At 36.8% G+C, this 72,089-nt stretch overlaps 4 protein-coding genes and 1 non-coding gene across 6 annotated transcripts; 1 reads left to right on the top strand and 4 right to left on the bottom strand.

The window, feature by feature from the left end:
- Nucleotides 1-22,596: 22,596 nt before the first annotated feature.
- On the bottom strand, nucleotides 22,597-26,131 carry LOC106376651 (WAT1-related protein At4g01450-like). 2 transcript variants are annotated; one of them, XM_022715476.2, is made up of 5 exons: nucleotides 25,204-26,131; nucleotides 24,957-25,019; nucleotides 24,739-24,855; nucleotides 22,986-23,287; nucleotides 22,597-22,824 (listed from the first exon to the last, which is right to left on the bottom strand). In XM_022715476.2, exons 1-5 carry the CDS (start codon nucleotides 25,386-25,388, stop codon nucleotides 22,664-22,666), a joined length of 828 nt encoding a protein of 275 aa, XP_022571197.2. In that variant the 5' UTR covers nucleotides 25,389-26,131; the 3' UTR covers nucleotides 22,597-22,663. The 2 variants fall into 2 exon arrangements, with proteins under 2 accessions (XP_022571197.2, XP_013672209.2); XM_013816755.3 differs by having other exon boundaries at nucleotides 22,900-23,287; nucleotides 25,204-25,492.
- Nucleotides 26,132-32,706: 6,575 nt separating this feature from the next.
- LOC125581061 lies at nucleotides 32,707-32,813 on the bottom strand. The gene has a single exon (XR_007318772.1). It is a non-coding gene; the product is annotated as a small nucleolar RNA R71 (small nucleolar RNA).
- An 18,454-nt stretch (nucleotides 32,814-51,267) lies between these two features.
- On the bottom strand, nucleotides 51,268-55,668 carry LOC106376581 (non-specific phospholipase C6). Its single transcript, XM_013816671.3, has 3 exons — nucleotides 54,853-55,668; nucleotides 53,933-54,435; nucleotides 51,268-51,905 (listed from the first exon to the last, which is right to left on the bottom strand). The coding sequence occupies exons 1-3, from the start codon at nucleotides 55,428-55,430 to the stop codon at nucleotides 51,433-51,435; spliced, it is 1,554 nt and encodes a 517-aa protein (XP_013672125.1). The 5' UTR covers nucleotides 55,431-55,668; the 3' UTR covers nucleotides 51,268-51,432.
- A 2,897-nt stretch (nucleotides 55,669-58,565) lies between these two features.
- LOC106374694 lies at nucleotides 58,566-59,100 on the top strand. Its single transcript, XM_013814665.3, has one exon. It carries the CDS (start codon nucleotides 58,695-58,697, stop codon nucleotides 58,902-58,904), a length of 210 nt encoding a protein of 69 aa, XP_013670119.1. The 5' UTR covers nucleotides 58,566-58,694; the 3' UTR covers nucleotides 58,905-59,100.
- A 947-nt stretch (nucleotides 59,101-60,047) lies between these two features.
- Nucleotides 60,048-61,275, bottom strand: LOC106376580 (probable carboxylesterase 13). Its single transcript, XM_013816670.3, has one exon. The coding sequence runs from the start codon at nucleotides 61,103-61,105 to the stop codon at nucleotides 60,134-60,136; it is 972 nt and encodes a 323-aa protein (XP_013672124.1). The 5' UTR covers nucleotides 61,106-61,275; the 3' UTR covers nucleotides 60,048-60,133.
- Nucleotides 61,276-72,089: the final 10,814 nt, after the last annotated feature.

Raw genomic sequence — 72,089 nt, 5'->3', positions numbered from 1 at the left:
ATACTATTTTGATCCTTTTTATTCACGGAGGTGAAACCTACTATGTAATCCTTTGATAGTGAAAGCATAGCCTACCATAACGATAAACTGTAGAAGGCAACGTCTAGCATCCCAAAAATTAAACAGAGAAGATCTAGTATATCACTCCAGAACAATAATAAAATTAAATTAAATGAAATTCATTGAAAGATCAAGTGAGAATATATTTATATATTAGTGTTTATTATAATATTATATATATATATTGTTTGTGTTTGGAGAAGAAAAATCATGAGAGAGGGAGAAAAACAAGACTTGTGCTTTTTTATATTTTCATGTTTCTCTTGTAAATAAAGTGACTCTACTATTTATAGTAGATTAAATGATCGACACACATTCATAATTACACCCAGAAAAAAAACATGTGTACTGGTGACTACGACAAACATAATACTGATCATGAGACAAGTGTTCTATAAAAGATTGTGGGAACCGAAATTCGCAGTGTCGATTTCCGTTTAGATAAGGAAAGTTAAGAAAACTCTAATTTCCCAGATGTCCCGGGTATCTGCTAAACCACACGCCAAGCAATCAGAACACGAAAGTAAGACGAAAAGAAATAAGAAATCGTAAAGAGAGCAAAATAGATCTTATTCTGAATTTGCGTATGAGCGTTTACAACAAGATAGGAGCCTGGGATACAAGAGCTGTCGGCGAGTTCCCTACTTCTAATAACCTAAGAATGCAGAACCTAGTTGAGTCGCAACTCGAAATAACAAAAACGGAAAGGTGCCTAATTGTTCTAAATGCTAACTTTGCTCTGAAAAAGTTCTCTCCTTGTGCCTCTCGCCTATGACTCCTTATATACTCCCTCCAAGGTCGGTTTGAGCTTTCCTCTTCTACCCTTAAGCCGTCATAACTCGAAAATAGAGATATTCAATTTTTCTCGATCTTCATGATTATCTGCGGAAACTTAACATTTATCTGCGGAAATTTGACATTTATCTTTTCTTGCGGACTAAGTATAAACCGCCATAGTATCTATGGGCATTTCCTTAAAATCGTAAGTGGGTTTCTAATCACGTTTTAGACCTATTTGGGCAGTCTTTCAATTCGAAACGTTTATTACGATTTTTATCGATAAAAATAAACTTTTCGCGATTTTTATCGTAAAGTTTAGGTGATAACTCCAATCGATGGGAGTGAGAAATGATATGGCTGTGGTACATGGGAGCTGGCATTGAGGAACAGACGAGAATGCACAGATTTGGGTCGTACCCGTTGATCGATGTCCGAGACAATGCGGTCGCTACGTAACGACCGGGTCCGCGATGGATCAGTCGCTACGTAGCGACCAAACAAAAGGCTTGGTCGGTCGCTACGTAGCGACCGACTCGTTTGCGGATCGGTCGCTATGTAGCAACCGACCGAGTGGCTTGGTCGGTCGCTACGTAGCGACCGACTCGTTCGCGGGTCGGTTGCTACGTAGCGACCGACCGGATGGCTTGGTCGGTCGCTACATAGCGACCCGACTCGTTTGTGGATCGGTTGCTACGTAGCGACCGACCGGATGTCTTGGTCGGTCGCTACGTAGCGACCGACCGGATGGCTTGGTCGGTCGCTACGTAGCGACCGACTCGTTTGCGGATCGGTCGCTACGTAGCGACCGGCCAGATGGCTTGGTCGGTCGCTACGTAGCGACCGGCTCGTTCGCGGGCCGGTCGCTACGCGACGACCTTGTTTGGATCCTTTTCCGATGTTCCATGAACGTGTTCTTGGGCTTCGAGTGTTTAGTTTCGATGAATGAACCAAGATTAGTGTAATATTTCACCGCAAGACTTTTCGTAAAAGTAATCTTTATGAAGAATACTTTTCGTAAAAACGTTCATGCTATTTTTTTACGGATATTTGGATGTTAAATTCGTCGTGTCCGCTTTTGACCCCAACAATGATTAATCATCTCTTATAACACAATTTTTTTTTCTCTCGTCTTCAACTCCTCCTTTTCTTTTCGTTCTCTTTTTCCTTCACCACTTTATCAAATTCTCTTCTTCTCCTCCTCTGTGATTCTTCAAACAATCTTCACAAGCTCCTTTCTCATCTCCTTTATTCTCGCCTGAAAACCGGTTGAGCAGAGATGGTGGAGGTGGTGGTGTTGCGTCGAGCAGTGATGGTGGCGGTAAAGAAAGGTCACAACTCTCTCTCTCTCTCCATTAGTGATTCATACTAAAGAAATCTTCTAATTGAAAATTGTCCAAAGAAATATTTTTTTTTTTATAAATATTACAATATCCAGATTAAGTCACTGGAAAGTAAAATCCAAAAGGTTAACACTGCAACACACGCGATAATATACTCCAATAACAATCAAATGACCACTTTCGTATCTTCTTCGTAGTTGATTCGTAGGTCATATCGATCTTTCTGGATAAAAAAAAGGGTTTAGGAAAGTAGATAAAGTACTCATGGGATAACTAAAAGACAACCTAATTGTTAACATTTGTATGGTCTTCTTCTTCCCTTCCTTCTTTTACCGTAGTAGTAGGTAACTTAGTGATTTTACTGATATCTATTTGTTTTCTCTTACTCCATAAAAATATGTATAAACCAATAAAAACTACTACAGATCCAACAACACTGCATTGATAACAAAAGAAAATTTGAATTAGTAACGTGTAGATTGTTTTGACACTGACGCAGTGGTTTCTTACACTGTACGAAGTATTTAAAATTTAAATTTAATTTTAAAAAATATATATATATAAAATTTGAATATAATTTTTTAAAAAAAATATATATAAAATTTGAATATAAATTTAAATTTAAATTTAAAACTTAATTAATGTGTTTAGTTATGAAATTAACCATATTAAATATATTTAAATTTAATATAGTTTTAAATTTTAATCAAAGTTTTCTTAATTTATGTTTTGTTAAAATAAGGAGAATTGCCAAAAATACCACTTTCCTAATAACACATTTCATTTTTACCTTAATCAATTTTACCTTTAAAATATTAATAGGTAAAAGACTATTATACCCTAGCTAATCAAAGGAGATGGAGAACTAGTCGTCGTCTCCGACCTGGCGAACGCCTCCACTTACGAGTCCATCGCCGCCGGATTGAGCTCCATGCTCATCGAGAATTGTCAATTCGCGATGATTATATCCACCTCCATAGCTATTCTCATTGGCTGCATCGTCATGCTCGTCTGGTGAAGATCCGCCGGCTACGGGAGCTCGAAACGCGTCGAGCAGTTTAAGCCTTTGGTGATCAAGCTGCCGACTGATGATGAGATTGAAGATGGGAGGAAGAAAGTTATGATCTTTTTCGGTACAGACTGGAACCGCATAAAGGTTTGCTAAAGTGAGTTTCTTTGAGATTCAAAATTCAAATAAATTGGAGAAGATGATTGGAGCTTGATTGAATTCGTTTTTACAGGCTTTAGGAGAAGAAGCTAAAGCAAAACTGTTAACACTATAATTAGTTACTTAGCTATACCGTGGGTGGAAATCCATAACGCAAGATCAAGACATCTTACATGTGGAATTTATTACTGATTTCATTCACTCTTTTCCCCATGCTCTTGATTAACTTGGTATTATCTTAATGCCACATCTGCTCAATTGACAGGATGTGCAATCAAAAGTTAGTGATGCTGTTCTCGGAAAGGAAAAATCTGTCGAAAAAACTACTCCTGAATACGAGAAGCTTAAACATTATGTTTTTGAGCTTGAGAACCACTTAGCTGAGGCTCAGAAGCATGCATATCGCCTCGTCAAAAGGCATAGAGGTAAATAACAATGTCTGTACTCTTAGTTTGAAGTATGAAAATTCTCTTATACTTTCTCAAAGACATGTATGGATCTTTGTATGTGATGTTTTGTTAACCTGATGGCAGAGTTGGGTCAGTCACTGTTGGATTTTGGCAAGGCTGTAAAACTTCTTAGGGCTTGTGAGGGTGAACCTACAGGAAAAGCCTTCTCTGATCTTGGAACTAAATCTGAACTGTTATCGATTAAGCTCCAGAAAGTGGTACTAATTTTTGTAAGATAATGCTAAGCATAGATCATCTCTTTCCATCTTTTTCAATTAGTAAAATGATGCATGTTGATATACCTTACACTATTTGTAGGCTCAACAAGTTTTGATGAACTTTGAAGAACCGTTGAAGGATTATGTTCGTTATGTGCAATCCATCAAGGTGATTTTCTCTAGCTTTTGCCTTTGGGATTAGATTCTGTTTATGCACACTAGACATGTCTGGACATTAAACTCTACCCTCTTGCTTTCATTTTGTGTATTCAAGGCGACAATAGCATAACGAGGCACTGCATTCAGGCAACATTGTGAATTGGCAGAAACAACAAAGTTAAAGGAAATAAACCTGTATGATATCTGTTCTTAGTCAAATATGATTACTTTGGAACATTCTATAAACCCTTCTCTTTTACTTGCAGTGACAACCTCATGCTCACATGTTCTGACAAAGTAGGAGAAGCTGAGAAGGAATACAGAGAGGTAACAACGGCAACTCCATATATGGTGGTGCTTAGGAAGCAACGATAAGATTTGAGAGGATGGTGAAGAGAATGAAAAGAGATAGTGAGGTTCTCAATGCTCAATTATACCTTTTTCATTAGGCCTTGTAAAACAAACTATAAAAGAATGATGTTCTTTAATAAGCAAAGAAATGGTGGAAAGTTGCTTAATTTGGTGATTTATAAACTTTTATAAATAGATTTAAACCTTGTAGATTAATTTATAAACACTTATAAATAAATGTATGAACTCTTATAAATAGCTTATAAGTTCTTGTAAATAGTTTTATAAACCATTTTAAATAGTTTTATAAACTTTATAAATATTTATATAAATATTTATATGTGTTTTATAAACTTTATAGATGGTTGATACAAGGTTTTATAAGCTCTTATAAAATTTATAAATGGTTCATAAATGGTTTTATAAACCTTTATAAATAGTTATATAAATATTTATATGGTTTTATAAACCTTTATATTTTTTTATAAACCCTATATAAACTCTTCAAAACCCATTAAAACCTTTTATAATCCCTTCCAAATCTTATATAAGCTTTTATAAACTTATTGAAACCCTTTATAAACTTTATAAACCCTTATAAATTCTATATAAAATCTTTATAAACACATGTAAGTAATTTTGTAAAACCTTTATAAATTTTTATAAACCATTATAAACATTTTAAACATTTTGTGATGACTTAAAAAAAAACTTATGGGAGCTACAAAGCAGTTTCAATATGTTCTTGCTGTGAGATCAGAGGTTAGATTTGTACCCGAACCTCTTCTTTGGAGATGAAGTGTTTAAATCCTTTTAGGAGTTATGATAGTTAGAGGTGATCTTGCAGTAGAATGTGGATGGGGGAAATTAGCTAATATACAAGAAGAGATTATAGCTGTTTGCAAAGTTACTAGTGTACGTGATTTTGGCGACTAAGGTTATTTGAACTGCTTGTCAATGGTCTTCCAGCTTGAGCTGAGATCACATATGCTGCAAATGGCAGAAGGTCAAAAAAAATTTCACTGAAAGTAAACATGATCCTGCTAAACATTTCTTTGTCTAACTATGGAGTTTGAATATTTTTGCAGGGTGAGTTGTGTGATGTTGAACAAAGGCAAGCATATAGTTGAAGTTGTTTCGAAGTTGTTTTATAAATCATTTGTAAGAGTTATAAATTATTTATAATGGTTTATATATCATCTATAAAATGTATACATATTATTTATAATGGTTTATAAATTATTTATAAGGATTTATATATAATTTATAAAGATTTACTTATAATTTTTATAAGAATTTATAAATGATCTATAAACAAACTCTTCTAACTGATTTATAATCACTTCTAAATTGATTTCTAAACTCTTATAAATTGGGTTATGAAGATTATTAAATTCTTATAATCTTTTGAATAACTCTTATAAATAGATTTATAAACCTTGTAAATTAATTATAAACACTTATAAATAAATGTATTAACTCTTATAAATAGCTTATAAGTTCTTGTAAATAGTTTTATAAACCCTTTTAAATAGTTTTATAAACCTTATAAAACCCTTATAAATTATTTTACAAACTCTTATAAATTGTTTTTATAAGTTTTTATAAATTATTATAGACTCTTATAAATGATTTAAGAGACTTTCTAATTGATTATTAAACCTATAAACCTTATAAATTGTATACATATCCCTTATAAATTGTATACATATCCTTTATAAATTGTTTATAGACTTTCATAACATTATAAATGATTTATAGACTTTATTAATTATTTTATAAATCTTTATAAATGGTTTAGAGACTTTTTACAAATAATTTGTAAACCTTTATAAATAGCTTATAAAATTTACAAATTGTTTTATAACTTTTTATAAATGATTTATATGTTGCAAAAATTGCTAACTCCACGAATAGTCACAAGAATTGCTAGGTTGGCACTGACGTGAAGACTACTTTGAGCGACAGCTAAAGCTGCTTCATCTTTGCTGATACATCTAAGGATGATTTCAGGAACTTCAGAATACTGAAAATTAATGAGATCATCAATGAATGAATCAATGTCAAAACAGATAGACATTAAATGGCCAAAAACCACCAAACCATTTCCCGAAATTACAAAACATTTAAAAAACTCAAAATTCCATTAATTATAGGTGAACATAAAATGGAAAATGAAACTTCACTATAACAACTTATGCACTAGGAACTCAAGTACCTGAATTTCACCATCTCCTGCATTATTAGCCACTAAGTCCTCCATCTGAAACAGTTTCACGAAGTCAACCACATGTAATATAGAGAAGCCGAAACTAATTTAGTAACTGTTAAAAAGTATAAATAGCGACTTTACTAACCTTCTGCGTAACAATATGATACTTATCCAGTGCATCTCTCGTGGACAGAGAAGGCTGGACGATATTACCTCCACCAAGACGCTCCATGGTAGCAGCTGAAGTCAACGTCTGCAACGATGTTTCAGTTTCCTTGTGTATAAAATAAGAAGCACAAATCAGTGATTTAATATAAAAGGTAAGCGAGTCAAAATTTGAAAACACACAGTAATCTCACTTTCATAGCGGTGTCGGAGGATTCAACCAGGCTCAACTCACAAGTCGAAATGGAATTAGAGAACTAGTCATTGAGAAAGTTATATCCCAACTAACCTCACAGGTTCGGCAAGAGGGGCAAGCCCACGAGCTCCAGTTAAACAAATCTGAAAGCAAAAAAAAAAAGATAAGAATATAAGCAGGACAATTATAAGCATAACAACCACCCCATGAAATGGTACCTCTATGTTGAGCCCACTGCTTCAAGCAGTTTCTGTGATACTTCTTGCCACAACATTTGCAAGAACATATCTTTGCTCGCTCACTCTTCCAAACTTCAACCATATAGCTCATGGAACATGTAACACTTGCACTGTCAGTGTCATGATCTCCTTCAGTGAGCTCATTGACACCAATCTACATAGAGAAAGACAGCATATACAAACAAGATTAAGGTTTAATTTGGTATTTGAAAAGATCAAACGGAGTTCTACATCAATACTACTGATGCACCATGGCTCATAGCACCTTAGTTGTGGAGGACATGACCAATATAAACACACAAAGGAAACATACTATCAACAGTGGTGACTGGTGAATAATACACAAACAACGCCGCATATCCAGTTTCATTGCTTCAACGAACAAAAGAATATCACACACTATAGCAATGCAAAGGCTTATCCTTTTCAATCTTAACTTTTGTAAAACGAAAATAAGTAAAAGGTGGAAAGAAAAGCATTACATTGTTTAACACCAAGGACAGTTGCTGTGAGAAACCTTGAGTTAGGTCGATGCCTTACATTAGGCTTCTCGAGATAAACTCGGACACCATCTTTTTCAGCTTGTCTCCTCAACTCTGCTGCTTCTCTCAACAGAACCAAAGCTATTCGATTTTCAGTTTCCAGATCCATCCACACAAGGAGGCTGTTAAAGTAACCAAACACTCAAAATCGATATAGAAAGCCTGAAAATTTTCTGCCACGAGAACTGCACCGGTGGAATGAGAGAGAGACGGTGGATCTCCGGTGAATCGGAGGCAGAGATGAAGAAAAAAGATCGCGAGAGAGAGAGAGAGAGAGGAAGAGAAGAGGATCGCGAGAGAGAGATTAGGTTAGGGTTAGTATGGTCTTTTGGTCAAAGTGTAATTGTGAAAATGTCCCCATACTAGTGGTATACTTGAAATGTGGTACTAAAAAAAGTGTAGAAGTAAAATTTCCCCTTAAAATAATGAATTTGTCGTAAATTATTCTCCGATGAGATTTATATGTAGAGAAATGTTTATATATATTATATTATTGTATTCTTTTGTTGGAGAGGAAAATAGAACCAGAGCAAAGTTACTTTCTTCACCATTTCTAATAATTATTACAAGTGACATGAAGTCACTATATATAGGGGAGAAGTTCGGTCATTTCTTACCGACTTAACATAAGATGACAAAATTATAAAGATCAACATTATCCTTTAATGGATAATCACAAATATATTATTTTCTAACACTCCTCCTTGATTATCCATTTTTGTATTACGTAGTGTCTCGTTAAAAACCTAGTCATGGAAAAACCCAATGAGACAAAAACCATGACAAGGGAAAAAGAGTACACTGCCGTAATCTCCCCCTGATAATAGTGGACCTAGCTTTCTCGTCACAAGTCATGTAAATGCCGCATTCCGATACTAGACGTATTTTCGGAACGTTGTAGTGGGAAGGGCCTTTGTGAACAAGTCAGCCGGGATTGTCGCATGATCGTCCATACTCGATGTCCACTTCTTTATTTTTCTCGAGTTCTCGTATGTATGAGAAAAATTTTGGAGGGATGTACTTCACTCTAGTTATAGCTTTCTTTGAGTTGAGCGACCCACGCCGAATTATCTTCAAATATTTTCGTCAGCTCTTTCTCGTTAACTATTCCGCTTGATTCTTGTATGTGGTGACTCATTGACTGAAGCCAAACACATTCTCGACATGCTTTGTGAAGCGCAATAGTTTCTGCATGATTTGAAGATGTCGCAACCAGAGTTTGTTTCTGGGACCGCCAAGAGATCGCGGTTCCACCAGTTGTAAAACCATATCCGGTTTACGTTCGACTTTATAAATAGCATGTATCTGCAAAATCATACCAAACTCGGGGTTTCAAGGATAAATCAATCCTAAATCAATATGTACCTTGGAGAGAACGGATATGTTCTCGAAGCCGTTCTAATTTCCATAAATAGGAAATGAGCTATATCTCGCAAAGACATTAGTGTCTAAAACTATATTTTATCAAATACAACTTGCAAGACATATAAGCTCACATATGCTTTATTACCATTAGCATCTCCAAAGTACTTATCTATATAAGATCTTACCAGGATCTTTTAAAATAACATCTCTTTTAACATCGAGAGATCTATTTACCATTGGAGTACTCAAAGGAGTCGCTTTATTCATACAAAAGCGTTTTAATAACCTTTTCGTATAGTTTGATTGATGCACAAATATTGCTTCTCGGAGATGCTCTATCTGGAGCCCAAGACAAAACTTTGTCTTGCCGAGATCTTTCATTTCGAACTCCTCTTTCATATGAGTTCGATCATCATCAACCTCCTTTTGAGTTCCAATTATGTTCAGGTCATCTACATATACAGCAATGATCATAAAGCCACATGACAATTTCTTTATAGAAACGCATGGACATATCGCATTATTAACATATCCCTTTTTCAAGATATATTCACTTAAGCGATTGTACCACATGCGTCCGGATTGCTATAATCCGTAAAGTGATCGATGTAACTTGACCGAACAAATCTCCCTGGATTTTTCTTTCAATGCCCCTGGCATTTTCAATCCCTCAGGGAGTTTCATATATATATCGTTATCCAACGATCCATACAAATATGCAGTCACAACGTCTATGAGATGCATCTCAAGATTTTTATACGCCGTTAGGCTCATCAAAAATCTAAACGTAATTGCATCCATTACCTAGGAATACGTTTCCTCAAAATCAATTCCCGGTCTCTAAGAAAATCTTTGGGCAACTAATCAGGTTTTATATCGTGTTACTTTTCTCACGAATACCCACTTATACCCAACAAGATTTATATTCTCAGGCGTTATGACTATAGGTCCAAAGACATTTCTTTTATTCAGGGAGAATAATTCAATTTGAATGGCCTTCTGCCACTCCTCCCAATCATGTCTTTTTAACATTCCAAAATGGACCTTGGATCGGGATCATCACTTTTATGATCGATCTCTTTGGACAGAAAAGGAGAACATTCCATCAACATCTTTTATCTTATAACTTTTCATCAAGGGTGTAGTTGGTGGAAATCTCATATTTTTCTGTTCCCTTTTCGTCATCTGGATCATCTTTATTTGGTTCATCTTGACTCTTTTCATCTATGCCTTCTTTCAGACATTTTTCAGTATCAGGTTCTTCAGGAACCTTTCCACTTATGCCTTCTTTTAGACATCTTATAATATCAGGTTCTTCTGGAACCTTACCATTTATGTCTTCTTTCAGACATCTTTCAGTATCAGGTTCTCTTTGAACCTTTCCACTTATGTCTTCTTTCAGACATTTTTTTTTTAGTATCAGGTTCTTCAGGAACCTTGCAACTTTTCTCAACCAATTTCTTTCAGGGATTTTTATCTCTCGAACCCGTTAGTCTCCCCCTCTTTAACTGAACCATAGGCTCATTCATTTTGTTACCATCAGTTTGTTCTTTAGGAACATCAACTCTTGATGGAACATTTTCAGCGGGTATATCATGTCGTATCTGTGAACACCTTTGGTAACTGGTTTGCCAAATTATGCAAATGCACAATTTTCTGAATTTCCAGCTCTCATTAATTCATAGGAGAGTCAAAGTGTAACAACGACTATGTTCACCATGTAATCTCTTTAGGAATTTCTCAAATTCCTCCCCCTAACGCTAGAAATTCATCCTCATTAAAATGGCAATCGGCAAATCGTGACGTAAACATATCACCAGTTACCGGTTCAAGATACTTTATATATGGCTTGTTCTAACTCTTCCAGAGTTTTATACTTTCCCGAGAACATCATTAATTCTCTACTAAATAACTAGATGCAACTCAAACATTTTGTGTCCTGCCAGACATATCAATATACTGCATCTATTTTAATTTTTCTCCAGTGACCTCGGAACAAGCCGTTTTTCATACCTCAAGGTCATCTTTCATTTAATTCTCTGGAGAAATATATACATTGGACTTTTGGTCCAACCATTTCTCGTTTTTCTAACGAGCTTTATATCGAATTGATGGCCAATCAATTCACTCTATCCTCACACGTAGAGGTAGATTCATAATCCTTATTTATATAGCGCTTTTTCATTTATTGTCGACAATCTAATTTCTCTTTGGTTCCATCTTTTTATCCGTACTGATATGGTTAATCGAGATCTCTTTATCATCATCAATGATTTACCCAGGTACCTGACTATTATATTAACCATATCAACGGTCTCATCATGAGATTCATCCTCTATTTATATTTTTGCTCCTTTTCGAGGACTCTTTGGAACCAAAGTGGTCTATCACGTCTCTAGCGTGCCATAGACTCATATATCGTCCGTTTAGGACACTATTTTCTTATTTGAGCATTTTCAGCTGGAATATGAGATTTCATTATTCCATCAAAATGTCTGGCAGGCATTTTGTAAATGGATTATTCTATTTTTCATTGTAATCCATTTCACATATCTCATTCCATCAGCTTATCATATGCTTCTAGCAAACTTGCGAGCATATTTCTAATTATCCATATACTTTATCCCTTTGGATTGTATATGTCGTTATTACATATAGTCAGGGTTCTAAAAATCGGTCTAGGCGGCGCCTAGGCCCCCGCCTAGGCAGCAACTCGGTCCTATCCGAAACGATTTTCTTAAAATCCGATTTATACCGATTTATATGATTCAAATTGGTTTAAACTGTTCTAAATCGGTTAAAATTGGTTAAAATAGATCTAAAATTGTCTATATATGTTAAATAAAGCAATAATATTATTACAAATCTACAAATTTGTCTACTTTCTTATGTTTTGTATATCTAATTTTGATAATTCATCACAATAATTTTATAATTAAACTTAAAAACTAAAATATGTTATACAAATGTATAAAATATATAAAATAAATCAACAATTTGCTAACGCCTAGACCTCGCCTAGGCCCCGAATAATCCGCCTAGTCGCTAGTCCTCTATAAAGCGCCTAGTTACCGCCTAGTGATTTTTATAACATTGCATATAGTTGTGCATGTTTACACCCGATCATGGGGATCATCTTACTTGAATTTACTTTATCAAGTTCTTTTTCAAGTGCGAACATAATTTCTCAATGTTCCACTCACTAGGATTCTTTAATTCTCCCCCTCGAGATGATGACACTCCATGTCTAAAATCTCGTACTGAATCCCACTCTAGAACCAATAACATATCCAATTTTCCCATTTGGGATGAATTATGTTTCAAATCCTTTAGAGTGAGATCCTAATTTGGGATCTGGTTAAATAAACCACATCTAGTGAACTTGCTTGATGATTCATCACCCATGATGGTTTCCTTTATTTTCTTCACATGCTATATGTGAAAAACTTCTGGTTTTTCAACATTTCACAATAATGTCGATAACATTATTGGAGATGGCTATATATCAGTAAACTTCAGGTTTACCACCCATTTATAATTTTGCCATCTTTTTCTTATGCATGTCTTTTTATCATAATCTCTTCTAGAGCCAATAATATGTTTATATTACTAGATACTATACTTATTTAATTTGAAAGAGAAAAGATATTTGTTACCTTTAGTAGTCATGACGATGACCCAATACATGTCATGTATATTTTTCTCCATCCTGAATCTCAAAATCTTATTCAGAAAAATAATTCTCATATCACATCGATATTTTATTTTCATTTTCTGGACCAACCAGAAAATCTGAATCATCAAGATGAGTATTCAAGCTATGAAAAATGGTTCGGGCTCATAAGAGACGAAGTTTAATATACTTCCTTTCTCTTTTTCTTTTTGATTCTCGATATAGATCGGCTAAATATTTGGCGTACGACAACTACGTACCCAATTTTCTTTCTGGCCCTATCTATAGAAAACCTTTTCTGTTTGTCTTTTACCACCCGACCACTTTCATTTTTCGTGGAAATTTCCATTATTTTCATAGGGACGGAATCTTCTTCCTCGTCCTCTTCCACGACCACGATAGCGGTTTCAACCGCATCCACACCCTTGTCCTTTTCAAGAAGGACCGATTTGATGGTTTAGTATCATGAGTTTCTTTTCTTTTCAATTCTCACGGAGGATTTACATCAACTCCAACAATTTGGTGAATCCTTTCTTTCAAGGATTTGATTATTCAAAGATCTTCTAGATCTTTCTCATGATACAACTCATCTTATAAACCATCATTAAAGTGGTGTAAATTATCATGGCTTTGTCGTTTTCTCATCCGATATAGTTTCAACTTATCGATGATTTCTCAAACCTCATTTTTTTTTCAGGTGCATCTTTGCACCCACTGCCCAGGTCATATAACTATTTCCCGTAATATCAAGGGCATTTATTTTGAGCTTTGTCAAATTTGATATGATAACCGAATTCATAGAATAATAATATATAGACGGAAATTGAAATGCAGAAACTAAAGGCATAAATTTAAATTGCAGAAATTTAAAGAGCATAAATAAAATTGGAGGCTTAGCCTACCACATGATCCGAGGAGTCTTAGACTACCATATTGATCATTTTTCAAAGTCCGAGGAGACATGGTCTACCATTTTGACTTTTACTTATTTCAAGGTCCGAGGAGACTTAGTCTACCATTTTTGACCTTTTCTTTTTATTCACGAAGGCAAAGCCTACCACGTGTTCTCTGATCGTGAAGGCATAGCCTACCATAATGATTAGTCGGGAAAGGCAAAGCCTATCATCCCGAAAATAAACGGAGAAGGCCTAGCCTCTCACTCCGGAACAATAATAAAATTTAAATAAATTAAGTATATTGAAACACATAAATTTAAACATTACCTCGACTGGTTTAAGAACTTTCAGATTGATAAACCTCAGTTGGCCAGAGCTTCGTGCTGATAACGTGTCGTAAATTATTCTCCGATGAGATTTATATGTAGAGAAATGTTTATATATATTATATTATTGTATTCTTTTGTTGGAGAGGAAAATAGAACGAGAGAAAAGTGACTTTCTTCACCATTTCTAATAATTATTACAAGTGACATGAAGTCACTATATATAGGGGAGAAGGTCGGTCATTTCTTACCGACTTAACACAAGATGACAAAATTATAAAGATCAACATTATCTTTTAATGGATAATCACAAATATATTATTTTCTAACAGAATTATTATAATTTTGATAAATAATAGATATTTTTACAAAATTTGTTAAATTTTATTCTTGTTTAAATTGAAGTTTTATATACTAAACACATGAAATCCTTTTCATGAATGAATATGATGAGAGTGAAATTACCACATTCATAGTACCACTTTTTGTTTACAATAACCATTTTTACCATCACTTTTAACGAAGGATAAAAGATTTATATATCCCTATTGTTTATTAATCTAGACTTAGGATTGAGAGTTGAGAGATGGGATAGGGTTTTTGGAATGTGAAATTTAAAATTCTAATAAATATATAAATAAATACTTAAAATATAAAAAAATTAAAATATAGTTTCAAACATAATTTTTTTATTTAAAAAAAAACAATTTTGAAACAAAAAAAATCAAAATTTTTTTATAAAAAAGTCGAATTTGGAAAAAAAATTTAATCTGAAAACATAATATATTTTTATTTTATTTTATTTTTTATTTGTTTAAATAATTATTTTTTATATCTATAGAGAACAAGTGCAAAGAGTCTTTTGTCGCGTAATGAATGTTGGAGAAAAATACTCAGGTATACTTATTCTCCATGCCTCGGGCAGGATACTGGCCTCCAAACTCCTTCGATATGAGAAACCGGCTCCTACCCCTGTTTTCGGACCCGCCTCCGGGCAAAATGGAAGTTTTTTACTAAGAGCGATTCTTCCATATTTGTGAATATGGAAGAGTGACCTGTTCAACCGACTTCTCTACAACTATATAAGGGGTTTCCACACCCTAGAATAAAGGATCGACATTCAGAGACAAAAAGATTAAAGTTAAGCGGCTAAAACTAGGGTTTATACACCAACCGTTGTAGTTCCTGCTCAATTCATCAATAAAACATCTTTTAGTCTCGATTTGTTATATGTGGTCTATCTCTTCTATTGTTCCGTAGTACTCACAAAGTTCTTACACAAAAATTCCCTAACAATGAAAAAGTTATTTTTGAAAATGTTCATTTAGTGATGGTAAAGATGAACAATGGTACCATGAAAATGGTAAACATGAAATTCCCCATGATGATATCACAAACAATTATTATACTATCATTTTTAATTTTTTTAGAAGATAGAAACTCGATTGATCTCGTCTACCTATGTTGATTTATGGGTATAATTATACATTTTAAACATTTAACTATAATTAAATTTTGAATGTTAAATAAATTTAGATTAGTTTATGTTTGATACAAAACTTGTTAACTTTTATCCTAAGTTACGTGAAAATTTCTTATATTTGTGTTAATATTACTTTTTATAATTTAAAAAATAATTGTTTATTTCATTTATTTTTGGGTATTTAACCAAATTTAGCTATTATAAATATTACAAATATATATATATATATATATATATTTATCATTAATCCAAATTTAACCATTATCTTATTATAGGAATATTACTAAAAAGTATTTATCACTAAATTTGTAGCTGTCAAAATATAATTGAAGCTATGTCGTATTTTTTTACTAAGCCATATCCTATTTTCTTTATAATTGAATGCAGTGGTGACATATAAGAAATTTTTAAAAAGTCACTTCACAAATAAAATAATGTTTTGGTATTAATTTGTTTTTGATACAAAACTTGTTAACTTTTATTCTAAGTTAAATGAAAAATTTCTTATATTTTTGTTATCTTAGTTTTTTGGTATTTTAACAATAATTATGTATTTAATTTAAATTTAAAAGAACCATATTTAACTATTATCTTAAATTTTTTTTTTTTTTTTTTTGACGTCAAAAGGTCATTCTATTAGTCAAACTTGAGGTGGTCTGGGTAACCAAACCGGAATAGTACAACCAACAAAATGTAACTCCCTATGAAAAGATCTAGCATTCTTAGCCAAAAAATCAGCAGTCCGATTGTGCGTCCGTGGAACGTGAGAGATTTTGAATGCTGGGAAGCATATCTGTAGCGTCCCTATCCTTTCCAATTCTGTCGAAAAGCTTGGCCACGCCTGAGGGTCCTTTACCATTGCAATTAGTTCCTTACAGTCTGTCCCAAAGCTTTGGCAGTTCGAATATTGTAGCATACTCTCCATCGCCCACCGCAGTGCTTCTACTTCCGAGTGTAAGGCTGATTCGCGTCGGGGAAGGTTCCTTGTTCCCATAAGTTGAGTGTTCCCTGAACTATCCATCCATGCCCATCCGCTTCCACTAAAGTTAGCAGATGTCCAAGATCCATCTAACAAGTAAATATTTCCCAAGCGTACGACTTGGGGTTCCTCATTTATATTATCGTGTGCCACAAGTTGTACCACTTCATTAGCATCAAACCAAGCGTGACATTCACTCTCTGCATGTCTAACTAGATCCAATGGATCTCTATCTATTCTCCTGAAGAGCTTTTCATTCCTATCTTTCCAAATGTACCATATTATCCAGGGATATGGGTCCCTATCTTGCTCTGGCCCAATGATACTATTCTTTCTCCAGAATAGATAATCCATATTTGCGTAGACGCTCGAAAGCGGAAAAATATTTGGGCCTGTCGGAGTAGATGATAGAGACCACACTTGAAGAGCTGGTGGGCATTCAAAAATTGCATGTGTAACGGTCTCCTCCACTTCTCCACATCTTGGGCAATAATTATCGCACCTCATATTACGTCTAACTAAGTTCCTCGTTACTGCCACATGACCAGTTAACAACTGCCATATAAGATGACATATCTTCGTAGGAGCCTTCAATTTCCACGCAAAGGCTTGGAGCTTTGTAATACTTGGCTCTAAAACATCCCTTTCCTCCACTACCTTTAATAAATTCTGAGCCACCCAATATCCAGATTTGACCGTGTATTGGCCATTTCTTGTAAAGTCCCAGCAGAAGGTATCGCGACGATGAGTTGAACTTATTGCCAAGCTCCTTATGAATGGTATATCCTCAGGATGAACATAATTCTCCAATAGTCCCACATCCCATTCCTTTACTCCCTGATCAATAAGATCGCTTACTCTCATATTAGGATGCATCACAGGCGCTATGGGGACAGCTGGCCTCGCGGGGGTCGATGGGATCCATGGATCCTTCCATACCTTAACTTCATAGCCTGAATGAATCTTCTGTCTAATGCCCAGTATTAGCAATTTTCTTGCAGCAGAAATGCTAGTCCACACATAGGATGGGCTGGTCACAGCGTTTGCTCTCAAGGGAGCACTCAATCTATAATATCTTCCCCGTAAAACTCGAGCGACAAGAGAATCAGGGAACTGTACTAGTCTCCATAGTTGTTTAGCCAGAAGCGCCAGATTGAACTCATGAATCATTCGGAAGCCAATTCCACCCTCCTCTCTTGGTAGACACACTTTTTCCCATTTTGCCCAGTGTATACCTCTCTTTGGTGGATTCGAGCTCCACCAGAATTGGGCGATGGCATTGGCTAAATTTTCGCATATCTCCAATGGGAGCAGGAAAGTCGACATGACGTATGTCGGGAGAGCAAGCAGGATGGATTTAATCAACACTTCCTTTCCACCTTTTGAGAGCCATCTACCTGTCCATCCATTCACTCTATGCATCAGCTTATCTTTCAGGAATGCAAAAAGTTTGCATTTAGATCCGCTTATGTCTTCAGGGATGCCCAAGTATGTTCCCATTCCACCTTCATTCTGTATCCCAAGTGCATCTTTGATCTCTTGTCTAGTGGTTGCATTAATCCGCTTACCGAAGAGTAAGGACGATTTATCAAAGTTGATACATTGACCAGATGCTTTGCCATATCTTCTGACTACTTTCATTACTTCTTCACATTCACGGGGCTCCGCCTTACAGAAGAAAAGGCTATCATCAGCAAAGAGAAGGTGGGATACCGATGGACACGTGCGTGTAACACGCATCCCTGTTATCTTCCCTTGTATCTCTGCATGATTAAGAAGGCTAGCGAGCGCTTCCGTGCATAGAATAAAAATGAAAGGAGACAAAGGATCTCCTTGGCGTAATCCTCTACCTGGAGTAATATTCCCTCTTGGCTCTCCATTCATGAGAACTTTATATTTCACCGATGTAATGCATCGCATGACCTAGCTGATCCAAGTCTCTGAGAATCCCATCTTATGCAGGGCAGCTTCAATAAAGGACCACTCCATCCTATCATATGCTTTGCTCATGTCTGTCTTGATGGCCATCCTTTTATTCCGCCCACTTGGCTTTGTTCGCAATGCATGGAACATTTCCTGAGCGATCATAACATTATCTGAAATCTGTCTCCCAGCAACAAAGGCTGACTGGGTTTCCGATATCAAGCCTGGTAGTACTTTTTTTAACCTCTGGCATAAGACCTTAGAGATTATCTTGTAGGTGACATTGCACAGACTAATGGGCCTAAACTGAGCCATTGCATTTGGCTTTGTTACCTTCGAGATAAGACATATATTTGTATCATTCAGTCCACTCGCCATTACCCCCTCAAACAGGAATTTATTAACCATAAGAGTTAAATCCTCTTTTACTATATCCCAGAATTTCTGGTAAAAAAGTGCAGTCAGCCCATCTGGTCCTGGGGCCTTCTCTGGATGCATGGCAAAAAGCGCTAATTTGACTTCCCATGCAGAGACCGGGGCTGTAAGGTTGGCATTCATATCACCAGTGATCGTTGTTGGAACTTGAGCTAACGCCTCCTCAATTTCCTCTGGATTCGACGATTCAAAAATTTGCCTAAAATAACTAGTAGCAATGGCTACTACTACTAGTCCTTCTTCATCCTCAACAATATTTCCATTCTCATCTAGGAGCTGTGTGATCTTATTCCTTGCTCTTCTTTGCTTCGTCAAGGCATGGAAAAATTTTGTATTTCTATCTCCTTCTCTCAACCAAAACACCTGACTCTTCTGCTTCCAGAACATCTCTTCTGCTTTAAGGGCATCTGAGAGTTCTTTTAGGGCTGCTGCAATTTCCTCAGTTGTGGCATTATCATCTGCATACAATCCTTCTACCTTTTCTTTAAGCTCCTCCACTAGTTTTGCCGAATTGACATTATTTTGCCTTCGCCATTCACTCAAGGCTCTCCTGCAGCTGGAGATATGTTCCATGATAGACGCATTGGGAGGAAGATCAGGAGATTTCCATCCCTCAAGGATAACTTGCCTTAGCTCTTCATTATCCAACCATCTTTTGTCAAACTTAAACTTTTTGGATCTTCTCGTTGGCTTTATGAGTATATCTGCAAGAATCGGACGATGATCCGATCCGCATAGCCTCATGTACTTTACTGCCGAGTGGGGAAACTTCTCATGCCAGTCTGCATTTCCTACAGCTCTGTCTAAACGACATCGGACTGTTGATCCTCCTGCCCTCTTCCCCACCCAAGAAAGCATATCACCTGTGAAAGGAAATTCTAGCATACCACAATCATTAAGCATCTGCTTAAAAGGAAGAAAAGAACTAGCAGGACGTTGTCTTCCTCCTGCTTTCTCATCATGACATGTTATTTCATTAAAATCTCCTATCATGAACCAAGGTCCATTTCTTGTTGTTGAGAAACGCGTAAGACGTTCCCAAACTTGATCTCTTCTTTCTAATACAGGGTCTCCATAAACAAACGTCATATAGACTTTTATTCCATCAATGACTGCCTCAATGTCAATCATACGATTATTTGAAAATAAAACATTAACTTGAAATTCATCCATAAAAAATAAAGCTAAACCTCCGCTGAGTCCAAGTGGCTCAACAGTAAACAAATGATCAAATTCTAAGTCGGTCTGAATGTTTTGCAACAGCCGCCTTTTATTCTTCGTCTCAGAAAGGAACACAAGTCCTGAGCGATGCTTCTGACACATCTCCGTAAGGCGTCAAACTGTGAGGTCGTTCCCAATCCCTCGACAGTTCCAACTGAGTGTCTTCATGGATGATGCCTGGAGGTGTTTTTGGACCCCTCCAAACCAGAATCGTTGCGTGAACTGTCCCTATGGATCTTCTTATGCCCCGAACGATTAGTTTCTGAGCGTAGTACGTCGCGAGAAGATGATCTACGCAGCTTCGGAGATCCCCGACGGAGGAACTCTGCTTTCTTTTTGGAAGGCCAAGAGGGATGCCTGCCCTGCTTCCAATTTTGCGTGAGGACGAAGCTCTAGGCTTCCCTTTCGTAGCCTCCACTCCCTCCGCACCAACTGCTGGCACGTCCTTTATGGCTTCAGCATCCATATCCATAAGTTCATCCCCCAGCAAGTCATCATCATTATCCACAACCATCAAAGAATCCTCGCAATCCACATCCTCCATATTACTTGTGCCAATGATCTCCATGTCATTTAAAGCCCCTATTATCTGAGCGTCATCAAGCTGTGCTTTCTCCTTAGGAGAGAAAGACAATAATCAAACTGTGTCTCTGTCTCTTCTAGTAACATTTTCATCACGGCCCTGTCGAGACGGAGTTACTATCGCACTTGCGATCTTTTTTCTGCTACTGCGATCCTCCATGCTTATATCAGCTGACCTTTGAGGAGACGGGCTGTCAGTTTGCCTTAAGTTCATTCCATGATCATAAGGCTCACAATTTATCATTTCCATGCCCAGACGTTTCTCCATTTTCTCCTTAGCCCTCCATGTCTGAGCTTGTTGTTTTTGATAAGGTGCGTACCTATTATTGCGACGTGAGAAACTTGAGCTGTATCTGTTCTCTTTTCCTCCTTGCTTTCTCGAAAAGCTTTCATTGTAAACCTCAGACCGATGATAACCAGCCCTAGCATCACTCATGAAGCCACCGTCATGCCTATTTTTCCTCTGAGGCGAGATACTTCGACGGCTCCCCTTACCGTAACGATCAGATCGCGAATAGGTCTCATATCTGTCATATGGTTTCTGGTCTCGCAGCAACGGCTCTCGAGATGTTGCGACAGTAGGGAGCTGAACCCTTTCAAAGACACCAGTTCGCTCGACACGATCTTTTCCAACTGGAAACTTCATCGGACAATAAGCCACTTCATGAGTCAACATCCCACAAGATGAGCAATGCTTAAAGAGCTTATTGTAATGAATTTGAATCGAGACCTCCTCTCCTCCAGGTGATGCTATCTTCCGTGTGAATGTAAGCGGTTTCCTAGTGTCAACGTCAATTAGCATGCGGCCTGCCGAGAGTTCGACAGTGTCAATATGGCCAAGCCGACCACCAATGTTCCGTAGATTTTTGATTGTCCATAAATGTAATGGAATGCCTGTAATCTCAATCCAGAAAGGGATGATCCAAGGGTAATCGTCGTGAACCACCGGTTCCCAACGAACAAGCACGAACATACAGAAATTATAGTGAAACGGCCCTTGACGAAGGACCGACTGAAGATCATCTTCATTCATAAAGTTTAAAAGAAACTTCCCACTTCCAAGGTCATTAGCTGTGATCCTATCTTGCATCTTCCACTGCGCTAGCATGGTTTGGATCAGCTTAACCACGGATTGTTTCTTAGGATTTAAGATCTTCCCGATCAATGACATACGATAATCCTTGATGGTAGGAGAATCATCTTCATCCGTTAGCTGGATAGGTTCGTCGTCATGATCGTAACAGATACGTTTCCCTTTAATATCAGCCATATGAGCTGAAAGTTGTCGATTCATCATCTGATTTGGTGCGAGACTCGTTGCCGTAGGACACACGCGAGATCGAAAGATGATATCGAGATCTAAATATATCGGGATGGAAAGATGAGAACGAGGGGTTGATCAGAACGAAGGTTATGATCAAACCAACGGTGAGGCTTTCTTCAGGAAAGAATGATATCGAAATCCAAATATATCAAGACCGAAAGATGAGAATGAACGGTTGATCAGAGCGAAGGTTATGATCAAACGACAGTGAGACTCTCTTCAGTTAAAGGATGTTCGAGAGGTAATCCGTTGTCAAAGAACAACAGATCTGGTGATGGATCAAATCCCTAAGAGGATCTGATCAAGCCGCCATTGTAGTCGCCCTTGGAGTCTGCCTTTAATGACTTTAATGAAGGGATTTAGAAACATATCACATCCTATTATTATCTTAATTTAAAAATGTATATTATCATATAAAAATATTTATATGATTGAAACCATGTTATAGTTTTCACTAGGTTATTTCATCTCTCTTTAAGACGATGGTAATGATAACACATAAGTAAAAAAAATTAAAACACTTTAGAAATAATGTTCAGGGGATTTGCACAATTTTTTTTGAACTAAAAACAAAGTTTTATTTTACCTTCCCAAATAAATAATACGATGAAGTATCAAGAAATCGAACACGGTTGCGAACATAAGTGTGACAGGACTGAATGCTGATGTAAAGATAGGTCCACGTTGTTTGATGCACCATGATATTCCCACCGTACACATCCCTTGTGCACCCACACCCTACGGACATATATATACACAAATAGACGATAATTTTTTTATTGTCGTAAATTTACATAATATATGTATTCATACCGCTATAATGACGGTGATGATGGTGAGTTTGTCTCTGAGAATCCAATCTTCCACATGTCTAGTCTTGATCAAGCTAAGAAGAGCACACTGAAGCGTCCCAAAGACCGATAAAATGACCGTACCTGAGTATGGACACGGGTAGCTCACGTTGACCTTGGCTTGTATAAGCATCCATGAACTGAACAATTTAACTCCTAAGGATAAAAGAAAACTGCCTTTGATCCAGTTCTCATGTCCTTTTTGGATGTGTGAAATCGTTGCGTGTTCCTGAGAGTTCGATAATGGAATGCCTTGGTACAACGTAAGAATTAAAGCTCCAGCTAAGCTTATCATAGCTCCAAGTACGACGCCGTACCCTGCCTTTGTTTTCACACTTAGCTTTTCGAATCTGAAAAAATGAACATTAACATGTGTTACATTATAGCATTATTATTGATTAGATAATTTATAGGATAGATAATTTATATGAGTTCTCAGTCCGGTAAAACCAAACATATTGATCCAAATCAAACCAAAAAAAACATTCAAATTTGCTTATATACCATATAGTTTAAATGTTGTTATCAAGAAATTGTATATAAATATGTTTTAGATATAAATCAATCGAACAAAAACAAAACAGAAAAATGATTGATTAAAATATAAAAGCAGATAATAGTGTTGTTATATGTAAACAATATAATATAAACAGTATTATTTATATTTAAATGATTTTATTGATATAACTTTTATTTAAAATTTGGATTTTATTAATATTATATTATTTAAATTCTAATTTTCTCATATTCATAGATATTAAATAAAATATCTTTTTCTTTCTTATATTGCAAATTTTGTGTCAAACTTTATTTATTTAAGACTAAAAATATCAATAATTTTTTGTTATTTGTAATTATGATTCTTAAATGAGTCCTTGTTTGAATTACTATCATGCAATTAATAATATTTAATAAATGGATTAATAAAAACCTGGAATAAAATAATCAATTTATATTATAATAAATCTGATTTATAACTATATAAAATAAAAATACAAAAATTTAATATAAAAAAAATAATATGTTTTGGTTAAAGCCGAATAAATACACAACAAAAAGGTTTTTGAGCTGAACCAAACCAAAGTAGTAGCTAATCGTTATAAATAAAAACTGAATAGAAAAAAAATTAAAATCAAATCGAAATCCAAATTAAACACCCCCCCACTATATTTAACTATCCAACCAAATATAATATGATTACTTCTTTTTAATTAAATTTCAATCATTAAGTTCAAAAAGCTAAACCGATTATATAATAACATGTGAAAATGAGTTTCTAAAAAAAATTGAATGTCTCATTTAAGATACTTTTCTCACATTTCTATATTTTTCGTCCTTATTAGTTTCATTTTCATACTAGTTAGAAACCCTTTGAAAATATGCTTTTATACACTTGAAATGATGACATGTATGAAAACTCTTATATAAGCGTATTAAGTCTGTAACTTTTTCAATGATTTGGAGCAATTTGATTTTTAATAAGTTTATATATGATTTTAGGTGAATTGAAAAGACTATGATTTTACTTAAAGCAATATAAAATATCATTTAAAACAATTAGATTTGAAATTTAACCATTTTAACTAAAACTCCAAAAAACACTTTAAAATCAATAAGGACCTCTTAAATTTCATAACTTAATTTATTTTTAATAACAGTAAATGGTTTAATAACACCAAATTTTCAGAAAAAAATTATAATTCATATTTGAATAACAACGAATGTGATTTTAACAGTAATCATTTTAAACTCTCAATTAAAAAATCCCTTAAATTGTAATAATGCTTAATAATAAGTTTACCTAAATATTAATGCCAGAATGAAAGTTATAGCAGGCAATGTGCCCCAGAAAGCAGATCCCAAGGTGGCAGAAGTGTAGCTGAGGCCAAGCAAGTAGAAATATTGCATCAAACTCGCCCTGCCAAAATAATAGTTCAATAAAGATGAAAATGAGTCTAACAATAAAAGTGGGACTGAATTGTAAGCAATTATGAGCTAAGGGACTAAGAGAAAACATACCCAAAAAGGCCACTGACGAAAAGCTGAAACGAGACGCTTGTTGTTAGCTTCGGCCTTGTATTCCTGACCAAATATGAAATAGAGTATTTATTTTGTCCGGAACACAAAATTATGATTCTGTCTATAGTTCTACACATAAAACATCAATAAGGAAGTAAGTATTGAATTTTTTTTATTAAGCAGTTAATATTATATAGATTGAAGACTAAGAAGCAAAATAATTATTAAAATTTAAAATTAGATTTACCGTTCCCAAAAATAAGCGATCGGAAGAAGAAAAAATGTAGAAATACCCAAACGATAGGTAGCAATAATCATACGATTAATGCCTCCATCAAGAACTTTCTTAGTCAAAGCGTTAACCAACCCATTAATCATGTTAATCACGATAATCATTATCACCGGTGCCGATTTACCATCGATAAAACCCATGATTAGTAATCAAACGTGTCTTATCCCAGTCTCCCACTCTTAGTCTCTATTATCTCCGTAACTCGCTAACTTGCTGCTCTTATCTATCTCTTCTTTAATAAACTGATGGAGTAGTAGAGACCAGTTAGATGATTATATAGATCACATATGCTGAGTTGGAGGCAATTTTTTTAGTTTGAAAAGAAATATTTGAAGAGTGATTCGATGGCCAAGAAATAATTTTATCACCAGAAACAATTTAATTTCCGAACTGTATATTTAATTTCTTTTAGGAGCTCAGGACTATAAAACTTTGCGTATTAATCTACAGCTGTTGTTTTCCAACGTTAATTAAGCGCTGTTTAAAATGTGGAATTTTGCGAATTAATAAAAAAAATCTTACAAAATATCTATAGCTTAGCGAAAATAGTACCACTAAGCATGAATCGTCATAAACCAGGTAGAATTATCTGCTGTAAACTAATATGCAATATTTTTCATAGTTTATAATATTATAATTATCCAGCGTTAAAAAGTACCGTTTAAAAAATACCTAAAAGCATATGTTTTAATAATGTTCTCTAATCTAACTTAGTATAAACAAATTTATATAAATAAAAAGTATATGTTTGAAACTTTATATAACTTTATATTTATACATTAATTAATATTTAAATTTAATTTATATTTGAACACTTTTACAAGTAACTGTAGTCATTTTTAACTAGTAATTTTGGTAGCTATTAGATAAAACATTATAAATTTTTTGCTGTTTGTATTGTTACGTTTTGTAAAGTATATTAATATAAATTAGAAATATAAATATGTATGTACTAAATGAGTTAGCAATATTGGATTTAATTTCTTTTTTATTGATGAGGTTGACACTGAGAAAAAATTACATATTTATATAATAAACTAGGGTCGGCTCGCCCTATGGACGGGAAGTTAAAAAAAACTATTTTATATGAATTTAGATTAATTTTATGAAGCATTTAAAAAAAAATGTAGATTGAAAACGATATTATAAACAAAAATAAATAAATAAAATTCGGAGATCATGTTGTTACTTTTAATAAATATTTTTGGACTGAATTAATATTACATTAACTTTCATTATTCTATGAAGAATAATCTAATATAATAAGATTAATGATGTCCGCAAATAATTATGCAATAATCATGCCAGAGAAATATGTTAAGAAAAATCTTATATTATCTAAGTCAAACAACTTTTTGCTAGTGTGAGTAGCTTGGTCTGTGTATATGTTTTAATTAAAATGTGATAGTTTTCTCTGATGAAAGTCATACTTCAACTTCCTAGCCACTCTTTAAATTGAATACGGTCTATCATTATTAAATAAGTTTAGAATTTATTAGATAGGTTTTACTATTAATTTAGAAGTCATGAATACTGTGTAAACTTGTGTTATGAATTAACAATATATTTAAATTAAATGATAATATTGCATGGACGTTTTTATAGAATCCATGCTCGTATGTAATAAAGAGCTTATGCTGCAGATGCGTGTAATTATCTTGAAAAATATATTTTTGCATTGGTTTATTAATACTTTGAAATAAAACCGTTTACCGTACAAAGGGAATCGTTCAAAATTTTCAAATATCTGAGTGTTCGTTTATTCAAATAGCTAAGTAGAAGTAATATATAATAATATATTTGCGCTATTATATGAAAAAAAAAAAGAAGTTAGGAGCACTGTTTATCGTGAAATCATGGACCTTAAAAAATAAATTGATGTAAATGGGTAAATCAAATAATTATTCCTATGTTTTTTTTGTTGCTAAAACATTATTCATATGTTAAATGGTCAGTATATGTATATCAAATTAGTAAATTTAATTTTGCATTCACTATATAATATTATACATTTTATATGTACGTTCACTGATATACTATAAACCTATTGGTTCATCTAGGATTTTTGGTTTTTACTGGTGATTTTACACATTAAAATAAATAAAAACATTTTATTGTATTTTCGACACATGTAAATCCAATTAAAATCATCGTACTCGGTTTTGTTGATTTACATTAATTTGTCATACCGGTATGATCGGATTGAATATCAACAATATCATAAGAACTGTTTTTATGACGTATTCATAAGACGAAGAACACAACATTATTTGTTTACTAAAATATAAAAGTATACTGCTAAAAATATTATTGTTAATTTGATCTAAAGCCCACACAACAATATTCCCGCATGTTTATGAGTTACACCAAAAGCCCACACGATCTCCAATTCCGAGTTAATGAAACGCCATGTTTTGGACGCGGACATGTATCGGTTCCTTATGACTCGAATTAGTGACGTTTCCGTCTACGTGGACAGTCCAGGAGGGAAGCAAACCCAACTTTATATATATAGATTTAAACGCACATGGTTGAAATAGCGAAAGGATAAAAAAAGGATTAGGAATATATGATCTTCCAAAGTGAATGCAAACCCTTGAATGCGAATAAATAAAGACACGTTAGTTGCTTAACTTCTATTAGAAAATTTCTTAGTGGTGTAGTGGAATCCAATACACTATTTTATTTGGGTTTATTATTCTTAATTACTGTTTTATTCTCTTCTGATATATTCCATAACACTGGTGGACGTGATGATATGCAGAGCCAGGTTTCACAAATTTGAGGGGCCTGTCCAATATTTTAAAAATCAAATAAAAACATTTTTAAAAATATTTATTGTACATATCTTACATAATATTACACTAAAGTCATGTTTACTGACCCTTCCATCACCACATGACCATTTCGTGCGACGGGCGGTGCGTTAATTTTTGGAAGACTCCAAAGTCGTGTTTACTGACCCTTCCATCACCACATGACCTTTTCCGTGCTTTGGCCTCACTCGCACGATATCGCGAATCACTTCCCGATTGGTAACCCATCCTTATACTACTCCAGCTCAAGCACGCTTAACTATGGAATTCTAAACGGATGTGTGCTAAAAAAATAACGTACTTTGGTGACATAGGTATCCAAATCAATTTTGTAAAGTCTTTCCATATACCACAAACTGGGATGTTACACCATCATTCTCCAAGGATTTCTATTCATTCATCTCCATCATAATATCTTTATGATTCTTTGAATCTTCATAAAAGATAATCTTGATAACCCATTATTCTCATTATTCCTTTATTTCCAACAACATATCAGCTTCATATATACTCTATTAAACCTTTTCAGTTAACCATGTCACGCTTTTTCACTGCATCTCTAGAACTCTTGTCTTGTGTCGATAACTATCTTTCTCCTTTACTAACATATAGATCATACCAACATATCAAATACTGACATTTCATGCTTCCATAACTGTGGCCTAAACATCTTTTTCTCTTACATAACAATATACTTGCATATCTTTCATCTATGGTAAGTTAATGAAGGGATACACTGCAGCGACCCTTAAAACAATCCTCTCCCCCTTATAATATACATCCACAACCAAAACTGAACTGGTTCTATACTTGGGTTACTATCTTTCTCTTATCTAATTATGACTCTCATCAAGTCGTACTTCCAACCAGCAAGAAGACACCTTTACAAATCACACATTACTTTCAACCTATTTGACATGGTTTGGTTTTTTAGTTTCCTATGGAACACACAGAGACACGCATTTACTAACGTAAAGGTTCTCTCATCACTCACAAATGTCTCGGTAGCACACCCGAGACAAACAAAACGTGGTCGGTTGCACCACACGTAGTGTTATCAATCAACATTCAATACAATCATTATAATTAAATCATCATAATAATTTCCATCAAGTATACTCAACTTAAAAGAAATCAATCACCCAATGAGTTAAAATCCATACTTACATGTAATGAGACCTTTAAAAGATCGAGAAGGTATGGTAAGTGTTACGATGAAAAACAAACCACGTCTTCTTACTCATATGCATCGTTCCGTCCCTTATATGATTTGTCCTTCTTATTTTCTGATCATGTATGGTTATAGGGTCGTGATCCTCGACCGTAACCTTTCTAACATGCCTTAAGTCCTTCTATGTTGATTACTTAGAGACTATTTCATTTTGTTATAGATCTTTAAGGCTTCTGCTATACTCCAAATCTCGGGCCGCAACACTTCAAGAACTTATTTGTAATTGATGTTTCGCCATTAGGCTTGTAGTGTCCATACTTTTTTATTTTGATGAACTCAACTTCATAGTCTCCCACTCTCCTAGGTCATTGGTTAATATCATGGAATTATTTTTCCACTTGTTCTCTGGGTTTTGGTAGAAACTATTTCCTTTGAAACTCTTTTTACTTTACCAAGTAACGATCCTCCCTTTTTTAATCCATCCTTACTTCATTCCACCAATTGGCTACGTCATTCACGAGATATAACACCTCTATGACTTTCTTTAACTCTTCTTGACAGTGAGATCCATTGTTTGCTTCTTGCATTTCATGATCCAAATGGTCCAATTGTCATTGTACAAACATTAGCATTGAATTTATTCCATTGGTTAGTTTTAGTATCAGCTTCTTTAACTGTCATGCCGGCGTTGCCATCCTTTCAAAGTTATTGGTTTCTTCCTCCTTGGATTAAAATATTTAAAAATATCACTCTGCCAATTATAATTTCTTGACCTTCCAGATTGGATATCCCGTCAGCCCATGATAATTCTTCGGGTAAGTCAGGTATAAATGCATCACTGTCCATTTTCATTGATCCCTCATATAATTTTTGGTCACTAAGTCCGGTGAAATTCCTATGGTTCGACCATGCATTAAGCAGGCCGGCAAAATCCCTTTTAAGGCCTTATTTTTTTAACATTCATTTTGGTCATTTTGTGATTGATAATTTTAAAGTCTATATGAACAAGTTAGATAGATAGGATAAACTGATTTTTTTTATTTATATAGCAAAAGATTTGCTATAATTGTTGAGTTTGTGTAATAATGTATTACAATGTTCGATCCTAAACCAGTCTATCTCACCACTCATATTCTTTGGCTTCGAGTCTTCATGGCTAGACCAATTGCTTCCCAAGATCACCATCAGTTCCTGAAACCAACAAATACATAAGTAATCTATTGATAACTTAGTGAGTTTGGTTTCTAACATGCATATCTTATGTTCAGATTCTTTCTAAGTCTAACCCGAGTTTCCCCTTTATAATTCCCGACTTTCATGGTCTCTTGAGCGAGTCAGTAAGTCCGGTGTTGATATCTTGCATATTTACATTGTTTTATCCATTCATCCATGAGCATTTTCATCATATAGATTAGGATTTAGCCATGTCTAGGTTGCATTTTGCATTCATTGTCCTTATTAGGTGTTGGAGTGTGCCATGGAGTGATTTGAGATGTTTGGGAGCATTGTGATCCAAAAGGAGGTGAAAGATGAGCATGGATGGAGCGTTTAGAGAAATCTCCTGTTGCTAATATTTTGTGGAGACACAGAAAATTTAGTTAGCTTTCTAATGGAAGTGGTTTCAAGTCATTTGGAGATGTAATGAAGGAGTTATGATCAATTTACTAGAGGCATATCCATCCTGGTCGAGCATCGCAGAGTGACCTCTCAGAGCGACCTACCGAGGTCGCTCCCAGCCAGAGCGACTAGCTCAAGTCACTCCCAGCCAGAGCGACCAGCCAGAGCGACCAGCTCAAGTCACTCGCGTTTTGACGGGTCGAGACACAAAGAAACGCGTCGGGAGTGACCTCCTGGAGCGACTATGCTAGGTCACTCCGCGTGTTTTGCTTGGACAATTTTTAAGTTATTTTAGGGGCTTTTTGGTCATTTGTTTTGATGTTTTTACACTTTCTAAACCTAAGTTAAGTACTTTTGTAAGTCATTGGAGGCAGATAATCTCTTTTCTAGAGAGAAGAACTAGTAAAAACTTCTTTTGATTCAGATTTCATTGCTTTCATCTTGTGTTCTTGTTGATTTCTTATCTATTTCTCTACATGATTAATCTGAAATCCAATATGGGTTTAAGAGGAATCATGGAGATTAGTGAGTAATCACTTTTTGAATTCATGGGTTAGGGAGATTAAGGGTGATTAGGTTAGTTCTAGGATGTTTTAGTGTAGATCATTCTTGTTCCTTGCTAGTAGAGTATTCATAATGCATCTTCTGAGATGGCCACTCAAAAGTTGATCAATAGACATTTCCCACCCAAAAAGTGTTTGATGAAATGCCTGAGACAACTCTCCTAGGCTTTTAGTATACTTTGCCAAATACATTTGTTGTCAAAGGTGCTAAAATAGCTAATAGACTTGTTAGTAATGATTGCTTTCATATTATTCAACCAAAGACATTTGATGTTTGAGATATGTTAGCAAATGAGCATTCATCTAGACATAGAGCTTGCTTAGAATTGTGTCTAGACTTAAGGTTGATAGTTTGATTGATCATTTGTCATCCTTAGTTCGATACTTGATCACCCAAGGTCTAATCCCTATGCCCATGAGTTCTCTTTTCCCTTAGTCAAGAAAGTATCATTCTGTTATTGCTTTCTAGTATTAGTAGTAGTTTAAAACCCATCTAAATCATTGGTTGCACTTGGATTAAGTGAGTACTTGCATTCTCGGTGCTTTGATATCCCTCAGAACTGGTTTGACAATCACTATACTACAACATTTGTCTTAGGAGCCTTGAAAACTCCTAACATCAAATTGGCGCCGTTGCCAAATTCTGAGTAGATTTGAACATTGAGATTTAGTCACTTACTTGAGACTAAGTCATTTTTATTTTCTTTTGTTACTGATTCTTCTTCTTCACCTACCTTTAACTTTCAGGTGTATGAACTTGAGGAGCAGGGGTCCAACAAACCTAGTTCCAATAGTAGCAGACATCAGAGCTTTAGAGAGGGAGTGTGTTCGAGCTAGAAGAGAAGAAGAACAACAAGCCCACTTGCAGCGATTGGATATTGATATGGCAGATCCACCGCAAGGGGCAGAACACCAACCGCGGGCAGCTCGACCCATTGGTACTTATGACCGGCCCAACATTCATGGTCACAGACTGGGAATCCGAGCACCAGCTGTAGCAGCCAACAACTTCGAGATCAAATCAGGACTCCTCAACGTGATTGAGAACAACAAGTATCATGGCTTGGCTCTAGAGGACCCATTTGATCACTTGGACAGGTTTGACAGCTACTGCGGGTTGTCAAAAACCAATGGTGTATCCGAAGATGCTTTAAAGCTCAAGCTATTCCCTTTCTCTTTGGGGGATAAGGCACGTCAGTGGGAGAAGTCTCTACCCAACGATTCTATCACCACTTGGGATGACTGCAAGAGAGCATTCTTGGAGAAATTCTTCTCATCCTCAAGAACTGCTAAGCTGAGAAATGAGATCTCCAGTTTCCAACAGAAGAACTTGGAAGGATTCAGTGAAGCCTGTGAGAGATTCAAGGGCTACCAAGCTCAATGCCCACACCATGGTTTCTCTAAGGAGAGCTTGCTGAGCACATTCTACCATGGCGCTCTTCCTAAGTACAGGGCCAGACTGGATACAGCTAGCAATGGGTTCTTCTTGGGGAGAACTGAGGAAGATGCAGAGGAGCTGGTTGACAACATGGTAAAGAGTGATGCAGTCTACAGTGGAGACCACGACAGAAGCAGTCGAACAGATGATAAGCAGACGAGGAAGGAGTTGAAAGCTCTACAGGATAAGATAGACATCCTCCTTGCTGATAAAGCCACACAAGAGCAGCTGAAGTTTGTTGGTAACTCCAAACAGGACGATCCACCTATTGTCCATGAGGTTGAGGGTTTGGAAGGTCAGGAAGATCTGTGTTTCATCAACAACAATGGTAGCTGGTACAAAAAAGAGCCCAACTTTCAGTACAACAACTACCAACATGAATCCTATCCCAACAACCAACAGAGTGGTTATCCGCCTCGACACAACCAGCAAAGCAGCTATCAACCTCAGCAAAACCCCTCATCTGGTTCCTCTGCTCCTCAAGAGAGCAGCACTGACACCCTGCTGAAACAAATCTTGGAGTCTCAGACTAGAAGTGAGAAGCATGTTGGTTATGAGTTGAAGAACCTTCATTCCAAGATTGATGGGAGCTACAATGAGCTCAACAACAAGTTCTCACATCTTGCTTCTACAGTCAAGAATTTAGAGAATCAGTTTGCTTCCATGAACACTCACCAGACTCGCCAGCAAGGATCCCTACCTGGAAAATCTGACCAAAACCCCAAGGAGGCCAAAGCTATCACCCTCAGGAGTGGTAAGCAGTTACCTCCTACAACCCTCACCAAGGATGCTGAGAAAGTAGGTGAGGAGGTGGCCATCAACTTAGATGATGAAGTGGTGATTGTTGATGAGAAAATCAATGATGAAATCTTGGAAAAGATTGTGGAAGCCAAAGGTAAAGGAAAGGTGGGGGAAGAGAAGAAAACAGTGAAAGATGGTGAAGTTCTTGCTCCAGCAAGTGAGAATTCTTTTGTTCCTCCTCCCTATGAACCCAAACTACCATTCCCTGTTAGATTCAAGAGGCAGCTGCTAGAGAAGTACAAGGCTTTGTTTGAGAAGCAAATGAGCGAAGCTCAGGTTGCAATGCCCATCATCGATGCTTTCATGTTGATTCCTCAATACAACAAATTCCTGAAAGATGTTGTAGCTGCAAAGAAGAAGGAAATGGAAAGCATGATGATTCTTACCCATGAGTGCAGTGCCATCATCCAGAGGCTTGATGTTCCAGAGAAGTTATAGGATCCAGGATGCTTCACACTACCTTGTGCTCTTGGACCTATGGTATTTGAGAAATGTCTCTGCGATTTGGGAGCTAGTGTCAGCGTGATGCCTTTGTCTGTTGCAAAGAAGCTTGGATTCACTCAGTACAAGAAGTGTAGACTCTCTCTTGTGTTAGCTGATCGTTCCGTGAAGTACCCTGTGGGCATCTTAGAGGACCTACCTGTGAAGATTGGAAGGTATGAGATACCTACAGATTTTGTGGTGCTTGAGATGGGTGAGGAGGCTCAGGACCCATTGATTCTTGGAAGGCCATTCTTAGCTACAGCAGGAGCAATTGTTAAGGTGAAAGAGGGCACGATTGATCTCCATTTGGGTAAAGGGCATGTTCTCCACTTTGACATCAAGGAGAAAATGAAGAAACCAACTGTGTTCGGGCAAGCCTTATACATTGAAGAGATGGACACTCTTGCTGATGAGCACATTGAAGAGTTACCACCTAAGGACGACGAGGAGGGAGCATCTCCCTCTACTCATTCTCCATATAAGGTAAACTCCCTCTACTTTCCCTTGTATATACCATTTCGTTTTTGCATATTAGTTTTCTCTTTTTGGGTGTCTCTCTCTCCTTGACAACACAGAGACTGTGTCATTTAAGTTTGGGTGAGGTACCAAGTATTTGATCACGTTTGCTTTGATGATTTTGGTCTCATGCATTGCATTATACATATATATTTGCATAAAAAAAAAATTTCATTTAGTTTGCATCATTGGCATTTCTAGGAGAGTCTAGAGCATATATGTTGCATTTACTTGCATTGGGAGCAATGATTTGAAATGCCTTGTAAAGAACATTACTTTGCACATGAGTAGCTTATGCACCTCTCAAAAACACTTGTATGCTTCGAGCCTTGAAGACTCTTCTTGAAACTTGTTGATTGCTGAAACTCAGTCTTTGAAGCCAACTACAACCTTATTTGAACTGAACAAACTTAATGCTTCTTGCTCATGGTCCCTTGTGTACTGAGTCATGGCTATACACATCTGAGTTGTCACATCCTTTATGCCAATCTTATTTTGACAAACTCTAGTGGTAGACCACTCCCAAAACCTTTCCCTCCTTTTAAGCTTTCATTGTTTGATGAGTGAGGCCTTCTTCGGAAAGTCTTACATGTGCATAATGTTGAGAGTATCGGGAACGACAATGCTTGATCTTCATTCTTGCTAGATTGGGCACTCTATTGTCTAGCTATAGGTGGGGGGGGGGTGAGAGTTGCGATTATGATTTGAGAGCAATGAAAAAGGAAAAGAAATGACTCTTTGTGTTTAAGTGAATTGTCTTATTGGGATAAGTAGAAAAACCTCTAGTTCAAGTTATGAAAAGTCTTGGCCCCCATAAAAAAAAAAAAAAATATGAAAAGAAAAAAAAAAGAAAGAAAAGGGGGGCTAGCAAAGTTGTTAGGAGCTAAGTAATGTTTTGAGGTTGTGAAAAATCTCTTGTAGATTTCAAAGAGAAGGAGTTAATGTTCTTAGGATCTTTTGGTGAGAGATGTGAGTTGGGTTTGACATTTAGGAATGATTGTGTAATTGTATGTTTGGGAAAAGGGTAGAACAATAGAGATTGAGCATTGTATGCATGAGTTGATCCCTTTCTTAGATATATTATGTGCAATGTCAAGTCTACTTGTTTCAAGAGTAAACCACCTTAAAGATCATATGTTTTGAACCTCTTGAATCACTTGAATAAAAGTCTTCCCTTACCCAACCAAATGATTTGGACCAACTGACCATTTGCAAGAATTCACCTAATGTTTTGTGCTTAACGAATGTGAGAGTTGGTTGATTTGAATATGTGGATGATTGATGATGAGTGTAAGGGCAAAAAGAGTTGAGATAGGCCTAGAGAAGCTAGAGTGTAATAAGAGAGTGTGCTAATTGTGTGTGCTAGTTGTGTTTCTTTTGGCTATGAGCTCCCAACTTCAAACCTCTCTCCCTATGAGTTCTAGAAAGTTCACTTGTGGACAAGTACAAGAACAAGTTTGGGGGAGTTGATATCTTGCATATTTACATTGTTTTATCCATTCATCCATGAGCATTTTCATCATATAGATTAGGATTTAGCCATGTCTAGGTTGCATTTTGCATTCATTGTCCTTATTAGGCCTGGGACTTATTATCCGAGATCCGGATTCGATCCGAGATCCGCTCCGGATCCGCTCTGAAAATAGGATATCCGGGGTGCCCGGATCCGAATCCGGATAGTAAAATCTTGGATCCGTCCAAACCGGATCCGGATATCTTAATTTTTAGGTCCGGATATCCGTATCCGGATCCGTACTTTTAAAACACATTAACTTTTTAAATTTCATTAATATTTATACTTTATATAATAATATTTATACATATATTAATTTTGTAATATTATATTTTAGTTTTTACAATATTATAGACATATATATATATATATATATATATATATATATATATATTTATAACTCTTGTATAAATATTTCATTTATGTATTATTTTTAAAATTTTAGTTTTTAAGAAAAAATTATTATTTTTAATTATTTTTGCGGATCCGGATATCCACGGATAATAGAATATAGAGACGAATATCCGAAATCCGGATATCCGGAAACCACGAATCCGGATCCGGATATTAAATCCACGGATCCGACGGATCCGGATCCGGATCCGGATACCCTAAATTTCCCGGATATCCGGATCCGTCCCAGCCCTAGTCCTTATTAGGTGTTGGAGTGTGCCATGGAGTGATTTGAGATGTTTGGGAGCATTGTGATCCAAAAGGAGGTGAAAGATGAGCATGGATGGAGCGTTTAGAGAAATCTCCTGTTGCTAAGATTTTGTGGAGACACAGAAAATTGAGTTAGCTTTCTAATGGAAGTGGTTTCAAGTCATTTGGAGATGTAATGAAGGAGTTATGATCAATTTACTAGAGGCATATCCATCCTGGTCGAGCATCGCAGAGTGACCTCTCAGAGCGACCTACCGAGGTCGCTCCCAGCTAGAGCGACCAGCCAGAGCGACTAGCTCAAGTCACTCCCAGCCAGAGCGACCAGCCAGAGCGACCAGCTCAAGTCACTCGCGTTTTGACGGGTCGAGACACAAAGAAACGCGTCGGGAGTGACCTCCTGGAGCGACTATGCTAGGTCACTCCGCGTGTTTTGCTTGGACAATTTTTATGTTATTTCAGGGGCTTTTTGGTCATTTGTTTTGATGTTTTTACACTTTCTAAACCTAAGTTAAGTACTTTTGTAAGTCATTGGAGGCAGATAATCTCTTTTCTAGAGAGAAGAACTAGTAAAAACTTCTTTTGATTCAGATTTCATTGCTTTCATCTTGTGTTCTTGTTGATTTCTTATCTATTTCTCTACATGATTAATCTGAAATCCAATATGGGTTTAAGAGGAATCATGGAGATTAGTGAGTAATCACTTTTTGAATTCATGGGTTAGGGAGATTAAGGGTGATTAGGTTAGTTCTAGGATGTTTTAGTGTAGATCATTCTTGTTCCTTGCTAGTAGAGTATTCATAATGCATCTTCTGAGTTGGCCACTCAAAAGTTGATCAATAGACATTTCCCACCCAAAAGGTGTTTGATGAAATGCCTGAGACAACTCTCCTAGGCTTTTAGTATACTTTGCCAAAGACATTTGTTGTTAAAGGTGCTAAAATAGCTAATAGACTTGTTAGTAATGATTGCTTTCATATTATTCAACCAAAGACATTTGATGTTTGAGTTATGTTAGCAAATGAGCATTCATCTAGACATAGAGCTTGCTTAGAATTGTGTCTAGACTTAAGGTTGATAGTTTGATAGATCATTTGTCATCCTTAGTTCGATACTTGATCACCCAAGGTCTAATCCCTATGCCCATGAGTTCTCTTTTCCCTTAGTCAAGAAAGTATCATTCTGTTATTGCTTTCTAGTATTAGTAGTAGTTTAAAACCTATCTAAATCATTGGTTGCACTTAGATTAAGTGAGTACTTGCATTCTCGGTGCTTTGATATCCCTCAGAACTGGTTCGACAATCACTATACTACAACATTTGTCTTAGGAGCCTTGAAAACTCCTAACATCAGGTGTGCAGATCTAGATCAATCCTTCTGACTACCGAACTAACTGGATAACTAATTGGATAGTCCATAACCCAATCAAGCTATTCAGCTATAATCCATGATCTACCGCATCCAGCCCTTAGGCTAAGGATCACATGATCAAACCGGCTTACACACATGGTCCATTGCTCAGCCGTAAGGATAAGTCCCTTGATCGTTATGCAGAAGAATAGAAGTAAACGATCAAGTTAGAGAGAGAAGGATGCAACCGGTTCATCAAATTGTCCATAAACGCAATCGGATCATCAGAAATCTATGGGTGATGGCTTATCCAATCCATCCACTCACCTCAGGTATGCGATCAGGAGTACCAACACACTACTCTTTCTCCGTTGGATCCATGTTCAAATTGATATTCAAATCACCGTAGTTGGATGCCTTCTTGGCTTGTTTCCAATCAATCATTTACTTTCCTCGACCAAGTCTCTCTTTCCAATATTCGGTCGACCATCTCTCTCACCTCGACCATTCAGCCATTTGTCCATTCAGTCAAATCGATTGCAAGGTCCATTGTGGACCGTGTAGCAGCCGATGTCTGCCTCGCATGAGACAGATGCTTCATGGAAACACCGCTCAGATTTATAACTGGTCTACTAATTATCATCTCTCCGGGACCTGCAGGCTGACCCATCGGCCTTGGTGGATGAGTTGGGAACCACAGATCATTATGTACATGTGTTTTTGCTTTATCTCCTAGTAACCAATTGAGACCTTTCTTTCCTCTCCAGCAGGGAACTATAGATAAACTAAGGTGTATTGTCAAGATCAGCATTGAGAATGATAGTAGAACATAAATATCTTCCTTTGAGTATCCTGGCAACTACACTTTTTGGGACTTGTTTGACTCTCCGAACTTATTTACTTAAAAAGAGCGAAATTATATGTTTCTATATTCATAAATCTGAAACTTTCCTCCATTTTCTGTAATCCAATTTTCTCCTCCAATGCATAGAACATTTTCATGAACTTTTACCCCACCAATAACACAATAAGGTTATTCATTTCGGAAAAAAAAAACTATACTTAATGGTTTAAGCACATGTGTTGGTATTGTTGTGTTTTTCTAATTTAAAACCATAATACTTTACACCTTGTCATTAGTTATTAATAAAGACTGGTTTTTCATTAGGGAGATTAAGCTCTTAGACCCAATCCTTCCTAATTTCTTATACATCAAAACTATCTTCCTTTTTAATCAAAAGAATAATAATTTTTTTAATCCTATTCATTTCTTCCCTAATAACTTAAGGTTAAATATATATATTTTTGGTTTGCAGATATTTTTTTTTAAATATAACTATTAGTTTGGAATTTTTTAAATATGATTTAAGTATTATTTCAAATCTAAATAAAACTAAGTATTTTAAAGATGTACTATATTTTGAACACTTAAATAACTGTTCAGAATGGCTAATTTTGGTTTGAGATCGTCAGATTTTTTGTTCCAGGTAACCTGTTCATGCTTAAGTGGAACTTTTATCTTCATTCATATACTTGCATGGTCTTTCCGGTCAGTCGGAAATCTTGATTAAGGAATTTAAAAAATTCATGAGGACATTTTTATAGTTTGATTGGTAATAATTTTCTAAGTACAATATAACTCTCCGCTATTGAAGAATATTTCATACCCATTTGCAATGTATCCCTTAAAATCTCTGAAAACCAAATGCATTTATTTGTGGAATAATTCTATTTTATGTATGCGTCGAAAAATCGAATTGAAATAAAGGATCAGATAAAACCGATACTAAGGAAAGATACAAAATGAAAGACGATATAAAATGTTTTCGTAAACATGACCATGGAGTCGAGATGTAACATCTCTTTTCTTAACTATTTATATTTACTCCATAAATGCGACGAATAATAGCAAATAGGAGTCTCAGGATAAAAACCATTATAGACCTTCACGCAGCATTCACGAATGATCCCTACGAACTACTAAACTACGAAACACTCTTGAGATTTACTTTGAGAGTTTGCTGGTATTTTTTCTGTGAAAAACGTGAGAAATGAAAGAAGACAATCACTTTATTCATAAAGGCAGACGAGAGAGATGTTAGATCCACAAGGAGGCACGTGCACACATGGCATGAGACTAAGGATCATTGCTCGACGTGCGGAGAGTGTTGAACTGAAGAGAAGATAGAAGCTTGTGCAAAGATAGGGCAAGCTTCAGGAGATGTTCAGAAGAGCTCAACCAAGCTTCAGAAGTACCCTGAAGTGTATATCTTGTGAAGTTAAGTCCAAGAAGGGCTTAGACTGATCTGTAGAAGACATTGGAGGAGTTTGGGAGGAAATGGTCGATGGTGCAAAGTTAGGGTCGGCTGTACGGACGGCCGTACGGACTGTACGGACCGGTACGGATGAGATCGACCCGAAACATCTTTTCTCAACCATCTGAAGACATTTGGTGTTTGTGCAAAAATAGGGCACAAGGGTACGGTCTGAGAAGTATGTGCAAGGTCCGGGTTGAGTAATGGTATCAAAAGAGCATCAAGAAGATGCTGTGTGCAATGGGAATCTAAGGGAGCTGGCACACGGTTCTGATTGGCTTATGATAGTCCAAGACAGGCTGGATGTTGCTGGAAAGAAAGAGACAAAGGCTGGCTATGTATCTGGACAAAGATATGGACAGATACATAAGGCAGTGTGGAGTATTTCTAGCCAAGCATTCCCACATCCAATCAGGAGCATACAACCAGCTACAAATACCCCAAGACCTGATCCAGAACGTCCATTTCAAACAAGGCTACCTCCACTGTCCATTTCTTATCCTTAACTTAGGGTTTTATGAGTTTGTAACCTGTTTTCTATTTAAAGGCCCTTTATGGGCGAATTGTAGACTCTCTAAGAGAGTAAGGGGGTTTCCCTTCTCCTTCATGAATCTGAAACACTTATTCTCTCAGTCTCTCTAGTCTCTTAATCTCTGTTCTTAAGTCTCTTAATCTCTGTTCTTAATTCTCCTATACACTCTCATCAACCTCTCTTCTAAATCACCTAAAACAAGGTCTAATCATTCTCCATTGGAGATTATCCACACACACATACTATAAGAGTAGAGATCTCTTTAAAAATCACATGGTATCAGAGCCAGGTTCATCAGAGCCTGGTTGAAGCTTCCGTAAGTCCACAGCTCACTCCTCAGCTCAAATCCAAACCTTGAAGCCATTTCTATGCGATTTCAGTCTCTACAAGAAGATGAAGGCTGAAGCCATGGTGTGTATGTTCTTGGTTCCTCATCCTGTTCTCTATCCGTCCAGATGGTGATTCTCCTTGGAAGCAAAGGTGTATGGAGAGGCCTAGCAGACCAGACTCCAAGGCGCCTTGTCCAAGAGAAGTTCTCATCCTGTTACAAACAAGATGGTGTCATAAACTTGGCGCAAAGAAGTTATGAAGAAAGGAGGGATCTTTTGAGTTGATGGTACAAGATGGTGGCCATGAACTGAAGGAGAAGGAGATGGAGGACAATCCAGACTCTTAGATCCAACAAAAGTCAAGGCTGGTTTCATAAAATGCAAAAGGAATCAACATGGTTCCTTGTAGTAAGCAATTCTATAAACCATCTTGATAATGAGCTTGTGTTGTTGACTGGTTATAGTGTGTGATGTGATTGAAAACCTGAGGATTGTTAAAGATTGATAAATTAAAATGTTTAGAATCTGTCCCAGGATACTTTAAGAGCTTTGTTTGGTGACTGAATGTGATTAATATGCTTAGCTTCGTTTCATAGTGATGCTTAGTGTGATTAACTGAATCTGCTTGCATACATGGATTGAAACTGAATTTAAAGCTGTTGCATATAGTCTTGTGGCTGTCTTACATTGAAACATTAGATTCATGTCTAAAGTGCTGAGTAAAGAAGCTTTTAAAAGTGCCTAAGTAACTTGTCTTGAATCTGTTAGGATCTTGCTTGTACTTAGAGAGCTAGCTCGCAAAGAATAGAACTTGATAATGCCTTGTGTCTATCTGTTGCATTGCTTGTGATATTGGGAATCAAACTTGATGATTTATTAATCAAGTTTTGACATCAATACTATTGAAAATGGTTAAATGCTTAATGTCAGTTCTAAATTATCTTGTCTTGTTAAGATGATAGATTATATTATCTAATCATGCTTGCTTTCATGAGCTAGAAACTGATTAAGATTAATGCATACTGCCTTGTTGCTGTCTTGTATTGTTGCATTTAGATCAAAGTCTAAGTTGCAGATTAAGGAGTAATTAAAATTGCCTAAATACGTTGACTTGAATCTGATAAGGTCTTGCTTTGTATTTAGAGAATGGTTGCTTGCATAGATAAGAACTTGACATTGTCTTGATTCTATCTAATGCTATAAAGCTTGAGACATTGGTGATCAAACTTGATGAAGTCAAGGATTGATCCCAATGCAATTGTGTCTTATCTTTGCTGGAGTTTGAGTGGTGTTTCAGGTTCACAAAAAGTGTTCTTTGCTCACCATCCATCCAAGTAGAAGAGGAATACTTTGCCATTGTTAAAGCAATGGAGAAAGACTTGTGTGTATGGCCGGTTGAGATAGCGCAGCTAGTGATAGTGATGTGCTCCTGGTTCATGGAGACACACAAGTAAAGGTCATCACCTAAGTCTTGGGGAGACTGATGACCTGAAGGCATTGGAGCTGAAGGCAATGGCAGATCGGTTGGGTTAAGCGCAGCTGTAGGTAGTGATGCGCTCCCGGTTTGAAGTCTCATTGAGGCTCACTTCAAGCTTGCACCTATACTTAGTCAAGCTTGAGGTGTGGATTCAAGTGAGCTACCAGAAGATCATCTAAGCTCAATGACCTGGTTCCTCAAGGCCATTGCAAGCTGATCATGTGTAGATGCAGCCGAAGTAGAGGGAAGAAGAAAGCGACTCAATGAGCTTCTAATAAGAAGTACTTGGAGAGTAAGCTGAGGTATCTCCTCAGTGCAATGGTGGTTAAGTGGGGAAGTAAGCATCAAGTCTGAAGAAGATGGAGGTGTTCCCACAAGGTTGTTCATGAAGCTTAGTAAGCGCTCACCTTCAAGCTTTGACCTTCCCTATACTCGGTCTCAAGCTTTAGAGGGAGTGTTAGTGAGCTTGTGTGATGAAAGGAGAAGCTGTTAAGCTTAGCAAGTGAGGACTCAAGTGGCGAAATGAAGAGACCACTCCTCACCATCTTAAACAAGGGAGTAAACTTAGTCTCATCTATTTTAATATGTCTTGATAGGTCTATCTCTTGATTATACTTTGTGCTTTCCCTAATTTACATTAAGAGTTTATAGCTTCTAGTAGAATGTCTAGGCTAATTGCACTGGAAATATTTTGCTGCTGCATTGTCTTATTGATATTAAGTAATGTCTAGAGTCCCAAAATATCATGTTCTGTTCATTGCATTGTCTTGTGTATTGCCATAGCTTGAAATCATCATGAATGTGTTGTAGAATTGAGTAGAATGTCTCTGCTGCTTGCATCATGATTGATAAGCTGTTTTGCATACATAAGCATGTCTCATACTGTCTAAGTTCAATCCTATTGTTGTCTGATGCTATAGCCTATGTTTAATCCATCATTGATTGTCTTGCATCAATTAGAAACTATCTAAGTTGCTTGCATCATTGGTATTGATTGGAACTGTTGTGCATAGCTTTAATATTGCTCTCGGATTGAACCTGTTGCATTCATTTAGCTAATGCTTTAAGATTGTGCATTCATGTATTGATGCATTTAAAAATGAGCCTAAATTGTCAATGTATTGTTTAAAGCTTGCATTGTCATTTTAGAGATTTAAAACTGCTTGTTCTTGCCTTGATTGATTGGCTTGTTTCAAGGTTTATATATTGTTGTGGCATTGGTGATCAAACAGGATGGATGATCTTAGTTTGATCCCAATGGGATGATCTGATCTTGCATTGAGTTGTGGTGATGTTAGGTACACAAAGAAGTGATACAGTGACAAGCCAAACCAAAGTGTGAAGACAAAAGGTCTAGTTCCATTGCAAATCATCACTGGATGTGTTAATCCATAATCTACAGGAAGTGTAGTGTGATTGATTATGCAATGAGAGGATGCCATTGTATAGTCCATAGTCTACAGGAAGTGTAGCATGGGTTATTATACAGTGAGAACTTGCGTTGTGAGGAATCTCTATGGTGATTCAAACACCCTAATTCCTGGTTAAGGAAGAGAGAAAACTCACAAGAAGAAAGCTATCATGAAAAATGATAGTTATTAGACCATGGAGATGCATAGAATCATCACAAGCTTAGCTCCTTCTAGTCTCGGTTCTAAGCTTGAGGGGGAGTCTTAATGCGTATGATCCATGGTCAGTAACAAGTCTTTTGCAAAAGCTTCTACAAGGATCATCAACCGGGCCAAGTCAGTGGCGTGTCTAGGCAAGAGGCTGTTCAGAGCAGCCTTGGCAAGTGAGGAAGAAGGCTCTCCATCAATGCGGCTTCAATGAGAGGTGATTGAGGAGAAGCTGATCAATCCATTCTGCCTTTCCAAGTAGTTGATGATGCCATGAAGATGGTGCATTGAGAGAGTTAGGAAACTCACAAAAACACAAGGGAAGTTCCCTTAGACTTTTTAAAACTCTTTTCAATCCTTTTCATTCATCTTATTCATTGCTTGTACTTGAAAAGATACTTAAGATGATTATGATTGAATTGTGAGATTGTGTGCATCAAGTGTGATGCAGGATATTCATTTTCTTGGTTTTGATAGGTACTGATGCACCTTTGGGATAATGTATCAGGTACCATTGCTTGAGCCTCACTAAAGATGTTCCTGGTCAGTTCCTAGCTTCTCTAAGGTGGCTGAGAAGTCTGTTGAGAAGGGGAGACCCAAACCAGTTCGATGAAGAGGGCAAGCCGTGTGTGAAGTGTTGATCAGCCTTACTGGTGTTTTGAAGATGATCTGGTCGTGTCCTAGCTTCTCTAAAATGGTTGTGAAGTCAGTTGAGAGGGGGAGACTTCAAACCGGTTCCATGAAGAGGTGAAGCTGAAGTGTGAAGTGTGCGCAAAGCTGTGTTGAGTTGCTGCACCTATTAGGCCGTGATCCAGAGCTTCTTGTGTCCAACCACACTGGTTCTAAGGCACAAGAGCTCACTGGCCAATCCCTAGGCCCTTAAGAGCTCTACTCTTTTTCCCTTGCAAAGTTTTGTCCCACAGGGTTTTCTTTGCAAGGTTTTTTAATGAGGGAGACTCTTCAGGGTTCCAAGCTTGGCTCAGGATCTCCTAGAGTCAAGCTTGAGGGGGAGTGTTGAACTGAAGAGAAGATAGAAGCTTGTGCAAAGATAGGGCAAGCTTCAGGAGATGTTCAGAAGAGCTCAACCAAGCTTCAGAAGTACCCTGAAGTGTAAATCTTGTGAAGTTAAGTCCAAGAAGGGCTTAGACTGATCTGTAGAAGACATTGGAGGAGTTTGGGAGGAAATGGTCGATGGTGCAAAGTTAGGGTCGGCTGTACGGACGGCCGTACGGACTGTACGGACCGGTACGGATGAGATCGACCCGAAACATCTTTTCTCAACCATATGAAGACATTTGGTGTTTGTGCAAAAATAGGGCACAAGGGTACGGTCTGAGAAGTATGTGCAAGGTCCGGGTTGAGTAATGGTATCAAAAGAGCATCAAGAAGATGCTGTGTGCAATGGGAATCTAAGGGAGCTGGCACACAGTTCTGATTGGCTTATGATAGTCCAAGACAGGCTGGATGTTGCTGGAAAGAAAGAGACAAAGGCTGACTATGTATCTGGACAAAGATATGGACAGATACATAAGGCAGTGTGGAGTATTTCTAGCCAAGCATTCCCACATCCAATCAGGAGCATACAACCAGCTACAAATACCCCAAGACCTGATCCAGAACGTCCATTCCAAACAAGGCTACCTCCACTGTCCATTTCTTATCCTTAACTTAGGGTTTTATGAGTTTGTAACCTGTTTTCTATTTAAAGACCCTTTATGGGCGAATTGTAGACTCTCTAAGAGAGTAAGGGGGTTTCCCTTCTCCTTCATGAATCTAAAACACTTATTCTCTCAGTCTCTCTAGTCTCTTAATCTCTGTTCTTAAGTCTCTTAATCTCTGTTCTTAATTCTCCTATACACTCTCATCAACCTCTCTTCTAAATCACCTAAAACAAGGTCTAATCATTCTCCATTGGAGATTATCCACACACACATACTATAAGAGTAGAGATCTCTTTAAAAATCACAGAGAGGGATAGATCGTTGACCGGAATTATGATAAGATTTTGGTCAATTTTTTGGTATATTCGTTTTCAAATTTAAAACGAAAAATGAAGGAAAAAAACATATGGTTTGGCCATAATTAATCAACCAAAACTTGGCCCAAAAGAATTCTAAGGCACTTCACCTAGACCCAAGACCCAAGCTCAACCGAGTTGAACTAGCCGGGCAACGGCAGCGCATGCACTCGCGTGTCGGATCCATTTTAGCCTCTAGCATCCTTTAAACTCATGCTCTGCATGTCCATATATATGTACAGCTCAATTTTGCTTCCTCTCAGCAATGTGGGATATTTATAGTTCCCATTCATTAAGCGATAGGTTTTTCCTTTAACCCGTAGGACAATTTCATTTCATATTCTCACAACTAATTTCCAAGTCCATCTTGCTTAAATAATTGATCCAATAACTTCCACATAAATAGAAATGACTCTAAATACATGAAAACTAAATTGACTCGAAATACTCTAAAGACTACTAACTCATGAAAGTTTTTGTGGAAACTCATGATTTATAACGTTTAAGAAAAGTTTCAGACACATTTTGCAGAGATAATAAAAGGAAATCGCAAAAAACGTTCCAATATTAAACCAAAAAACATATAGAAAATCTTATAAGAAATCGTTTTATAACACAGCATATTAAATTCAATCCAAGCTTTAGAGAGAAAGCGATTACGAGTTAATATTGTACGGACCAAAAAACGAATTGAAATAAACGATTAGAAAAGGCAATAGTAAGGAAAGTTATTAAATGAAAGATGATATAAAATGTTTTCATAAACATGACCATGGATTCAAGATGTAGCATCTCTTTCTTTAACTCTTTACATTGTCTCCGTAGATGCAGCGGATCATAGCGAATAGGAATTCCAAAATAAAACCACGCAGCGGATCATAGCGAATAGGAATTCCAAAATAAAACCATGATAGACCTTCACGTGACACTCGTGAACTGTCTCTACGAACTACTAAACTACGAAACACTCTGGAGACTTGACTTATTTTGAGAGATTGTTGGTATTTTTTTGTGAAAACGTGAGAAATGAAGAAGACCATCTCTTTGTTATAAAGGCATGCAAGAGTATTGTTAGCCCCGCAAAGGGAGGCGCGTGCACACGTGGCCAGAGAGTCGGGATCGTTGCTCGAATTTTTGGTATACTTTTTTCAAATTTAAAACAAAAATGAAGGGAAAAAAACTTAACCCATAATTAATCAACCAAAATTTGGCTCTTCACTAAGACTAATGCCTAAGCCCAGCCAGCGGCAGTGCGCGCACATGGCGGATCCATTCTCCTCTCTAGCATTCTTTAAACATATGCAAAGCATGTCCATATGTATATAACTCAATTTTCTTTTTTATCGATGTGAGATGTTATATATTCGATTATAACTGAAGTATATATATGAACTAACCCCTAAAATAAGCTTTTATTTACGCTTAATGTCATTCCTTCTTCTTTTTTTTTACTTTTAACCATAATAAACTTTATTTTAATCAACTTACAAAAAAAAAATCAGTTTTCTTAAAAAGTTTGTGTTCCACCAAATTGCCTAATATTTAGCTAACATAAAATATTGCAATCGTTTTTTTCAAGAAGCTTTTACTGGCGTCAAACATTTAGACATAATATTGTTTGGATTTCATTTCTCCAATTGATCAAGCAAATAGTTAAACCAAACCATTGATATATAATTGTTCGATTGAGGTCATGTGAAACGTGTTTAATGTGAGAACCAAAATTAGCAATGTCGATTTTAGTAATTGGAGGAAAGCAGAAAAGATGTCTACTTTCCCTGAGGATCCGGATTCTCTATAAGTCAACGACAAACTATCAAACAATGAACAAAACGAAAAATAACAATGTGAAATTTAAGAGCAAAAAGAGGATGATCTTATTTCGAATCTGTGTATGAGCATTACAACAGCTGAAAAAGCCTTGGCCGCAAGAGCTGTCAGCATGTTCTCTAGTTCTAACCACCTAAGACCTTAAGACCTAGTCGAGTCGCAGCTCAATAAAAAAACAAACAAAATTCCTAAATTGCTCTAAGTGCTAAAGTTGCTATGTATTTTTTGTGTCTCCTCCGTGCTCCTCGCTTAGGCTCTCCTTATATATGTCTCCAAGGTCAGCCATTTTTTTCATTTCCGCCCCTGATTGGAATTTATCTCTTTACGGAAGTTTTCATTATCTTCTTGATTTCCATGTTTATCTTGGAAGTTTTACATTTATCTTATTTTCCATTTCTCTTTATCCTAACCGAATAAACCGTCATTGTAATTTGGGCATGTTCTTGTTTTAAATCATAAGTGGACTTTCATCGTGTTTTTACGATTATTCTCGGAGAAATCATCGATTTGTCTGCTGCACGTTTTCAAAATGCTGTTGGTCTTACTAACCAAACCAAATCAATTCATCAAGTCGAGGATATTATAGTGTTAAGTTAACCTATATCATCCTGACGTTTCACTTGAACTCTTACGACAAAACGACGTCGTGGTTGTTTTCTTTGTAAAATCTCAACGAAACTCCGATTGAGACTAAACGAAAGAAATTTTGATCGAGATTCAAAGGAGAACATGATGAGACCCTTGTGGGCGATGAGAATGTTCTGTGGCGATCAGGAGGAGCGAGAAGAGCTGTGTGGCGATGTGAAGAGCCCTGTGAGGCAATGTGAGCCTTGTGTGGCAATGAGACGAGCTCTGTGAGGCGATGTGAGCTCTTGTGTGGTGATATGAGCCTTTTGTGAGGCGATGTGAGCTCGTGTGTGGTGATGTGAGCCTTGTGTGGCTATGTGAGCTCGTGTGAGGCGATGCAAGCTTGTGTGAGGCAATGTGAGCTCGTGTGAGGTGATGTGAGCTCATGTGAGGCAATGTGAGCCTTGTGTGTTTGTGTGTGTGTGGCCCATGAGAGAGTGTGTGTGGCGATGTGAAGCTGTGTGGCTAAGTGAGCGAGTGTGTGTGGCGATGTGAAGCCATGAGGGTGTGTGTGTGGCGATGTGGACGTATGAGGGAGTGTGTGTGACGATGTGAAGATGTGTAGCTAAGTGAGGGAGTGTGTGTGGCGATGTGAAGCCATGAGGGAGTGTGTGTAACGATGGGAAGATGTGTGGCTAAGTGAGGGAGTGTGTGTGGCAATGTGAAGCTGTGTGGCTAAGTGAGGGAGTGTGTGTGGCGATTTGAGTGAGTGGGAAGGGTGCTGGTTCCTTTCTTCTGTTCTTCATTATCTATGTTGATCACTTTGTAGACTTTCAGAAACACTTGATTTATTTTACGTAAGTTTTTCTTCAAAGATTTTCCGAAAATTGCTTTACGAAAGGTTATTTCATAGATTTCCTATGAGGTTTTTCCGCGGAAACTTTTCGAATTTTGTTTTGTGAAGATTGTTGCGTAAAAATTGTTTTACGAAAGGTTATTTCATAGATTTCCTATGAGGTTTTTCCGCGGAAACTTTTCGATTTGTTTTGTGAAGATTGTTGCGTAAAACTTGTAAATTATCGTAAAAACCTTTCGCAAGAACATTTTCTGATCTTTTCATGTTTGAACAGAAACTTTTTCATTTATGGTCCGCGATAAAATACACGGAGCTTTGTTATCTTATTCTTATTAAATAGGCTCGGCTTATGTGTGGTGTAGTTCATTTGAAATTTCCGGCTTGTATTTATTTGAAGAATATTTTATTGGAAAATTTTAGGCGTTGATTTCGTCGTGACCGATTTTGCCCCCCAATATTTAATATTTAGCTTCTTTTCCACTTAACATAAATGTTCTTTTTGATATAACTTAGCATAAATGTACTGGTAATTATATATAGGTTTATACATCATACATCTATTATTATTTATATAGATAACGGGTTCAGGCATAAATTTGAGGTCACTGAAAATCGACCATTAAACCATCCATATTCTGGTTAATATACATGTATATATAATTATATAGTTATCCATCGTAGTTATTTCTCGGTTTATATGCCATACATGCATCAGTTTTTATACATCATACAAGTACCAGTATTGATATTTGTACACTATAGTTTATATGAAAAATATATTATCTTATTGCAAATGGACATGTATAAAATTATACTGTCAATGGATAGAAATAACCACTAATCTAGATCGACGTTTAATGAATAGATCATAATAAGACAGATTTTCTTATTTAAAAAAAAAAAAAAAAAACTAAAATAATCCACCAAATTAGCATATCCAATATATAAGTGAATCAAATATCAAAATATCTCAATAATAATTTTCAAAAAAGTTTAATATAAATGATTTTTCTTAATTAATATGACATATTATTTTGCTATGAAATCTGTGTATTTAAAAAATAAATATATTTAATAAACATATTAAGTACTATGCTTTATAAATAAATACACTAGAAAAATATATTGTTTTGTAAAATGTTATCAAATGATTAATGTTTTATATAACATATCATTTTGCTTGCTTGGATATCCAAAAGACATATGAGCAACCAACACCATGTAAAAACAATTAAAATTATTATCAATTCTATATTTGATTATGAAAAGAAAAATGAAAATATTTGTGGTACATATCAAAATCTAGTAATTCGTTAAAACCGAAGATATTGTTTTTAACCCATAGCCCCTTTTCATTTCACAATTCACAAATAAAAGTTCATTTGAGTAAAATAATTTGATCCAACAGTTTTTTCTTTTTACAACGAACGGCAATTCTATTATTCAAACTTGAAGTGAAGTTGTCTGGATTAGCAGACCAGAATATAACAACTAATAAAACAAAGCTTTCTCAGATAATTTAAGATAATGATAATCTTTAAACACATAAAATAAAAACTATATAAATTAATAATATTGAGATTATGATAAATTATTAGTTTATAAGGTTATCAAATCACACATCTTCGGATCAAAACATAGAAATTAAAATTGCAAGGAAAACAAAAAACAAACCTACAAATTTACACAAAGGTTTGTTATCATTCTTTTTCGTTTGTCACAGGTTCCGTGGCCGTGTAGTGAGCGAAGATCGCATATCAACAATGGCAGATTTATCGGCACCAAGTTTCATTGCTTCTTTGCTAGCTCTAATGAAACGAGAAGTAGCTCCTTTGACATACTCATGAGCTTGTTTCACATTCATCTTCTTCCCAACTTCGTCCGGGAAGCTATTGAGGAAGTGATCGCCATTAAGAACCGCTGCAAGCTGAACCACTTCACCTTGAAACTCAGAAAGGGCTGCGTTTTCATTAGGCTCAGTGGTTCTCATGGGTGCAACGTCAGGTAGAGTCATGGGACAATCAGTTCGAGGAGAGGTTAAGTGAGAAACCACGTCTTCGAAAGTAGCAGCCCAAGCATCTCTGTGTGTTAAGTAATTGGAAGAAAGATTGAAAAGTTTCTTGATAGTGGCTGGTATCGATGAATGCTCGAACTCTGAGCTCTCTGTTGGTCCTTTTGCCTCACTCACCACTTCACTCACACGAGCCATATTAAAAAATGTTGCAAGCTATAAAAGTTAGTGACACGTTCAATTACAATAAAAGTTATAGTTCGATGTAACATGTTTTTTTTAGAATGTAACATACAGTAAAAACTATGCAGTAAAAACTATGTAGTAAAAATTCTAAATTTATATAGTGAGTTCGCAATAAAAATATGAATTACTATATTTTTAGAATTATTGACTGGTAACATTTGTGATGTATAAACGCTGTATATATATTATGTAGAAAAACAATTATGAATATCAATAATACTAACATTTCTTATAAATTAAATAAAATTAATTAAATTTATAATAAGTAAATATAGTAATATACTTATGCATTTATTCTAACAAAAGATACCTATGTATATTTATATATAATTTTATGTATTGGAATCTTTTAGTTACCAAACAGAATTAGCTTAGATAATTTAAATGTAAATAGTAGATTATAAATTGACTTACTAGTAAACATATATGTAAAATTTTGAAAGTGCTTTATTAACTAACAAAAATCAAACGTGAGACAACCATGCATATATTAAAGAAAAGTAAAATTTTTAAAAATTAAAAAGTAACCGTAGGGTAACTAACATAAAACCAAAAAAGTATAAGTCAACTTCTTAACTATTGGAAAAATTAAAAAGTTACCAAATGCATGTAACTCAAAGAATAACTCAATATATATATATATATATATATATAAATATATATATGTATAGTAATATTTTTGAGTTATACTCTTAATTTAAACTTATTCAATGGTAACTCATGTCACTAGGCCTCAGATTTATATCCGAGATCCGTTATCCGATCTAGGATTTGCTCCGATCCGATCCGAAAAAACGGATATCTGGCAAATCCGGATCCGGATAATGAAATTTTAGGTCCGGATATCCGGATTCAAACTTACTATTTATTTGAAATATTTAAAATTTAATTATATTTATATATGTATGCTATATATAATTTTTATATAAAATAATGATTTTTTTTAATTTTATTCAATTTCATTAATTTTTCATTTAAATAAATTAAAAAATTATTTTAATTAGCTAGTTTTTTAATTTAATTTTTAATTTTTTTTTAAAAGGATTCGGATCCGGATATCCGTGGGTATTCGGATTTCAGTCCGGATATCCGGAGAGCCCGAATCCGGATCCGGATAGCAATTTTACAGATCCGGTGAATCCGGATCCGGATCCGGTGAATCCGGATCCGAATATCTCAAAATACCCCGGATATCCGATCCGTCCGAGGGTTACATGTCACCGATCAAAGCCGTAATAAAATAAATTAATCGATGTCAAAAAAAAAATTAATCAAATGGATTGTCAGAGTGGTTGAAAACACGAGTCACGCAACGACGCCGACAAATTCTAATTATACATCTTTGAATGGAATAATCAATAGATTTCAAATTATTTCTACACCACAATTAATGAATACAATCAAGATTCAAGAAGATATTAAAATAATGTTATATAGTTGTCAAATCTATGTCTATCCATGTGATTTTGTTAGCAAATGTCAATAGGCTGTCGAGAATAGTACAGTAAAAAGTGGAAACACATGAAGTACAAGCATTTCATATTAGCAATAGATTTTCTTAACTATTGGAAAATAAGCACTTTCGATAATTTTATGTGGAAAATATAAATAAAAAGAATAAGTATGTTGAAATGATAAACTTTCATGGTAAATTTTTCGAAATAAGTTATTATAGGATACACATTTTTAATCAACAATTAATTAAAGGCTACAATGCTTTGTCAAAATAAAAAAGGCTACAATATTTATATATGCATAATATATACACTCCGCAATCTATAACTCTTTTTTTAACACGCTATAACTCTATTTATATGCAAGGTTTATATGTCAATAAATCATGTTCAAAAGCGGAGTTAAAATACTCTATTAATTTAGTTATAAAACTTGAAATTTTTTACTAAAAGAACAAGATTGTAAAACACTAAAACTATTATAGAGAGAAAAAAGAAGAACTTATCGGTTCCTTTCTGAATCCAAGGTGAAACCATAATGGTAGGAACCCGAACACCTAACCGGTCGAATTTAAAGAAGCCAGGGGCCGGTCCGGTATTTCCATCCGGATTTGGTATGCCGACAAAAGGAGTTTTCACATGATCATAAAATCCACCATGCTCATCATAGGTTATGACTAGGAGCGTCTCGTTCCACTGTGGACTCGACCTAAGTGTCTCGTACACTTCTTTAACCAGCTTTTGACCATTAGCCACGTCATGCGATGGGTGATCGTCGTTGGCCGGTAAGCCCTTGAGGTCGAAATATCTCGGTTCGATGACGGTTAAGCTCGGTAACTTTCCTTTTGCTGCGTCTCTCTGGAATTTCAGATCGTATTGATGAAATTTGAATATGTACTTTAGTTGTCGGAGATTACGATAGAATAATGTCGTCGGAATATTCTGGAAGTATATTCCGAAATCGATGTCGTTGCTGTGGAGCGAATCGAATATTGTTTTCTGAGGATACCTGAAATCAAATGATGATAATATGTTAATATCGGTTTAGCAATTACTCCTACGATATCACATTAAATTTATTTAATAGTTGCGAATTTACAAATTACAATGGTAATCTTATAAATAAGGTCTGACAATTAAGTTATTGTTACAGAGTAGTATTTAAAATGAAATTGTATTAGTATCAGTATCTGTAAACCGTTACAACCCCAAAGACATTCATTACAAAAAAAAAATTGAAATCGATTAAAAATGAATTAAAATCATTGCTATTAATAGCATATAATAACTATTTTCTAAAATTAGGAATTTCGCTCATTCAATTATTCAAGATTTGTTATGGAAAATCCTCGAGTACTAAATTCCATGATTAAGTTTAAATTAAAGTACCAGGAAAATAATAAAGAAAGAATCTGAAAAGGTGTACCCTTGAGCAAGCTGCTTCTTGACATGGCTTGTGGAACCATGTGAAGTGGCCGAATAGACAAACAACCGGTTCGGTTGAGTCGGACCAGGTATGGAAGAAAACCACCGGTCGAACACAGCGAATTCTTTAACCAGCTCAGCGTAAACCGGTACAGCTTCAGGCCGGAAGCCTTTCATGACGGTTTCCGACAAATTACCCGGCATCGAAAGCGCTTGCTCAACGAAACCCATCATTGACGGGATCTGACCCTGACCCGACCCGAATACCTGTCGCTCTACAGCTTCGAACGAATGACCCGGATCAGGATCCACAAACTCAGCATCATTCGTGAAACATATGGTTTGAGTAGAATTCGGAACCGGGTTACATTCTTCACCCGTTACACCGTCTATGGAAGGGTTAACCGATTTCTTCATCCAGCCTAGGAGGTGATCGAAGGACCGATTCTCCATGACCAAAACAACGACCGTTTTGATTGGTGATTGCCATTGATGGGAAGCTTGAGCTACATGGGTCAATGTGAGAAGAAAGTAGAGTGCAAGAAAGTGTGAGAGAGTAAAGGAAGCTGATGGCTTCATGAATGGATTAGTTTTCTCAGGAAGGTGTGAGAAAGAAGATTTGATTCTGTGGTTTTGTTTTCGCTTGGATTGATTTTAGAAAGAACATAAAGACTGTGGAGAGATAATTGTCTCTTTGAACCAAAAAGCAATAAATAGAGGTTAGAAGAAAATCAAAAGATTAACCCAAGTTACAAAAAAAAAAAAAATCAAAAGATGAAGAGAGAGAGAAGTACAGAGTGAGAAGGTTTGATTTAAACGAGAAACTCTTAGAGAGCAATATCACAAGTTATGGCGTCTACTTACTGCTTTTATTTTTACTTTCCTTTTTGCTTTAATTTTGGTGGGCTCGTTACGTAAAAGAAGATTCTGTTCTCACTGATAAAATAATTCAGTACTCGGAGATTTACTCTTTTTTTCCTGGTCAATGTGACTCCGAAATTGAGGGTTATTTATCTGAAACTTTGAAATGCATATACACGAGAAGACATGCCCCTGCGAAAACCACGTAGATGATCATTTGTTTTCTTCTTGATGCTATATGTGGATTCCTAGAGGTCTTAGTTGTTTTGTTTATTTTGTGAGATCTTGATGAACAGTTTAGTTTATATCTTGTTCTAAAATACGGTCCAGGCGCTCGCCTAATCGACGTTTACTATACGGTAGCAAACTATACTGTTTTTAATGTTATACATTATGTCATGCGGATTTATATAATTCAGACGAATAATAGCGTTTAGGCGGACATTAGTCTACGCGGACGCCTAGGCAGATTTTAAGCATTAATATTCAAAAAAATAAACTATTAATATTATTATTATATTTTATTAATGTTATTCTTTATATTACTTTTGCTTATTTTATGTATTTATATGATTGTAGATATTTGTATAATTGTTTCAAAATCATTTTAAATTTATCATCTTTATATATTTAAAATGGCTTTAATTTTTATAATTTAAAACTATTTATATATGTTAAACTATATATTTATGCATAAAAATGGATTTAAAATATATTTATGTTCAGTTGTTTTTAAAATAATGTATATATATTAATTTTATACTTATATTTCGTGTAAAAGTATATATTTGTATATACTCCGTTTAAGCGTCCGCCTATACGGCTAGGCGCTATACAGTTATGTAACACGTAATGAACGCCTAGCGCGTTTTACAACACTAGTTTATATACATAAAAAAAGTTTAGTTTGGATATTAATATTTTTTTACTAGGATAAATAATCTTAAGAATGTGTATACTAGAGATTAAACTTTAATTCTGATTTAAGCGATTTTAGGAGTATGGTTATAAATTAATCTGCACCTATAGTGCTCATATACATTAACTACACTTTACCAAAAATAATCACCATCATGATCATTACTTTTGGCTAACGTGCCCCGCTGATTTTCATTTAGTACAAAATTCGGGATTAAAGAAATACCTGATGTTTAGTGACTCATACCAAAAAAATTGTATATATATACAAGGGGAAATGGGTTTTTAATTCCTCGTCTATTTGAAATTTGCACTTTTAATACCCAACTTTAGGTTGCGCAGATTTATTCCTGAAGTAATGTTTAATTGCGCAAAATTAGACTACAAAAAATTAAACATAAATTAATGACGGAAACGTTAAGTCTAAAACGTTAATCTGATTGTCTTTTGCCTTGAAAACTCAGAACCCTAAATTCTCTTCGATTGCTAGAAAGATTTTTAAAGAAAAAGACAATTTGTGGTGATGAGATGGTGAAAAATTTCACAGGAACGCGTGAAGGAAGACGAAACAAGCTTCCAATTCGAAGAACACCCTTGAATTGTGTCGAACCTGAAGTTCCAAAATCAACAGAGAATAAAAGGTAAATTCAATCTTCTTCATTACTTTAGTTGTGTAGTGTCTGGTTAATATTTGTTACGATCTTTTTCATTAATTTGGCTCTAGGACTGTTTCTGAAGAAGAAGAAAGAAGCAATGTTGTTGAAAGAGGAATGACGAACACTCCTAAAGAAGACTAATTATCTTGGCTGAAGAAGAAACAACTAAAAGTGATGAACTTATAATTAAGGAACGAAGAATAAACAAGGAATGTGCTTGAAGAAGAAGAGATAATAAATCCAGAAAAGACAAAAAAAATTGGTTGAATAAGAGATAAGGAATAAAGAAGAAGAAGCAACTATAGAGTTTGATGATAATCCTTCTGGCTTTTTAGATTTAACATCTCCGTTTAGTATTGCATCGTTTAATCTTTTTAGTCCAATTTTGTGAAATTAAACATTACTTTAAGAATAAATCTGCGCAACGTAAAGTTGGGTATTAAAAATGTTGATTTCAATTAGTCGAGGAATTAAAAACTCATTTTCCCCCAATGTATATATAGTGCTTAACATACAAGACAATGATAGTGCTTTTAAGTTACCATATACTAGTTGTTTTCAGAATTTATTTGATTGTACTATGTAGTTTTATTTTTGTGATCTTAGACGATGCTGAAGAACAGGTACATATCTACTGCTCCTATTTACAAGAAAAAGGAAAGAAGAATGAAGCCAAAAAAAGGTAAAAATAACAAGAGAAAAAAAGTCGCCCACTAGTTCGCCACTGAGCTCGTGAGTACTGAACTGATCACGACATACCAACCAACTAGATTTGGTCGTGTGAACACTGAATGCATTCATATGTACAAACCACAAGACTTCTTAACTTTGTCCTTAACCGATTTAATATACATCTATATATACAGGGGCGAAGCCAAAGAGAGAGAGAGAACTGGGTGCACCATGCACGGATTATCTTTATTTTTTGAAACTCTTCAATGTAAAATTATATGGATTAATAGATAGTTAGTTATAAAAAGTGTGCATGCAGCACAATTTGGATCTGCATTCGCCCCTGAATATGTATCATTTTTGAAAAGTAGAGAAGAATATGTCAGTGACTCAGTGCAAGACTGCAAATGGATATTGAAGAGATTAAGAAAAAATCAACCCAACTTGGCAAAGATTAATATTACTCCCTCAAATTGAGATTAGGCCCAGATAGAATCAGATCATAGATGAGGCCATTTTAATCTTTGTTCTGTCATAAACCATCGATTCATTAACTTTGACTCAATCATTAGTCGTCACGGTTCACGTGTCGAGTCTTTCGAAAACAACGCATCCGCACGTGACATTGCCACCGGCCGTCTCATTTTCACATAGCACAAGACGTTTCGAACTCTTCAAATCCAAAAAAGAAACCGTCGCACGCTGTCAACTTCTTCTCTGCTAATTCTCTCAAAGTATGGCGGATTGGGGACCTGTAGTGGTCGCTGTGATACTATTTGTGCTTCTGACTCCGGGACTTCTCTTTCAGATTCCGGCGAGAGGTCGAGTCGTCGAATTTGGGAATATGCACACAAGCGGAGCATCGATTCTTGTACACACCATCATTTACTTCGGTCTCAACACCATCTTCACCATCGCTATTCGTCTCCACATATACACCGGTTAATGCTACCCTAACGAATTTGTAATTTTTTCCGGTTGTCTGGTCTTCGTACCGGTTTGTTTTAAAATGTAATATTCGTCCTCTGGTTTTGTTTATAATTTGCGGTGTCTGGTGTAAACGCACATCTTTGGAATATGTGAATCTGAATATGCATTAAGTTTAAATATTCAGAATCTGCCATGTTTGATTCTCGGATTGATTTAAGGGGTTTTGTGGTCCTTTTTGGATTTCAGTTTAATCTGGTTCTGGTATTTGTTTGAATCGTGAATCGTGATGGTAGACAGCTAGTTAGGCATCGTTGGCGTTGTTGGTGTGAAAGTTAGCTCCGTTAGAATCCGGTTTAAGTTTTAACAGTTTTTTAGATTCCTGGTTTTGGCTTTACTTCAATTGGCATTTCTTCCGTTTAGTCTTGTTCGGTTCGCGTGTTATTGCTTGAAATTGTTTTATTCAGTTTGAGAGAGATGGAAAGCAAATCAGACGCTATTCTCTTTGTGATTATCCACTACGGCCATTTTTCTTCTAGTGAGGCCATGTTTAGCCAAGCCCCAACGATTCCTGTTTGATGGCGTAACACGGTGGTCATGTCTCTTTAATGTCCAAAGTTGCGTGGAAGAGATCTATACACAAATGAATCAAATACCATTTTCCAAACATTGGATGACTTGTAAAGTATTTTCAGCTAAATATATAAACTGTTGGTCGCATATGTTTCCATTCTTCCCTCTTCTTCATAAAAACAGTTGCGTGCGCTCCATGGCCTCATAAGTAGCACGAATCATCGAACTGTGGGGAGGCAATCCAGTGAGATTTATTCCTACACTTACTAATGAGGAAAACCTTTGAATCCTGAAACTCGCTGTTGCTATTAACCACATCTTCTCTGAGTTCTTGCCTTACTCAACTGTCTATCTAGAGTTTAAGAAATTCAAGAAATCCTTTTTGTATTGCCGTCTAGAAAGCTTTTCTTTAACAGGTTTAATCACTACTCCTCTCATCTAGAATTTTCCATTATGTTTCTTAACTGGTTTCGAATCTGATCTTGATAAATAGCTGCGGAACAACAACAAAGCAAAGCTCTGTTTCAAAACGTTTCTTCTCTTTTTGTTTTGTAAAATTCACGTCCTTGTGTTCAAACTTTGTATAAGATGATAAATGTGATAACTTTATTTTCCTTTTCTGTTATGATAATCACTGAAAATATTACACTGGAGGGACCAAATATCAGTAGCTACTTACATGTCTCCCTTAATAAAGCTTGCGAACTTCTTCACGAGTTCATGAGCTTTCTCAGTATCAGGATTCTTCAAATGAAAGACATGTTTTTCTCCTTCAGTCTCCATCACCTCCACTTCTCCCTTCCAACCACTCCTCTCAAGCTTCGCCGCGTAACACCAATCTTGCCTCACTAGCAAATCTAACTCTGCCACCATCACCAAAACCTTTCTGCATCCCAAGCCGGAGATATCCACCGACTCCGCTTGAACGACGTTGATAAACGGATCATCCACTCCGTCTTTGCTATTAGGACTCGCTATCCTCCAGAGCGTCTCCGATCTGGACCTCGTCGTTACATCCGTCGTATCCTTGTCGTCGACTGGTGTTTTAGACCAGAAGTAAGGATGAACCAAGATGATTCCCGAGATTCCTGAACCGCTCAAATGGGGACTCAGTTTCTCCTTCGCAGCTCTCATCGTCATGTGATGAGTGATGTTCGCACCGGCGCTGTCTCCGGCGAGGAACACTTTGCTGAAGTCGGCGTGTTTGTTCAGCCAATTCTCCGGTCCACAACCGGCGATGTGGGTGAATACCCATTTGAGAGACGTCCATGAATCATCGTAAGGGATCGGAATGGGATGCTCCGGTGGACGCCGGTAATCCACCGACACTGCTATGCAGTCGGAAGCAGATACAGCCGTCGTGAGGAAAGTGTGGTAAGTCGGTGAGAAAGGGGTTTCGATGATGAATGCTCCTCCGTGGAAGTAAACGAGGAGAGGGAGTTTCTCACCGGTCTTCGCGGCTTTCTCCGGGAGGAAAATACGGACGGAGAGATTATCGCCGGGAGAATAAACGACGTCCTTCGAAACGACGCCGTTGTGGGGAGTTAAAGAAGATTGGACGATGGTTTCACCGGTGAGGCGCTCGATGCGGCCACTCTTGTAGATTATGAACACTGGAGAGAAGTCGTACACGATCTCTGAATCCATGGCTTCCGTTGACTTGAATGATAAGATTGAAAGACTTCGATAGTTGTTTGGTTTGTGTATGTGTGTGTTAGGTTTATGTCTCTCTCCAATTTTATTGGAGGGTCTGTTCCAGACGCGTTATCTGTTAAAGATTCATTTCATATTGAAACTACATCTGATTTTATGTCAATTCAGTCCAAGGGCATCTCGATCCCAACTTCATTTTTTCCTCTAAAATGAAGTAAAAGTGGATATAGAGTAAGGAATGCTCCAACCCAACTCCATATCTCACTCCATAATGAAATTTACTCCATAAATAGAGTAGTTTATTCTTTTGTTTGTTCATCACTTCATAATGGAGTGGGAAATGAAGTAGGGTTGGAACACTTTTACTCCATTTTAAAAAAAAAATGGAATTTTACATTGGAGATGCTCTAATAATTGTGATTTTCGGCCCGGTAATCTGTCAACCCATAAATACTATATGAGGCTTTCGTTGTGAAAAATAGCAACTCTCGTACTGAGAATGGATTTCTAGTACCCTTATGGATCAACCTAAAAAAGCTAAACGAAATGATCAATGGTGTAATAGAGCTTGCATTCGTCGTCCACCACATGGAGTGCTAAAATGCAACTATGGCGCAGCTTACAATTTAAACAACCAACAAGTTCAATGCGGATGGATAGTTCAAGACAGTTATGGAGTTGCAAAATTGTGGGGATCCATATATGCAAGTAGGTTCAGTTTTGGAAGCAGAGGCAATGTCCCTCCTCTTCACAATGCAATCAACATGGAGTACTAGTTTTCCTAATGTTATATTCGAAGGCGATTCTAAAGTTTTGATTAGTAATATTCATCACAACCGAAAAGATATAGCTCTCCATAATCTCTTATGCGATATTTGGTTATGGACTACAAGATACACTTCGTCCTTCCATAGATTTACCTTAAGAAATGGAAATCTTGCTGTTCACTTAATTATTAGCAAAACGAAGTCCACCTAATATACTTTTTTTAAATTGTTGTTACTATCTACGTTCATGGATAAACTAAACTTTGTATTCTGACTATGCTCTTTCAAGTTAATAATATTTTAAATTTTCGGTAGCACAAATGATGGATATGGATGAGTCTTCGGATTAGGGCTTATCATATGATCATGAAATTGACAATTTTCTCAAATAGTTTTTTTTTTTTAAAGTTTTTGTTATAAAAATAGCTCTTAAAGAGAAAAATGATTAAAATAGTCTTTTTTATTTTGAAAATTTTAATTTTAATTTTTCAAAAACTGAAATCATATCCTCAAAACCTCACCCTTTAACTCTAAACTCTAAGTCTAGATTAGTTAACATTTACTCTAAACTCTAAGTCTAGATTAGTTAACCTTAGAATATAAATGTAATTTTGTCCTTAAATAAAATTTTTTTTGGTCATTTTTTTCTTTGAAAGCTATTTTTGTAAAAATAAACTAAAAATTACTATCATAATGAATTTCTCTTATGAAAATTGCTCGAGAAAACATTATCATATAGGTCACATTCTCTACATAAACTGGCAATAAGATGTGTAATATCTTCCGTCTACAAGATTGGATGCAATTATTTTGTACCCAAAAAAGAAAGAATTACTTCCACTTTCCTTCAAAAACAATTCACAATTGATTTAGAGTCCATGATGATAAGCTGCAAAATAAAAACAAAAAGAGAAGTGACTATTTAAGGTTGTGTTTGGTAATGACTTTTGGAATTAGGCTTTAACATTGTAGAAACTTTAACGGCTTTCAGTAAAAATCAGGTTTTATAGGCTTTAGAAAGAGTCCAACGTTTAGTGCACAAAAAGAAGGGCTTTTTGCAAAAGTGACTCAAAACTTGGAGTCAAACAGAAAACTAACATTTTCTTTTGACTCCTTTTTTTTTTGAGATTTTAACCCCACACCTGCATTTTATCTACGAAAATGCCATTAACATTTTTTTTTTTTTCGAAAATGGCTTCTTTACTGTCTCAACCTCATCTTCTTCAAGTATTTACAATATTGCCACTGCAATGAATAGTGGCAACAACCTTGTACGAACTGTTTGGAGCTTTTAATGCCCTTTAATGCACGTAAATCTCTTTACACTCTCTCTGTTTCAATTGTTATGAACTAAAAACAACATTTCTTTCACTTTCTCTCTATATTCATCCAAAAAACTCAAGCTTTTGATTCAAAATATGGGCTATGGTTGACAGAGCCATATTTCTTTCGTTTTGACTTACGGTTGCTTTCGTTTGAGGTTCTGGGTGGTTGGAGAAGACCCTGTGTGCAAACGAAGTCATCTCACCTAGTTTAAGGTACGAATTTGAATTTTTTTTCAAGATCTGTTCGCGTAGAAGACTTACTAGTATGTAGAAGACTTACTGATGAGTCTTCTGGTCAAACGGACGACTTAAATTAAGTAGTCCAGCTTTGTTTGTTAAAAAAAAACACTCTAGACGACTTATATATAAGTCGTCTACGAGAAACGGGCTAGTTTTGCATTTGACCGAATCGTGTCAGATCTTTGACTATTTCTGGACGACTTATAATTCAGTCGTCTCTGGGAAAGTTAAAATTTCAATATTTTATGAAAACTTGACGACTTACGTGTAAGTCGTCCTAGGTTAGTTTTGTAATTGAAAAATAAAACTTCATAATTTAACTTTAACCAGACGACTTAATATAAAGTCGTCCCTCCAGAAGACTTAATTTAAAGTCGTCCGGGGAAAGCAAAGTCGTCCAGAATTTTTTCCAATTTTCTGGTCAAACCTTGCTTATCCCGGACGACCTTAAATTAAGTCGTTTAGCTAGACGACTTTCATCTAAGTCGTCTGGAGAAAGTTAAATTTCAAGTTTTATTTTTCAATTACAAAACTAACCTAGGACGACTTACACGTAAGTCGTCAAGTTTTCATAAAATATTGAAATTTTAACTTTCCCAGAGACGACTGAATTATAAGTCGTCCAGAAATAGTCAAAGATCTGACACGATTCGGTCAAATGCAAAACTAGCCCGTTTCTCGTAGACGACTTATATATAAGTCGTCTGAAGTTTTTTTTTTAACAAACAAAGCCGGACGACTTAGAATTAAGTCGTCCCTTTTAATTTTCAATTGCAAAAGTGACCTCTTTAGACGACTTACCTTTAAGTCTTCTGGACGACTTAATGCTAAGTCGTCTGCGGCAATGTTTATTGAACTTCTTCATTTTCTCTATGTTTACTAATGTGTTTTATTTTGAATATTTGCAGATGATTTTTCAGTTACATGCAGTGTATGGAGAATGGTTGTTGAGAGATTTCCGTTGGGATTTTGTGGTTGATGATCTCAAAGGAGCAAGATTGTTTTTATTGAATGAAGATTCAACACATGCTGAACTTGTTGCAATGGCTCAAGAAGATTATAACCTGGACATGAGAACAGTGAGTGTGGAGATTAGCTACTCATTACCAGCAGAAATGATGATGGCTCCAGGCAGTCTTCCCATTCATGTTACAAGTGATAGACAAGTTCGAAACTTGCTGGAGATACTCAAAACCCATAGAGTATGTCTTTGTGTATCAAGCCGCAGCAAGGTCGAAACGGTTTCAGAGAAAAGGGATATTGATGAAGCTGGTGAATGGGAAAAAGATGTTGGTGATAATGATGAAGCTGGTGAATGGGAAGAAGATGTTGGTGATGATGATGAAGCTGGTGAATGGGAAGAAGATGTTGGTGATGATGATGAAGCTGATGAATGTTTTGAAGATGTTGGTGATAATGAGTTTGTTGAAGATGAAAATCAAGATGGGGAGGAGGAAAATGGGGAGGAGGATGCTGATAATTCTATTGTTGGTGAAACGGATCAGAATGGTGGGGATTACAGTCTTTATGGAAAGGTTCCAGATGAGGACGAGGAAGATGATGATAATATTTGTTTTGAAGAAATCCAAAAGACATATGCTAAGACAAATGCTATTGAAGGAGGAAAATCGAATGGTACCAGTATCTATGTCAACCAGAGTTTTGTTAGCAAGGGTGCACTGCTTTCAGAGCTGCGGTTGGCAGCAGTGAGGGGTAAGTTTTCTTTCAGATTATACAAATCAACGAAAACTCTCGTTGTGGCAACATGTCGGGTTAGCTATTGTGGATGGAAGGTCAGAGCGAGTGTCAAACATGGGACAAACACGTTTTGGGTAACAAAGTATGTGGAAAAACATTTATGCTCAGCGGGAGACCGAATCGCTCAGCGGAGACACTGTACTCCGAAGTATGTAGGTAGTCTTTTCATTGATCGTGTTGGAATCATTGATGGGATAACTCCGCAGCATATCACTGATGCAATGAGGAACATGTTTGGCATGGCGCTTGATTACACCACTTCATACAGAGCACTGTTATATGCACAAAGATTGGTGAGAGGATCAGCAGAAGAAGGGTATTCGCGTCTGGCATCATATCTCGAGCAAATCTCCATTGCAAATCCTGATTCTATCACGGCGATAGAACTTGATTCTATGAAAAGATTTAAGTATCTATTTCTCTCTTTTGGAGCTTCTATCAAAGGTTTTAAGTATCAGAGAAGGGTCATTGTGGTGGATGGAACTCACCTAAGTGGAAAGTATGGAGGAACTATGTTAGTTGCAGCCGCACAAGATGGCAATTTTCAGATATTCCCATTGGCTTTTGGGATCGTGGATGAGGAAGATGTACCTTCTTGGGAATGGTTTTTCACAAAATTGGCTAGTTGTATATCTCATGACAAGCCTCTGGTGATAGTCTCCGACCGGCACAAGGCCATTAAAAGTGCGTGTGATAAGGTGTTTCCTTGGGCAACCCGAGGAATATGTTATTATCACCTTCAAGATAACATTGTCAAAAAGTTTAAAGGGAAACATCTCATGTACTTGGTGAAAGGGGCTGCTTATGCTCACACGGTTTACGATTTTGACCGGTACATGGCTGAGATACGGAGTGCAAACCCGGAACTTGCAACGTATTTGGAGAAAGCCGACGTCAGGCTATGGTCAAGGGTTTATTGTAAGGGGAACAGGTTCAACATAAAAACAAGCAACATTGCTGAATCTATTAATTCCGCACTGAAGCGAGCAAGAGGATTTCCGATTACGTTCCTGCTGGAGTTCATAAGGCAGAAGTTAGGAAAATGGTATTGGAAAAGGAGACAAGATGCTTTGAGTCTCACAACTGAACATAGCGGGGGTGTTGAATACTTGCTTGCTGTTCGAGAAGAGATAGCGGATACGATGACGGTCGAACCAATTGATGGATGGCATTTCTTTGTCAAAGGTGGCAAAATGGACTGTGTGGTTGATTTGGAACATGCAAAGTGTGATTGTGGTGTCTATGGAGTGGAGAAAATACCTTGCTCTCATGCTATAGCTGCTGGAACACATGCTGGTTTGCATATCTCCACACTTGTATGTCCACTGTACTCAAAGAATTATCTGTATGCAGGATACTCAGAGAATATATATCCTATCGTGTCACAACATATTGAGGAACGAGAATGCTTTCCTCCAGAACTAAAGCGTGGTCGGGGGAGACCGAAGAAATCAAGATGGCAATCTTGGTTGGAGCTATCTAGGATGAGAGGACACAAACCCAGGAAGAAACACAGGGCACGGAGATGCTCAAACTGCAAGGAAACTGGCCATACGAAACCACAATGTACACAACCAGTTGACTAGTTGTCCAGACGACCTAAATTTAAGTCGTCCAGTCTTGATTACCCGTCCAGACGACTAAATTTTTAGTCGTCCAGTGTATTTTATTTTTAGACGACCTTCTACTAAGTCGTCAAGTGTATTTTATTTTTAGACGACCTTCTACTATCCCTTCAAGTGTATTTTATTTTTAGACTACCTTCTACTATCCCTTCAAGTGTATTTTATTTTTAGACTACCTTCTACTATCCCTTCAATTGTATTTTATTTTTAGACTACCTTCTACTAAGTCGTCCAGTGTATTTTATTTTTAGAAGTCCAGTGTAAGTCGTCCAGTGTATTTTATTTTTAGAAGTCCAGTGTAAGTCGTCCAGTTGGAAAACCTTCCAGACGACTTATAATAAGTCGTCCAAACCTTCTAGACGACTTATTTGTAAGTCGTCCAGTTGGAAAACCTTCCAGACGACTTATAATAAGTCGTCCAAACCTTCTAGACGACTTATTTGTAAGTCGTCCAGTTGGAAAACCTTCCAGACGACTTATAATAAGTCGTCCAAACCTTCTAGACGACTTATTTGTAAGTCGTCCAGTTGGAAAACCTTCCAGACGACTTATAATAAGTCGTCCAAACCTTCTAGACGACTTATTTGTAAGTCGTCCAGTTGGAAAACCTTCCAGACAACTTATTTCTTCCAGACAACTTATATATTTACAAATCTATACAAAGACAAGCTGAAATACAAATACTTCGCTCGTTAAAAAATCATGTTCAAATACAAAGACAAGTTCAAATACAAACACAAATCTAATCATACATGCCCACGAACTTATCACCATCCACATTTTCTTTCAAATGCTGATCAACAAGCTCCTTCCATATATCCACCGCCATATTATCCCTCATTTTCTTCGCGTTGCACCTAGCAAAGTCTTTAGGGTCAAAGGAGACCCCAAGAGCATGACATTCAATGTACTTTACAGCGTACACGCCACAATCACCATTGTTGGCCGTGGGTACACCTTTCAGCGGTCTCTCATATGTGTATGGCTCCAACCCGTATTTGACCCGTATTTCGTCGGTGGCTGCGCACTCAACAAGCAGATAAGGGACCATCTGGAGAAAAGGCTCCATTATCGCATCCCATGCGTCTGGTACACTAGATGAAGGTATGCTGTCCCAGACGACTATGTGCCTCTTAGGGATCGATATCCAAATAGCAACCCAATGCTTGTCGTTCAAGTTCACTGGCGCATAGATATCATCAATGTCCTCCCCCCACTTCTTGTTTGATTGGCAAAATGAAGGTATTGATCCGTCATAAAAATTCGACGCCCCACCAGGTAGAACTCTTCCTAAACCTTTGTGATCAGGTTCCGATGTTTTGAAGAGCTGATACTGCTCTCTCCAAGACTGGGAAAAGTTGTGATCCAGGAAGCACATTCGCTCGCTCCTGAAAGCTTGTGGGTTCTCCTGATACCTCTGCCTTAGCACATTAATCCAAGCATCTATATGCTGCATATTAAATATAACAAGTTAGAAGTTACCAGACGACTTAAATATAAGTCGTCTACGTGGTCGATTTATCTTTAAGTCGTCTGGAAAGTAGTCTACTTGGACGACTTTGTAGACGACTTAAATCGTGTGCAGAAGACTTACGCAGTCTTCCAGCCATTCTCTGGCTGTCCGGAGGAAGTGGTACCACCTTGTTGGTGATGTACGTGGTTTGTCCTCGGTCTTAGTTGAATAATGACTGCAAACAAAAAAGCAATCAGTTTTGGACGACTAAATCAAGCTATTATGGGTAAAGCAATCACTTACGGATCAGTTTTCAACCAATCAGCGAGTTCCTTCAACTTATCTTTGTTTACTGGCGGAAATGGATTATAGGCTGCCACTTTATCTTTTTTTTTCTCTGCCGTATAAGGAGATCTCACAGTGGGAGCAGGTTTCTTCGCTCGTTTACTCTTTGCACGCTTGTCCAATACAACCAGGCTCGGTTCTGAAACTGGATCGCTTGGCTCGGTGGAAGCGAGGCTCGGTTGTTGATCGGTGGAAGCGAGGCTCGGTTGGTGATCGGTGGAAGTGACAGCAACAATCTCTTTGGAGGTGACACCATCTGCTTTATCCTCCGGCAAGATCTTATATACCGAGTTCGCCTCGGTTGCTGTATCCTCCGGCAACCATCTCTGCAATAAAAGTTGCACACAAGTTAACCCTGGACGACTTAAATAAAAGTTGTCTGGACGACTAGTTGACCCTGGACGACTTAAATATAAATCGTCTGGACGACTAGTTGACCCTGGACGACTTAAAATTAAGTCTTCCGTGGTCAACTAGTCGTCCAGACAACTTACGTTTAAGTCGTCCAGGGTCAACTAGTCGTCCAGACAACTTTTACAGTCGTCTGGACAACTAGTTAACCCTGGATTTGATACTAACCTCTTTGATTTGAGGAGGCTGTTTCTTTTGAGGAGGAGGCTGTTTCTTTTGAGGAGGAGGAGGAGGCTGTTTCTTTTGAGGAGGAGGAGGCTGCTGTTTGGTTTGATGAGGAGGAGGCTGGTTACTAACCACGGTTTCATTGGCATGAGGGGTAGCCTGTTTGTTACTACCCCCGGTTTCTTTGGCAAGAGGGGTAGGCTGTTTATCTTGAGGGGTAGCCTGATTGGTTAGAGGTGGAGGGGTAGCCTGATTGGTGACACCAACCTTCTTCTCCACAGCTTCCAATCTATCGGACAACTTCCTAAACTCCCTCATGCACTTCTTAAACCCTTCTTTCATGCAGTCAGCTACGCCCTTGAACATAATTTCCAAACCTCTCTGGTCACCCCTCTAGCCTCTTCTCTAGCCTCTTCACTAGCCACTTTAGGAGCCTCTTTACGAGCTTTCTTCCGAGGTCTTGGATTGTCTTCCTCCTCCTCCTCCTCCTCCTCCAACACAACCATCTCTTTGGCTTTCTTCGATGGAGTCACAACCTTAGGTTTTGTATAGACCTTAGTACCAGTGACTTCCCAGCAATCCATGGTCCACTTCCACGGTCTCCGCTCATACATGACTTTAATGATGTTCTCCGCGGGCAGGTCCTCAACATCAGAGTCCCATTTTGGCCACATTTCACTAATGTCCTTCTCAACAAAGTTGATCACGCGGGTCTGCAGTAAATAGAAGAATCGAGTTAGATATTTGAAAAAAAATACTAAATAGACGACTTAATTATAAGTCGTCTACAAACAGACGACTTATAATAAGTCGTCTAATAAGTCGTCCAGCTGGAAGACTTTCCAGACGACTTAATTAAGTCGTCCGATAAGTCGTCCAGCTGGGAAGACTTATCGGACGACTTAATTAAGTCGTCCGATAAGTCGTCCAGCTGGGAAGACTTTCCAGACGACTTAATTAAGTCGTCCGATAAGTCGTCCAGCTGGACGACCTTCCAGACGACTTATTATAAGTCGTCTGCTCAGTCTTTTGGATTGAAGTAAATATCTGACTCAAGATAGCAGCTTTCATTGATCTGCGGCCTCTGCTGCCCTCGTAAGCCAGTATCGGTGGAGACGGACTGTCTGCTCTGGGACCACCAATACTAGCACCCAATTCCGGCATAGCTGTGTACGCCCAGACCTGAAGAACTTGTATAAACCCATCCACGGTGTAACAGCCAGTAATTTCTTTGTTCCACAAAGAGTCCATCAGCACCTTAAACGCGACTCTCCCCCATGGATAATTCTCAAACCGTTCTAAATCCATCACTAGCCTTGCCAGAGTAGATCGTGTAGCGGTTGAAAACTTTCTCCCTTCAATGAATCCAGTGAAGATGGAGAGGTACGCGAGCCGCTTGCGATCTTCCCTGGACCAATCCCCGCATCTCTTCAGTGCTGCTATTATCTGATCAGTAGTTGGCCCAGCTTCCAGATGAACTCCCAGCATCCCCCAGAAAGAAACCATCTCTTGGGTAACGTCACATTTTGGTGTCTCAAGGTCCTCGATGTACTCGCAGTTTAGACCAGTGAGGTTTTCAAACTCTAACAGTGAAAACCTCAAAGGTTCTGGACCAACGAGAGACCACATCTCATACTTCTTCTTAATGTCCAGCTTGAAACTGAGCATGTAGTGAACCAGCCTTGAAGCCCAACCAAATCCCTGCTCCTTGAACTTGATGAAAACTCCCAAACTCGACTCCTTGAACTCTTCAAATTCGTCATCAGTAAGAGCTTCCCTAAGAGCAGTATGCAACTTGCTGTTATCCGTATGATACGAAATGCTATTGTGGGCTTCTGGCTCTTCCCCTGATGTGTATAACCTACGGGGGAGTTCTGGAATATCCATCCTTTTTGTCTGCAAAATAATCAAAGACAACAATATAAGTCCAGACGACTTAGTAGACGACTTATAATTAAGTCGTCTGGAAAGTCTTCCAAATGGACGACTTATATTTAAGTCATCTACTAAGTCGTCCAGTTGGAAGACTTTCCAGACGACTTAAATTACTTACAAGTCTTCCAGTACAAAGCGGACCTGATTAGTCGCAGAAGGAGTTGGAGTACTCGTCATTGCGGTTATAGATCTGAAAAAATAAACGTGAAACGGTGAGAATGAGTAAATTGATAGAGACAACGTTTTATGTTCATCTTTTCCTCGAGATTGATGACTTATCGGCGTTAGGGTTTACAGAGAAACGGCGCTAAGGTTTACAGAGAAGAAGCGGCGGCGCTAGGGTTTAGAAGAAGCGGCGGCGCTAGTGTTTAGAGGAAGCGGCGGTGAGAACGTTGGTGACCACGGTGGCGAGGGCGACGGTTTGTTCGGAAATAGTGGAAGCGGCGGCGCTAGGGTTTAGAGGAATCGGCGGCGCTAGGGTTTAGAGGAATCGGCGGCGCTAGGGTTTAGAGGAATCGGCGGCGCTAGGGTTAGAAGAAGCTGCGGCGACAACAATGAGAATGAAGTGAGATAGATTGCCGACGTTGAGAACGATGGTTTGTTCAGAAATCGTGGGAATTCGAAATCGCCTTTGAGAGAGAACTGTTAGGGTTTCTGAATTTCGCGAAAAATAAAACAAAAAAAAAAAATCACCTTATATATTGGGTAAATAATCCGGTTAGCTTTAAAAGTACATTGGTAAACTTTAAGGTTTGGTCCGGTTTAGACGACTTATTCTGGCTGATAATGTACAACAGACGACAAAATATTAAGTCGTCCTAGACCCTAAAATGAACCCCTAAACTAAAATGACTAGATTAACTAACTAACCACGTTATAAAATCAAATTATACTTAAATAGTGTTTACTATACACAGAAATGAACACGCATAAGTAATTTTAAAAATTTTCAAA

This window comes from Brassica napus, chromosome C1 (assembly GCF_020379485.1).
Source record: "Brassica napus cultivar Da-Ae chromosome C1, Da-Ae, whole genome shotgun sequence".
In the NCBI taxonomy this organism is placed as follows: Eukaryota; Viridiplantae; Streptophyta; class Magnoliopsida; order Brassicales; family Brassicaceae; genus Brassica; species Brassica napus.
This window is presented reverse-complemented; position numbering and strand designations above follow the sequence as displayed.

Bases quoted from the DNA above. Each gene is read 5' to 3' on its own strand.
- LOC106376651 (XM_013816755.3), bottom strand. From the start codon at position 25,388: ATGGGTTTTATCGATGGTAAATCGGCACCGGTGATAATGATTATCGTG. The intron at 24,856-24,956 runs GTATGTTTTCTC...TTATTTTGGCAG, and splicing joins TTCGTCAGTGGCCTTTTTGG to GGCGAGTTTGATGCAATATT. The intron at 22,825-22,899 runs GTATGAATACAT...ATATGTCCGTAG, and splicing joins TCATCACCGTCATTATAGCG to GGTGTGGGTGCACAAGGGAT.
- LOC106376581 (XM_013816671.3), bottom strand. From the start codon at position 55,430: ATGAAGCCATCAGCTTCCTTTACTCTCTCACACTTTCTTGCACTCTAC. The intron at 54,436-54,852 runs GTACACCTTTTC...ATTTGATTTCAG, and splicing joins AAGAAGCAGCTTGCTCAAGG to GTATCCTCAGAAAACAATAT. The intron at 51,906-53,932 runs ATAAGTTCTTCT...GTGTGAGTGAAG, and splicing joins TTGGATTCAGAAAGGAACCG to TGGTGAGTGAGGCAAAAGGA.
- LOC106374694 (XM_013814665.3), top strand. From the start codon at position 58,695: ATGGCGGATTGGGGACCTGTAGTGGTCGCTGTGATACTATTTGTGCTT.
- LOC106376580 (XM_013816670.3), bottom strand. From the start codon at position 61,105: ATGGATTCAGAGATCGTGTACGACTTCTCTCCAGTGTTCATAATCTAC.